The sequence below is a fragment of the Chionomys nivalis genome, chromosome 26, assembly GCF_950005125.1.
Source record: "Chionomys nivalis chromosome 26, mChiNiv1.1, whole genome shotgun sequence".
Taxonomy (NCBI): Eukaryota; Metazoa; Chordata; class Mammalia; order Rodentia; family Cricetidae; genus Chionomys; species Chionomys nivalis.
Genome location: NC_080111.1, coordinates 36,663,159 through 36,735,247, shown reverse-complemented (window position 1 = coordinate 36,735,247; position 72,089 = coordinate 36,663,159). Strand labels below are relative to the sequence as shown.

The following is a 72,089-nucleotide window of genomic DNA, read 5'->3' as shown; positions in this document are numbered from 1 at the left end:
CTTCTGACAAAGATACAGAATATCCCTAAGTGGATGAAACAGGATTGTCTTATCTTGCCAAGACAGGGTAGGATAGTCCTAAGAAAGTTCCTTGCCTTTAATAATGGTATGCCAGTTATGTTAGGCCTTAGCCAAAGTTGGTTGACTCAACATTGCAAACGAGATTTTGGGTGATTGCCCAGGTAGTCAGTTGTCTCTGTCAATTGTTGCACATTTTGGATATCTCTCGATTGTTAAGTAATATTTATTCCCTTCTCAGATCTTTGACGGAGTTGAAGATTATATAATTGTAGTTACTCTCTATGTTATTTAGACTCCTTGAGATAGAATGTTTAGCAAAAGTTTTGTTCTCAATATTGTTTGTTATATTTATTATTTGTTTTTATTGTATATAGTTGTATTTGGTTTGGTTCTATCTTATTTAGACAAAAGGGGGAGATGTAGGGACATAGCCCCACCCATTGGGGGCGTGTTCGCCTCGGGCTATTTTTTACGGATAAATCTGCCGGGCGTGAGCCCAGCAGCCCTTTTTTTCTTTTGCTCTGCCGCGGGAACCTGTGGTCCTGTAAGTCTATTTCCTTATTAAAGCTGTATATATCTATATAATCTGTCTGCATTCATTTGCACCGCCACATGGAGCATAGATGTTCAGGATTCCTTTCTGATTGACTTTACTTTGCAGCCTATTTTGTTCACCTTAGGATACTTGTCTGTTGCTTAGATCTATTTGATTTGAAAACCTTTTCCCAACATTTTACTCTTAGGCAATGTTTGTCTTTGAGAGTTAGGTTTGTTTCTTTTATAAAGCAAAAGGATGGATCCTTCTTTTGGATCCATTCTCTAAGCTTTTGACATTTTATAGGTGAATTAGTTCTATTGATAGTAAGAGATGTAAATGACCAGTGATTGCTAGTTCCTGCTATGTTTCAGTAGTAGTATTTGTGTGTTTCCCTTTTTTGGGGTTTGCAGATGTCAGGTTATCTGTTGCCTGTGTTTACAGTTAGCTTCCTTGGGTTGGAGTTCTCCCTCTAGTACTTTCTGTATAACTGGATTTGTGTGGATAAGTATTGTTTAAATCTGGTTTTGTCATGGAATACCTTGTTTTCTACACTGATGGTAGTTAAAGCTTTGCTGGGTATAGTAGTCTGGTTGAAAGCTTTGATTGGTATAGTAGAGTCCCTGGTCTCTTAGTGTCTCCAGCACATCTGTCCAGGGCCTTCTTGCCTTCATAGATTCCATGAAGAATTCTAGTGTTATTCTGATGGGTCTGCCTTTATATTGTACTTGACCATTAACCTTTGCAGCTCTTAATATTCTTTCTTAAGTCTCTATGTTTTGCATTTTGATCATTATGTGTTGGGGGGACTTTCTTTTGTCCAGTCTATCTGGTGTTCTCTAAGATTCTTGTACATTCATAGGTATATCCTTCTTTGGGTTGGAAATTTTTCTTCTATGATTTTTTTTTGTTGAATATATTTTTTGTTCTTCTCTTTCTTTGATTCCTATTATTCTTAGGTTTGGACTTTTTCATGGTGTCCCAGATTTCCAGAATGTTTTGTGTAAGGAATTTTTGGAGTTATTGTTTTCTTTGACCAATGAATCTCTTTCCTCTATAGTATCTTCAGCACCTGAGATTCTCCCTTCTGTCTTTTGTATTCTATTAGTTACACTTCCCACTGTAGCTCCCAAATGTTAATCCAGATGTTCCATATACAGAATTCCCTTTATTTGTATTTTCTTCATTGCCTCTATTTCAGTCTTCAAGTATTTTTTTTTTTTTTTGGTTTTTCAAGACAGGGTTTCTCTGTATCTGTGCAGCCTGTCCTGGAACTAGCTCTTGAAGACCAGGCTGGACTTGAACTCACATAGATCCACCTCCCTCTGCCTGCCAAGTGCTGGGATTAAAGGCATGTGCAACACCACTGCCCACCCCAGTCTTCAAGTCTTAAGTTGTTTGCTTCACCTGTTTCATTGGTGTTTTTTTTTTTGGTTTCTTTGAGAGGTTTATTAATGTCTTCCAATTTCTTGTTTGTGTTTTCCTGAGTTTCTCTAAGGGAATTTTCATTTCCTCATTATCCTCACAAAGATACATTGCAAACCATTTTTTTTGCTTCTTCTGGGTTAGGATGATCAAATCTTCCTGTTGTATGACCACTGGGTTCTGGTGATACCGTGTTGCTTTCTCTGTTGTTGGATGAATTCTTGCATTGGCACCTACCCATCTCATCCTTCAATTGGTACCAGCAGTGTCTTCACCTCTTGGCCCAATCCTTAAAGTAGCTGTTTTTGTTTTTGAGACCTGTTCTTGACCTACTCTGTGTTTCAGAGAGCAACACCACTGAGATCTCTCTTTGCCCTCTGTCTTGACCTGCTCTTTTAATCTGCTCTCTTCATTCACTCTCTTTGACCAGTCTTGTGCAGTTCATTCAATGAACAAACTCCCAGAAAAGATCATGTAGCTGAACAAGTTTCTCTCCTTGGTGGCCTTTCAATTTTCTATGAACCTTTAGTAGGAAAGGCCTTTAGAGATGAATTTCCTCATTATATGTGATGAGTCTCAATATCCTTAACTAATTTTCTGATTTTTATGTTTACTGTGTTGTTGTTGGAATTAATCAGTCAAATTCCCACTCATACTGAAATGCTTTTACCATCATAATAGGATTGATTGGTAAATCATGTAAACTATAGAAGAAACAGTTGATGTTCAGGGCTAATGAGTTTGGTAGCCTACAGTTCTAACTGTTTTGTTTGCTTGTCTGAGTAACCTTTGCTGCGTGGCTCCAAATTCCTGAAAGCAAAGGGAGGGAGACTTCGTTCATGGCTTTATTTGTTTTTATGTCATTGGGTGATGACCCTGTAGTGTAGGCTTTTTGCATGTCAAGCACATGCTGCTGTGCTCAGCTTCACACATATTTTGAATTTTAAATTTGACAGAGGGTTTCATTCTGATTCCCAGGATGCCATGTATTGATGTGGGAGTGTCATATATATCAATCTGTTGATTTCATTGGTTAAGTAATAAAGAAACTGCTTGGCCTGATAGGTTAGAACATAGGTGGGTGGAGTAAACAGAAAAGAATGCTGGGAAGAAAAAGAAGGGAAGTGAGCTCAGACGCCATGCCACTCTTCTCTAGGGAAGATACGATGAAGCTCCACCCCAAGATGGACATAGGCTAGAACTCTTCTCGGTAAGCTACTGCCTCATGGTGCTACACACATTAATAGAAATGGGCCAAGCAGTGTTTAAAAGAATTTTAAAACAACAAATTTGTGTGTTGTTATTTTTGGGCATAAGCTAGCCAGGCGGCCAGGAGCTGGGTGGCAGGAATGTAGCCCGCAGCTCCTTCAACAATATATTCATGACATTAATACTGCCTGAGCATTCTGAGTCATTGAATTGCAGGTGGATAAACTTCTTTCTGCTTGTTTTCCTTGCTTTTAAGTCTTTACTCAATTTGACTATTTTATGTGTCTGCATGGATATGCACCATATGGGTACTCAGTCATCAGGGGGATCAAAGCTTCTCAGAAATCCTGAACTTGGAATAATAAATAGTTGTGATCTCCATGTAAATACTGGCAATTGTGCCCACCTCTTTTCAAGACCAGGAAGAGCTCAGTAGTACTCAGCCATATTTCCAGACCTGTGTTACGCCCAACATTTATATTGCTGATGTTTTCATCTGTCCATTTGTAATTATTTTAAACATGAAGTACCTTTTCATAAAATGTTTTTGGTATTGCAGTTGGAAATAGTACACTTCAGCTGTCTAGAATATGAATATAGAACTGGAGTGAATGCATAATTCTTTGTAGGAACTTCAGTAAATATCTCTGAATTTTTTCAATCTGATTTGTTTGTTTCACTGATTTTTAGAATGGAGTTAGGGTCTTAATGTGTATTTCCACGTGTCCTGTACATGACTCCATAGGCTTGCCTGGCATTCATCTCAGAGACAAATATACACACCCGTGTTTTCTGAGTGCTATGCTTAAAGGCAAGAGTCAATACACCCACTTTTTCCACTGTATTTTTCTTTTCTGTAATTAGAATTTCTTCATATAATTTTCTGAGTGTACTATGTGCTGTTGATCTGTTACCTTGGCTCTCTCTATTAATAGAAAGTTCTTTTGTAAGGTGATATCCCACTTAAAGAGTAAAGAAATGACAGAGGTGACTCCTAATCAATTTCCTTCTAAAGTGACTGTGTCATGGAATAATAGTGGGGAACACCAGAATTTTATGACTATACTGTCAAAGATGTATTCATTGACAATGTTGTCACCATCATATTTTCTATTACACACATGAATGAAATGTTTTAGAGAGCAGTGACCTATGATGATGTGCATATCAGCTTCATTCAGGAAGAGTGGGATTTGCTGAATCCTTTCCAGAAGAATCTCTACAAAGATGTGATGCTGGAGACCTACAGGAACCTCACTACTATAGGTAAAAGTAAATTTCCTTCATGTTTCAAATAAGGGGACAACTTTTCCTTGGATAATGATGTTCTTCTGTAATTTGATTTAAAATAATAAGAATGAATTGAATAAAGCAGTCATAGTTCTAAGTGTCCCTTAAAATAACAGCTTAAACATTGCACAATTTTCACTAATACAACATACATTTCCTGGTATTATATTTTAAGATGCATGTGAGAAGACCATAATACTGAAGAGCATTGTCCATGTTCTAGAAGACATGAAAGGTAATTTTAATGTGCAAGCTTATAACAATGTGCCTATGATGAAATTTTTGTGTGTCCTGAAAGTTTTAGTCTAAAGCAACACTGTAAATAAGCACAGTTTTCTATGCACTGACAGTTATCAAATTCTCACAAATCTATATGTTATATATGCAAATTGCATTTGAATAACATTCTTTTAGGAAAGAAGTCAAGAAAGCAGAGGCTAGAAAGGTAACACACTTTGAGGCATAGCACCATGAGAGCTTTGTTGTACATCTGCAAATAAATTTCTTTCTTGCTACTCATAATCCAAAAGTTATGCCCTTGAAGAGATGATAAGTATATCTGCAAAACTTTGTACTAAACCAATAGCCCATAGTAAATCTTGTATTCCTTGCACACTTCTGGTGACTGTGCTAAGTTTAGTGGGAGAAGCAGTTAGAGCTGAGTCAAGTGGCAGTTGTTCTGCAGAACCCTTGATATCTGTACCACAAGTCTGTGAGGAAGAGCAAGTCAAACCCTGAGAATTCAATGTGGAAATCTTTTGTTATTCTTCTTTACTATGTATACCATATGTTATTCTTGATACTAGTATATGAGCATAGGGATACAGAGAGATGTAGGATACCATTCTCTAACAACAATTAGATAACAAGTAGTCCCCATGTAGAGTATACTTGTTGAATTTGTTTTTTGTTTTTTAGTTTTTCGAGACAGGGTTTCTCTGTAGCTTTGGTGCCTGTCCCGGAACTAACTCTTGTAGACCAGGCTGGTCTGGAACTCACAGAGATCCGCCTGCCTCTGCCTCCCAAGTGCTGGGATTAAAGGCGTGCACCACCACCACCCGGCCTACTTGTTGAATTTGATTCAAGTATACCAGTAATTGGTTTTCTACCCTCATTGTTAATACATGAACAGACTCACACTACAAAAAAGTTCTATGAGTTCTAGAACTAGTTCACATAGCATATGCAATACGATTCACAATACAGGAGAATTAATGAATGTTAAATCTCTGGGTTTATCCAGTTGTCTTCACATATGGGTAAAATATCATATAGAAAAGTTGCTGTGACTGTAAAAAGGTAAGCCATAAAAGAAAGGAATTTACCATTGGATTTATCTTCCAAGTTGCAAAACAGTGCCTGATTAAAGAGCAAAACATAAGTTTAGACACAGTTATAAATACTTAGTATCTGATTCCTCCTTATAATTGGAATGTATTATAAAATTAATTCATACAAATGTGTAGGCACAACAGTGTATTGAATGTGGTAAAGCTTTTACATGTGCCAATTATCCTTGCAGAATTGAAAGAATTCAAACTGGAGAGAAACTTTCAGTATATATTTTCTACATGGTGAACCTTTGACTCATGTCAGTCACCTTAAATGCAATGAAAGAATATATACTGGAGAGAAATCCTATGAATGTATTCAGTGTGGTAAGGCCTTTGCATCTCAGAGTAAACTTCAAAACCATAACAGAACAGACACTGGAGAGAAACCCTATAAATATAATCAGTGTGGTAAGGCCTTTGCAGTTCAGGGTAATCTTCAACTCCATAAAAGAAGACATACTGGAGAAAAACCCTATGAATGTAATCAGTGTGATAAGGCCTTTGCGTGTCATGGTGACCTTCAACAGCATAAAAGAACACATACTGGAGAGAAACCATATGAATGTAATCAGTGTGGTAAGGCCTTTGCATCTAAGAGTAAAATTCAAAACCATCAAAGAACACATACTGGAGAGAAACCATATGAATGTAATCACTGTGGCAAGGCCTTTGCAGTTCAAGGAACTATTCAAAACCATCAAAGAACACATAGTGGAGAAAAACCCTATGAATGTAATCAGTGTGGTAAGGCCTTTGCATTTCAGAGTAATCTTCAAAATCATAAAAGAACACATACTGGGGAGAAACCCTATGAATGTAATCAGTGTGGTAAGGCCTTTGCCCAGCACAGTCATCTTCAAAGGCATAAAAGAACACATACTGCTGAGAAACTCTATGAATGTAATCAGTGTGGTAAGGCCTTTGTAGCTTACCGTAATCTAAAAAGGCATAAAAAATCTGACCCTAAATAGAAACTCTTTGAATTTATTCAGTGTTGGTACTACCTAACTTTTGGTAGTCAGCGTATCCTTCCTTCCAGAATTTTAACTTTTGCAAATGAATTTGAATAATGTAACCCTTTTAGATTTTATACTTCTCTTCAACTGCTTGGAATATATAATTCAGGTGTAAATATTTATGGATGTGTACTACCTCCTTTTTGGTTGTGATATGATATCTATTTCACAATATAAAAGCATCTTATTCAGGCCATGGATCACCTTGAAAGAGCCATGACAAAAAGTGTCAGACATGGCACTAAAGCTGGAACTTAAGAATTCACAGCTGTAATCTTCCACATGAAGCATAGTGTTGGAACTAGAACTGGTGTATGGATGTAAATTCTCATAGCCTACATCTTCCCAAATAATACCATCAATTTACAAGGATTAATTTCTCTTACTTTAAGTTTACATTTGCTTTCTCTTTACATGAACCAATTCTTTATGAAAAAAAAAACTCTGTAAGTGAGCTGTAACATGCATGGTCTCCTATTTTACATTAATAAATGCTTACAGGAGAAAAATTTTCATGAGTGAAAAATTGTTTAAAAATTTGCTTTTAGGGCCAGGCAGTGGTGGCGCACGCCTTTAATCCCAGCACTCGGGAGGCAGAGGCAGGCGGATCCTCTGTGAGTTCGAGGCCAGCCTGGTCTACAAGAGCTAGTTCCAGGACAGGCTCCAAAACCACAGAGAAACCCTGTCTCAAAAAACCAAAAAAAAAGGAAAATAAAAAAATTTTTAAAAAAAATTGCTTTTATTGTAATGATGTGATGTGTGTGTGTGTGGTGGGGGGAATGTAAATATGCATTCTGTATCCTGGAAATGTTAAACACCTTAGATCTTCCTGTAGCAGAAATTACAGATAGCTGTTAAAAATCTGACCTGAGTCCTTGGAACGAAGATTTCTTTGTCACCTAGCCATGACTCTAGTGCTATAAATATTTTAAAGTCAGTTTATATCTCATTGAATTTGGAAATAGGAACAAACTCATCAAGCAGAAAGCCCTATTCATGAAAGCAATTTTTAATGACTTTACCATCAAAGTTGTCTTCAGCTTTAAGAAAAATTATTTTTCATCATAGTCTTGGAGGAAGTAAATTATGTAACACGTTCAATCAAGATTGATGCTGGAAATCATTGCATTTTGGTTTCTATTTTGAGACATTTGAGGTAGACACTAAAGTGTTTTCTTTATATTGTGGCAACTCCATTTACTAAAATTTATTTTGTAGTGATTTTATTCTTTCTATGGCTTTGTTCAGCTTCTATTGTGCCTTTACCTCGTAATAGGTATTTTTTTGATGTAATATATAGAATGGCCTTCCCATCATTGAAGTGTCCCCTTGGTTATTAAAATATTAGAAAATGTCTGATCATATATTTCAAGTAAGGGTGTCACTGAAAGGGTGGTCAGTTGTTGTTCGTGGTTTTGATTTTCATCTTTTCACAAAATCCCTTGTTGTTTTGTTGTTATTCATCCTGGCTTGGATGTCAGTAATGATTCAGAGATTCATTTGAACTCATGATGCTCATATGTCTGCCACCTGAGCACAAATTCAAGGGTAGATGATGAACTCCCAATGTGTTCTGTTTTCTCAACACAATTTAACAATGTTAATGTTAAAATGACTGAAAATGTAATTATAAGAAACATTAAATACCTCATGTATGTATTCAAAAAATATTTTCATTTATGTGGTATTAATACAATAAAGTAAGATAATCAGCAATCAGTTATGCATTTCATACCATAGCTTGATGTTCTACAGAGATTAAGGTTAGGTTTCTTGCCTAATATACAACAGTTTCTTCCCACAGACTTATATCAGTGATAATCAAATTTGATTTGAAGAAATACTATATCAGTAAATTATTGTCTTTTTTCAGATTGTAAATGTAAATTCATTCAAAGGTATAAGGACTCAGGAAATCTTGAATAATAAATCTTCTTTGCAAAGAAAAATATTTACAGCATCATACATATATAATTTGTTCATTCCAAGGGCTAAATATTTATTTATAACACTTTCTGAAAACATAAGAATTGAATTCTTCAGAGAATTCTTCAGAGAATTGCCTCATTTAGTAATGTTCATTGCTGCTAATTCTGAGAACCTGAGTTCTATCTCTGGGTTACCAATAAGACTTCTACAGTTGTTTCTCATATTTTCACTTGGGTGGTTCCATGTGCACACTTCTATATGAGCTCATTGGTGAATAATTTTTAAATACAAAGAAGTGCCATTGAGGTCACTTGCAGCCAAATAATTCCCTAGGTATCATCACTAGAACTCACAAAGTGGAAGTAGATAATAGACCTCTGTTAGTTTTCCTGTCAGTGCTACATACACATTATAGCACAGGTGTTTTCACACAAACACAGTTCAAACACTTTTAAATGAATGGAATTAACAATGCAAAGAAAATAACCCATTATTGAGAACATATGAAATGATTTGGCTGTTCAAATTATAGAATTTCAAGAAATATTGCTATTCATGAAAACAATGGTGCTCCCTCTAAATCTTAATTTATTTCTTTCTCTGATTCAATGATAAGTGCTTTAAAAACACCTAATTCAGCTGGACGTAGAGGTGCATGGCTATTATCATAGCATATAGGAATATGCGTGAGGCCCATCTCAGTAAGTTTGAGGTCAACTAGTTCCCCATCATGAATTCTTAAAATCTCTGGCTATGTGGACTTTTCCTAATAAAATGTGGCTTGACTCAGGTTTATTTTAACTAAGTTTTTTTATCTTTATTCACATAAAGAGATCTGTTTTAACAATGAAGATAAAAAGCAATATAGAAATTCCATTCACATTCAGTCCATTAGATACTTCAACAACCATCTAGAGGTGATTTTATCTTTCAAGTGACAAGAGACAGAAGCAAACTGGGACAACTTCAACTTCAGCATTATCATGACATATATGGAAACTGGAGAGTTGTCTCAGGAGTACTTGTCCTCTTGGGTACCCAAGTCTGATTCCTAGACCACACTTCAGATTGGTCAGAACTCCCTGTAATTGTAGGTCCTGAAGATTGGGTGCATTATTCTGGCTTCTTTTGGCACAAGATATGCAAATGCTGAACAGAAATGTCTGTATGTGATCCTATATTTATAATAGGTTTTCTTCATGTGCCTGTTGTCTTAAAAAAGAATTTAGTTTAATTTAGATGTAGACAAGAAGACAGTGTCTAATCCCCTGTGACTGAAAGTACACACAGTTGTGGGTGCTGGGTATCAATGTTAGTCCCTGTGGATGAGTCACCAATGTTCTACATGCTGAGTCTCATCAACATGTCAGTAACAGTGTGGTATGAATGGCTGATCTAACTTCTTTACCACAGCCTTGATGACCTGGAAGAAATAAAAGAGGGGTAGCATGGGAAACTGACTTAGGCTTTCTTTTTTTTCTGTTTGACATTTTTTATTTTATTTTTTTAATTTGTTTTTATTTTTTCCATTCAAAAATTTCCACCTCCCCCATCCCCTTAATTCCAGACCTATCCTCCCCCCTCCCCCTCCAGTCCCAGGATACCCTGCCGTGTTGGAAGTTCAACGCCCTCCCCCTCCATTCAGGCCCAGGAAGGTAAGCATCCAAACAGACCAGAATCCCAAAAAGTCAGTACATTCAGCAGGAACAAGTCCCAGTGCCATTATCAGTAGCTTCTCTGCCAGCCCCCACCATCAGCCACGCCCAGAGAGTCCAGCCAGACCACAGGCCTGTTCAGTCCCAGTCCAGCTGGATTTGGTGAGCTCCCATTAAATCAGAAACATTGTCTCAGTCAGCGGATCAACCCCTCTCCACCCTAACCTTTTGGCTCATCCTCTCCTTCCCTCCATCCCTCAACTGGACCCTGGGAGCTCACTCCAGTGCTCCAATGTGGGTCCCTGTCTCCATCTCCATCCATCCCCAGAGGAAGGAACCATGGCAACATGAGAGATACTCATCAGTGTGACCATGGGACAAGGCAGGGGAAGGATGTGAAGAAAGGGGAGCACTCATCCATTGGTGGAGGGAGTGTGGGCATGTGCAGCCACTTTGGAAATTAGTGTGGCAGTTTCTCAGGGGATTGGGGGTCGGCCAGCCTCATGGTCCAGCAATACCACTCTTAGGAGTGTACCCAGGAGATACCCAGTCATATTACAGATGCATTTGTTCAACAATGATTGTAGTGGCATTGTTTGTGATGGCCAGAACCTGGAAACAGCATAGATGTCCTTTAATGGAGGATGGATAAAGTAGGTGTGGAATATATCCACATTAGAGTACTATTCAGCGGTTTAAAAAACAAACAAACAAAAAAAAAAAAACCAACAATGACATCTTGAATTTTGCATGCAAATGGATGGACATAGACAACATTATCCTGAGTGAGATAAGCCAGACCCAAAAAGATGAATATGGTATGTACTCACTCATTAGTAAACTCTTTTCCCACGGACAAAGGACATTAAGCCTATAGTTCTCAAGCCTAGAGAAGCCAAATAACAAGGCGAACCCAAAGAAAACCATAAATAGATCCTCCTGGAAATTGTAAGGAAGCAAGATTGCTGGGCAAAAGGTGGGAGCATGGGGTGGGGGTCTGGGATGGAGAGAAGAGGAGAGAGAAGGGAGAAAGGAAAGACTGGAGAGAGCTTGGGGGAGTGGGGAGGTAGAGATGGAGGAAGGGTGGATATAGGAGCAGGGAACAAGATATCTATATTAAGGGAGCCATGTTAGGGTTGACAAGAGACTTGGCTCTTGAAGTGATCCCAGGTGTTCATAGGGATGTCCCCAGTTAGGTCCCTGGGCAGCAGTGTAGAGGGTGCCTAAATTGGCCTTGCCCCACTATCACACTGTTTATCTCAAATATCACCGTAGAATCTTCATCCGACGATGGATAGAGATAGAGACAGAGACCCTCATTAGAGCACTGGACTGAGCTCCCAAGGTCCAATTGAAGAGCAGAAGGAGGGAGAAGATCAGCAAGGAAGTCTAGACCATGAGGGGTTTGTCTACCCACTGAGACAATGTGCCTGTTCTAATGGGAGCTTACCAAATCCAGCTGGACCAGGACTGAATGAGCATGTGATCAGTCTGGACTGTCTGAATGTGGCTGACACTGGGGGCTGACTGAGAAGCCATTAATAAAGGCACTGGGACTTGTTCCTACTGCATGTACTGGCTATTTAAGACCCTAGTCTATTTGGATGCAAAGCTTCCTAGTCCTGGATGTAGTGGGGAGGGCCTCTAAAGGAGGGACGGGGAGAGGAGGATCAGTGTGGAAGCAGGAGGGGAATGGGGGTAGGGGAGGAACTGTAAATTTTTGAATGGAAAAAAATAAAAAGGAAGGTGTGGAACATGTACACATTAGAGTGCTGTTCAGTGGTGAAAAACTGTGACATCTTGAATTTTGCATGCATTAATGGAAATGGAAGACACTGTCCTGAGTGAGATAACTCAGACCCAGGGAAATGAATATGGTATGTACTCACTCATTGGTGGACTCTAGCCATAAACAGAGGACATTGCGCCTAAAGTTCAGGAGCCTGGAGAGGGCAGATAATGAGGTGAACCCAAAGACAAATATAGATCCTCCTGGAAATTGGAACCAGGCAAGATTGTCAGGCAGGGGTTGGGAGCATGGGAAGGGAGATGGGGTGTGGGGAGGGGGAGAGAGAGGGGAGAACGGGAGGATTGGGGAGAGCTTGGGGGAGTGGGAGGGTGAAGATGGAGGAGGGGAAGACATGGGAGCAGGGAAGAAGATATCTTGATTAGGGGAGAAATTATGGGGTTGGCAGGAGACTTGGCTCTGGGGAGGATTCCAGGTGTCCTTGTGGATGTCCCCAGCTGGGTCCTTGGGTAGCGGTGGAGAGGGTGCCTGGACTGACTTTCTTCTTAAAGAATTTCGGAGCCCAAGTCTCCCCCAAATGAGGGAAAAGTACAAAAGGTAATCAGGATACAAACTGACAGTAAAAGTCTTTGAAAGGGAATTAACAATTTAATGAAAGTAATTGGCCACAGTTGGAGCCTAGAAGCTCACATACCAAGTGGAGTTCATTCCTCTCAAAAAGAGAGAATCATAACTTGTAGGCATGAAGACTGCCTTGTTTGGATGGTATAATATTCTTTTTCCCAGGTGCCTGAAAAACATACAGTAAGGAGCTCTAAGCAGTGATGACTCAAGATGACATCCAGGTTGTGAGGACTTCCAGAGACATAAAACTGAAGTCACTATAAGGTTAAGGTGATCAGGCATCGACAAAGAGCTGTGGAATTTGAGTGGACTGATAGGAATGGAGGTTTGTGAAAGCCCGAGGATCAAATGCCAGAGAATAGTGTTTATGGTGCACCTGCAGACAAGCTGGCATGAACTGTTCTCTTCCTCCGCTCAGCTGTGCTGGGTCTTCCTCCTCTAGTTCTTCCACCCTTTACTTCTTTGGCACCTCATGTAGTGGTCAGTGACAGTACCCTGCAGCCCCCACTTTGAGGGCCCCACTGGGAATTAAAAACTCCTCAGTCTTCACCTTGTCAGTACCTACTACCTGCCTGCCTGGAAGAATAAGGATATTCTAGAAAACATTTATATATCTCCCTTTGGCCAACAAATAGCGAAAGAGTAGACACCATGAAGTTCTAATTTCACTGAAAGTTTCACTGCGGGAAAAGACTGACTTCTCCAGATGAGAATGTCTCTCTGAAATTTGCTCCCATTTACTATTTATCTGACCACCTTGCAGGAGTGGAGCATGGATGAGGGTTTCAGAGATGGGAAGACTTTCATTATTTGGTTTAGTTATAGAAGTTAATTGTGTTTGTCTCTTGCCAGGTATCTTCACCTTTTAGGGCTGCAAGGATGCATTAATTTTCTTAGCCTCATCACTGTTCCAAATAAGTCAAACTGTAACAAATGTCATGTTTATAATTTTTCATCAATAATTCACTCTTTTGTATTTCTATTGTTTCCTTTTGTTTTAAAGAATAGTCTCACCATGAATCTGTGGCTGGCCTGGAACTCACTATATAAACTTGCATTTTCTACAATATCAAAAAGATTTGCCCACCTTGTTTCCAGTGTACCAGAATTGTAGGTGGATGCATTACAGACAACAAATTAGTAATTTTTAAAAGGTTTTCATGAGAGGGATTATTTTTTAGCCTTGGATGTTCTGGAACTAACTTTCTAGACCAGACTGGCCTTGGATTTAGAGAGATCCAAATGTCTATGCTGCCCAAGTGTTAGTATCAAAGATATGCACCACCAACATCCAGTGTATATTTGTTCTTTTAATTGACTTAATAAAGACAAGTTGCTAAGCCTGCCGGTTATGGTATCCAAGAAACCAGATGTGTCCTACCTTCAGTAACAGAAGAAGACTCCCATCAAATGCTGCCCTCTTGCCATAAAGTCCCTTGACTTTTAAGTCTGAGCAATATTGCTTTTCTTTATCTTTGAGTGTGCTATAATTCATGAAGGGACTAGGACAGTGAGATGTCCTTATTCTACAGATGGTGAGATGCAAGCACACAGAGATAGGTGATTTTGGATATACTTAACCATTCCAAAATTTTAGTGACTCACTAAATGAAGCTAAAGTCAGCTAAATCGGTCATGGTAGCACAGGCATATGGCCATGATACTTAAGAAGTGGGGGGGGGGTTATAATTTCAAAGTCATTCAAGTTGAGGATGGTCAATGGGGTTTGTATGTGTGGAGACCATTGGTACATAGGGATACTGTGATTGGTTGAAGACAGTGTTCATAGTCTTCCCTGTAGCTGTAGAACTTCAAGGCCATGGCACAAGGAAATGTCGGCTTAGGTATTTACCACTCCAAGTTTCCTATTCTTACTAGTGTTTTCTGTGAATGGCAGTTTAGGTCACTTAAAGGTCAGACTTATGTTGCTCAATAAAGACTAAAAATTCTACTGTGAGTGGACGAATTAGCCACATTCATGGATGATTTCCATATTTGTACATACAAAACAGTATGTTCAGTACTGAAATCATAACACACAACCAACAGACCCAGCAGATTTAACTCACTTATTTTCATACAATATTCACTCATACTTAAGAAGGAAGAAATCGTAAGAGAAGAATTTGGAAAGGGATGGAAAGAGAACAAGGAAGGGACAAAGTGATGGCATATATCTTACTTAAAATGTATAAAAATATTTATGGCTAGAAACTAATTATGAGTGAGTACATCCCATGTTGCTCTTTTTGGGTCTGGGATACCTTACTCAGGATAGTATTTTCTATTTCCATCCATTTGCATGCAAAATTCACAATGTCGTTGTTTTTTACCACGGAGTAGTACTCTAATATGTATATATTCCACACTTTCTTCATCCATTCTTCCCTTGAAGGGCATCTAGGTTGTTTCCAGGTTCTGGCTATTATAAACAATGCTGCTATGAACATAGTTGAACAAATGCTTTTGTCATATGATAGGGCATCTCTTGGGTATATTCCCAAGAGTGGTATTACTGGATTTTGGGGTAGACTGATCCCAAATTTCCTGAGAAATCACCACACTGATTTCCAAAGTAGTTGCACAAGTTTGCATTCCCACCAGCAATGGCTGAGTGTGCCCCTTACTCCACAACCTCTCCAGCAAAGGCTATCATTGGTGTTTTTGATTTTAGCCATTCTGACAGGTGTAAGATGGTATCTCAAAGTTGTTTTAATTTGCATTTCCCTTATCGCTAAGGAGGTTGAGCATGACCTTAAATGTCTTTTGACCATTTGAATTTCTTCTGTTGAGAATTCTCTGTTCAGTTCAGTGCCCCATTTTTAATTGGGTTAATTAGCATTTTAAAGTCTAGTTTCTTGAGTTCTTTATATATCTTGGAGATCAGACCTTTGTCTGTTGCAGGGTTGGTGAAGATCTCGCAGTCAGTGGGTTGTCTTTTTGTCAGAGAAGCTAAATAAAAAGGTGAACCCAAAGAAAAACGTATAGTCATCCGCCTGGATAGGGGAAGTAGACAAGATTGCCGGGCAAAAGCTGGGAACTTGCGGGTGAGGTGGCATGGGGGCTAAGGGGAAATGGGGTGAGAAACGTGAGAAGGGGAGGATGGGGGGAGCTTGGGGGAATGGGATGGTTGGGATATAGGAATTGTGGATACGGGAGCAGAGAAATATATATCCTAATTAAGGGAGCCATCTTAGGGTTGGCAAGAGACTTGTGTCCAGGGAGAGGTCCCCAGCTAGTACCTTGGGCAACTGAGGAGAAGGAACCTGAAAGGACCCTATCCTATACTGATGAGTGTCTTGCATATCACCTTAGAACCTTCATCTGGCGATGGATCGAGATAGAGACAGAGATCCAATCTGGAGCAACGGACTGAGCTCTTAAGGTCCAAATGAGGAGCAGAAGGAGAGAGAACAGGAGCAAGGAAGTCAGGACCACGAGGGGTGCACCCACCCACTGTGACAGTGGAACTGATCTATTGGGAGCCCACCAAGGCCAGCTGGACTGGGATTGAATAAGCATGGGATGAAACCAGACTCTCTGAACATGGCGGACAATGAAGGCTGATGAGAAACCAAGGACAATGGCACTAGGTTTCGATCCTAATACATACATGAACTGGCTTTGTGGGAGCTTAGCCTGTTTGGATGCTCACCTTCCTGGACCTAGATAGAAGTGGGAGGACCTTTGACTTCCCACAGGGCAGGGAATTTGGACTGCTCTTCAGTGTCAAGAGGGAGGGGGAATGGAGTGGGGGGAGAGGAGTAGGGAGAGAGGGAGCGGAATGGGGGGAGGGGTCAATGTGTGGGAGGAGGGTGAGGGAAATGGGAAACTTGGAGGAGGCGAAAATTTTAATTAAAAAAGAATAAAATAAAAAAAAATGTAGAAAAATAGATTTTTAATAAAAATGTGGCTTGAGAGATTGCTTACCAATTAATAGTAGTAGGTGTTTTTGAAAAGACAGAGGTTATGTTGCTTGAACATCTGTAACTATTCTGGCCTCAGCAGGTGCTGCACACTGACACAGGAAACATTCATATGCATAAAATGAAGCTTAAAGAATGAAATCCTGTAGAGTAATTCAAAAGCCTTGAGACAGGCAGTAGTCAGGACTAGTTCAAATGAACTCTTTTCAGGCCTTCGCAGAAGGATTTCTAGCCTTTGTCTGAACCAGCATGTTCAGTGTCATAAGAAAGCTTATTCTGAGGTTAGAATAGGTCAGAGTAGCTGTTTATTTAAAAACAAATTTTTCAATGTGGATAGCAGTTTTTCATTTTATTTTGTATTCTTGTTCTATTTTGTTTGAATGTTGATAAATATTTTAAATATATCTTTTACATTATACATTATGATGTATCTTTTAACCATACATTATGATATATTTAGATTATCATGCATAATCAGAAGGATGGTTTTGCTCTGTAAATCTTTATCTGCCTCAGTGGTTAAACACCACTTCTCCTGGAATTTTTTTGCTTTGTTTTGTTTTGTTTGTTAGTTTGTTTGTTTTTTGCAACAGGGTTTCTCTGTAGCTTTGGAGCCTTTTCTGGAAGTAGCTCTTGTTGACCAGGCTGGACTTGAACTCACAGAGGTCCATCTACCTCTGCCTCCCAAGTGTTGGGATTAAATGCATGCACCACCACCGCCTGTCTAATTTTGTCCTTTAAAAAGCTCTTCATCATATAAACTTGGGCTTGAATCCAAAAGAGACTTCACAATGACAGCTTATTGCTAGAACTTCAATCAATATTTTGAAGAGATATGGAGTGGACAGCCTTGTCTTGTTCCTGATTTTAATAGAATAGCTTTGAGTTTCTCTCCATTTAATTTAATGTTAGCTACCAGCTTACTGTATATTGCTTTTATTATATTTAGATATGATCCTTGTATCCCTAAATTCTCCTAGACCTTTATCATAATGAGGTGTTGAATTTTGTCAAATACTTTTTCAGCATCTAATGAAATGATCCTATGTTTTTTTTTCTTTCAGTTTATTTATATGATGGATTACATTAACAGATTTTTGGATGTTGAGCTAGCCCTGCATCTCTGGCATGAAGCCTACTTGATCATAATGGATGGTTTTCTTTAATGTGTTCTTGGATTCAGTTTGCCAGTATTGTATTGAGAATTTTTCATCAATGTTCATGAGTGAGATTGGCCAGTAACTCTCTTTCTTGGTTGAGTCTTTGTGTGGTTTTAGTATCAGTGTGACTGTACCTTCATAAAAAGAATTTGGCAATGACTCTTCTATTTCTATTATGTGGAACACATTAAGGAGTATAGGTATTAGCTCTTCTTGTGGTATTATGGTAGACTACTACACTAAACCCATCTGGTCCCAAGCTTATTTGGTTGGGAGGCTTTGGATGACAGCTTCTATTTCCTCACGATTTATAGGTCTACTTAAATTGTTAACCTGGTCTTGATTTAATTTTGTCATATGATATTTTATCTAAAAAATGTCCATTTCTTTTACATTTTCCAATTTTGTGGCATACAGGCTATTGTAGTAAGACCTAATGATTCTCTGAATTTCCTCAGTGTCTGTTGTTATGTCCTGCTTTTCATTTCTGATCTTGTTAATTTGAGTGTTCTCTCTCTGCCTTTTGATTAGTTGGATAGGGGTTTCTCAATCTTGTTGATTTTCTCAAAGAACCAGCTCTATGTTTCATTGATGACTTGGATTGTTTTCTGTGTTTCTATTTGTTGATTTCAGCCCTCAGTTGGATTATTTCCAGTCTTCTACTCCTCCTGGATGAGTTTGCTTCTCTTTTTTTGAGCTTTTAGGTGTACCGTTAAGTCTCTCATGTGAGCTTTTTCCATTTTCTTTATGTGGGCACTTAGTGCTATGAACTTTCCTCTTATCACTGCTTTCATATCATCACAGGCATGGATAAACATTTAGAAAACTACACAAGCAGCCGGGCAATTGTGGTGAATGCCTTTATTACAAGCACTCGGTAGTCAGAGGCAGATCTCTGTGGATTTGAAGTCATCTTAGTCTGCAAAAGCTAGTTCCAGGACAGGCTCCACACCTACAAAGAAACCCTGTCTCAAAAAAAAAAAAAAAAAAAAAAAAAAAAAAAAAAAAGAAAAGAAGAGAAAAAAGAATAAAAGCCAGACAAGCAATGTTCACAATGATTTTTATGTACATTTGTTTGTATGTGCCAGTGCACGTCTCTATGTGCATGTAGGTGAGTATGTGTGTGCATGTGTATATACTTGTGGAGATGTGTGTATGTATAGGATTGTGTATGTGTGGGTGTGCATTTGTGTATTTATGTGTGGAAGATAGAGGCCAACCATTGGTGTAAGTACTCTCACTGAATTTTTATTTTTTTGAGTTGGGGTCTTTAATTGCTCTGTAACTTCCTAAGTATAAAAGGCTTGCTGGGTAACAAGCGCCCAGTACCTATTTGTCTGCATGTCTCAGTTCCATCGCTGGTGTTAAAATTCCTTGTGACCATACTTTTTTTCTTTTTCTCTTCAGCATGGATTCTGGGGGGCTCAAATTGAGATTCTTAAGCTCACAAGACAAGCGCACCTGTCTTCTCAGTCATTCACAACTCCAGCAATTTTCTTGTCACTGTGTGGTTTTGATTTAGTTTTTGAGACACTTCTATGTAGCCACCTAGATACTGGTCTCTCAAGTGCAGTGTACATGTCTGTCTGAAAGCCAGATGTTGATATGAAGGTTCTTCCTCAATCTCTCTCCCCTATTTATTTGTTTCTCTACTGTAGCTAATCAACACATTCCAGGGATTCTCTTATCTACATTTCCCCCTTAGCTTGGATCACAGGCCTAGGAACCCACAACCTGATAATTTATGTGGATTCTGGAAATCCAGAATTAGGTACCCAATTATTGCACACAGCACTTTAACAACCCCTCAGGCACCACAGACACCTCCTAAAAAGCAGGCTATAAAAACATAATGTGAAAGATGAATACTTGCTAGATAAACAGATTGATATGTGACAAGATACACTTATTAAATTGCTATCAATTGTGAAGCCTATTGTGGAGTGTAGGAGTGTATCACCATTGTTACAGTTTGACCATGAGATGTTCCCACAGTTCATGTGCTCAATTCCTCATTTCCCAGATGGTGCCAGCATCTGGGAGCTGTGGCATCTTCAGATCCTGGCCTTTCCTGTATTTTTCCCTCTGCTTTCTAGTGACCATATCATAAGAAATTCCAGAGTAACTTGTTTCAGCCACTGTGATTTTCTTTTTTTTCTTTTTTTTATTTTTATTTATTTATTTATTTATTAAAGATTTCTGCCTTCTCCCTGCCACCACCTCCCATTTCCCTCCCCCTCCCCCATCAAGTTCCCCTCCCTCATCATCCCTAAGAGTAATCCGGGTTCCCTGCCCTGTGGGAAGTCCAAGGACCACCCACCTCCATCCAGGTCTAGTAAGGTGAGCATCCAAACTGCCTAGGCTCCCACAAAGCCAGTACATGCAGTAGGATCAAAAACCCATTGCCATTGTTCTTGAGTTCTCAGTAGTCCTCATGGTCCATTATGTTCAGCAAGTCCGGTTTTATCCCATGCTTTTTCAGACCCAGGCCAGCTGGCCTTGGTGAGTTTCTGATAGAACATCCCCATTGTCTCAGTGTGTGGGTGCACCCCTCGCGGTCCTGAGTTCCTTGCTCGTGCTCTGTCTCCTGTTCTTGATTTGGACCTTGAGATTTCAGTCCAGTGCTCCAATGTGGGTCTTTGTCTCTGTCTCCTTTCATCGCCTAAATGTTTTTCTTAGGGTTCACCTTCTTCATTACCTTCTCTAGGATCATGCATAATAGGCTCAACGTCCCCTATTCATGGCTAGAAACCAAATATGAGTGAGTACATCCCATGTTCCTCTTTTTGGGTCCGGCTCACCTCACTCAGTATAGTGTTTTCTATTTCCGTCCATTTGCCTGCAAAATTCAGGAAGTCATTGTTTTTTACTGCTGAGTAGTACTCTAATATGTATATATTCCATACTTTCTTCATCCATTCTTCCATTGAATGGCATCTAGGTTGTTTTCAGGTTCTGGCTATTACAAACAATGCTGCTATGAACATAGTTGAGCATATACTTTTGTTGTATGATAGGGCATTTCTTGGGTATAATCCCAAGAGTGGTATTGCTGGGTCCAGGGGTAGGTGGATCCCAAAATTCCTGAGAAACGGCCATACTGTTTTCCAAAGTGGTTGCACAAGTTTGCATTCCCACCAGCAATGGATGAGTGTACCCCTTTCTCCACAACCTCTCCAGCAAAGGCTATCATTGGTGTTTTTTATTTTAGCCATTCTGACAGGTGTAAGATGGTATCTTAAAGTTGTCTTGATTTGCATTTCCCTGATTCCCAAGGAAGTTGAGCATGTCCTTCAATGTCTTTTGGCCATTCACACTTCTTCTGTTGAGAATTCTCTGTTCAGCGCAGTGCCCCATTATTTAATTGGGTTGATTAGCCCTTTACGGTCTACTTTCTTGAGTTCTCTATATATTTTGGAGATCAGACCTTTGTCTGTTGCGGGGTTGGTGAAGATCTCCCAGTCAGTGGGTTGCCTTTTTGTCTTAGTGACAGTGTCCTTTGCTTTACAGAAGCTTCTCAGTCTCAGGAGGTCCCATTTATTCAATGATGCCCTTAATGTCTGTGCTGCTGGGGTTGTACGTAGGAAGTGTTCTCCTGTGCCCAGGTGTTGTAGAGTACTTCCCACTTTTTCTTCTATCAGGTTCAGTGTGTTCGGACTGATATTGAGGTCTTTAATCCATTTAGACTTGAGTTTTGAGCATGGTGATAGATATGGATCTATTTTCATTTTTCTACAGGCTGACATCCAGTTTTGCCAGCACCATTTGTTAAAGATGCTCTCTTTTTTCCATTGTATACTTTTAGCTCCTTTATCAAAAATCAGGTGTTCATAGGTTTGTGGGTTAAAGCTAGGGTCTTCTATTCGATTCCATTGGTCGACTTCTCTGTTTCTATGCCAGTACCAAGTTGTTTTCAATACTGTAGCTCTGTAATAGAGTTTGAAGTCAGGGATGGTAATGCCTCCCAACAATCCTTTATTGTATAAGATTGTTTTGGCTATCCTGGGTTTTTTGTTTTTCCATATAAAGTTGATTATCGTCTTTTCCAGATCTGTGAAGAATTTTCATGGGATTTTAATGGGGATTGCGTTGAATCTATAGATTGCTTTTGGTAGCATTGCCATTTTTACTATGTTGATCCTCCCAATCCAAGAGCAAGGACATCCTTCCATTTTCTGGTGTCCTCATCGATTTCTTTCTTCAAAGACTTAAAGTTCTTGTCAAATAGAACTTTCACGTCCTTGCTTAGAGTTACCCCAAGATATTTTATGCTATTTGTGGCTATCGTGAAAGGTGATGCTTCTCTGATTTCCCTCTCTGCTTCCTTATCCTTTGTGTATAGGAAGGCAACTGATTTTTTGGAGTTGACCTTGTATCCTGCCACATTCCCAAAGGTGTTTATCAGCTGTAGGAGTTCTTTGGTAGAGTTTTTGGGGTCGCTTAAGTACACTATCATATCATCTGCAAATAACAAAAGCTTAACTTCTTCCTTCCCAATACGAATCCCCTTGGTCCCCTTATGTTGTCTTATTGCTATTGCTAGAACTTCAAGCACTATATTGAAGATGTATGGAGAGAGTGGACATCCTTGTCGTGTTCCTGATTTTAGTGGAATGTCTTTGAGTTTTTCTCCATTTAATTTAATGTTGGCTGTCGGCTTGCTGAAGATAGCTTTTATTATATTTAGGTATGATCCTTTTATCCCTAATCTCTCCAAGACCTTCATCATAAAGGGGTGTTGAATTTTGTCGAATGCTTTTTCAGCATCAAATGAAATGATCATATGGTTGTTTTCTTTCAGTTTATTTATATGGTGGATTACATTGATAGATTTGCGTATGTTGAACCAGCCCTGCATCTCCGGGATGAAGCCTACTTGATCATAATGGATAATTTTTCTAATGTGTTCTTGGATTCGGTTTGCCAGTATTTTATTGAGGATTTTTGCATCAATGTTCATGAGTGAGATAGGCCTATAATTCTCTTTCTTGGTTGGGTCTTTGTGTGGTTTTGGTATCAGGGTAATTGTAGCTTCACAAAAGGAATTTGGTAATGACTCTTCTGTTTCTATATTGTGAAATACATTAAGAAGTATAGGTATTAGCTCTTCTTGGAAGGTCTGGTAGAATTCTGCATTGAAACCATCTGGTCCTGGGCTTTTTTTGAAAGGGAGATTTTTGATAACCATTTCTAATTCTTCGCGACTAACCGGTCTATTTAGATTGTTCGCCTGTTCTTGGCTTAGCTTTGGTATATGGTACTTATCAAAAAAAAGTCCATTTCTTTTGCATTTTCCAGTTTTGTGGCATACAGGCTTTTGTAGTAAGATCTAATGATTCTCTGAATTTCCTCTGTGTCTGTGGTTATGTCCCCCTTTTCATTTCTGATCTTATTTATTTGTGTGTTCTCTCTCTGTTGTTTAATTAGTTTGGATAGGGGTTTGTTGATCTTGTTGATTTTCTCCAAGACCCAGCTGTTTGTTTCATCGAGTCTTTGGACTGTTTTCTCTGTTTCTATTTTGTTGATTTCCGCCCTCAGTTTGATTATTTCCAGTCTTCTACTCCTCCTGGGCATGTCTGCTTCTTTTTTTCTAGAGCTTTCAGGTGTGCTGTTAAGTCCCCATTGTATGCTTTCTCCGTTTTCTTTAAGTGGGCACTTAGTGCTATGATCTTTCCTCTTAGCACTGCTTTCATCGTGTCCCATAGGTTTGAGTATGTTGTCTCTTTATTTTCATTAAATTCCAGAAAGACTTTAATTTCTTTCTTAATTTCTTCCTTGACCCAGGTGTGGTACAGTAGTTGACTGTTCAGTTTCCATGAGTTTCTTGGCTTTCTTGGGGTAGCATTGTTGTTGCCTTCTAACTTTAATCCGTGGTGAACTGATAAGACACAGGTGGACACTGATATTTTTTGTATCTGTGGAGGTTTCCTTTGTTTCCGAGTATGTGGTCAATTTTCGAGAAGGTTCCATGAGCTGCAGAGAAGAAGGTATATTCTTTCCTATTTGGGTGGAGTGTTCTATAGATGTCTGTTAAGTCCATTTGCTTCATTGCCTCCAACAATTCTCTTAATTCTCTATTAGGTTTCTGTCTGATTGACCTGTCCATTGGTGAGAGAGGTGTGTTGAAGTCTCCTACTACTAGTGTATGTGGTTTAATGTCTGCCTTAAGTTCTAGTAATATTTCTTTTACATACGTCGGTGCTTTTATATTAGGAGCGTAGATATTCAGGATTGAGACTTCATCCTGATGAATTCTTCCTGTTATGAGTATAAAGTGTCCATCTCGATCTCTTCTGTTTGATTTTAGTTTGAAGTCCGTTTTGTGAGAAATTAGTATGGCCACACCTGCTTTTATTTTTTTTAGGACCATTTGCTTGAAAAACCTTTTCCCAACCCTTTACTCTAAGTAGATGCCTGTCTTTGTGGTTGAGATGTGTTTCTTGCAAACAGCAAAATGTTGGATCCTGTTTTCGTATCCAATCTCTTAGCCTGTGCCTTTTTATAGGTGAATTGAGACCATTAATATTAAGTGATATTAATGACCAGTGGTTGTTTGCTCCTGTTATTCTTATTGTTTTTGGTAGTAGAGTTTGTGTGACTCCCTTCTTTGAGTTGTGCTAGTGAAGGGTCGCTAGATGCCTGAGTCATTGTAGGCAGTGTTAGCCATGTTGGATTCCTTGGGTTGTGATTTTCCTTCTATTACTTTCTGCAGGGCTGGATTTGTGGCTACTTATTGTTTAAATTTGTTCTTATCCTGGAATGTCTTGTTTTCTCCATTGGTAGTGAACGATAGCTTGGCTGGGTATAGTAGCTTGGGTTTGCATCCGTGGTCTCTTAGTTTCTGCAGTACCTCTATCCAAGACCTTCTGGCTTTCATGGTTTCCATAGAGAAGTCAGGTGTAAGTCTGATCGGTTTACCTTTATAAGTTACTTGCCCTTTTTCCTTTGCAGCTCTTAATATTCTTTCTTTAATCTGTATATTTTGTGTTTTGATTATTATATGGAGAGGGTATGTTTTTCTTTGGTCCAGTCTGTTTGGTGTTCTGTATGCTTCTTGAATATTCAAAGGAATTTCATTCTTTAGGTTGGGAAAGTTTTCTTCCATAATTTTGTTAAAAATATTTTCTGTGCCTTTGAGTTGTGACTCTTCTCCTTCTTGTATCCCTATTATTCTTAGGTTTGGTCTTTTTATTGTGTCCCATAATTCCTGAATGCTTTGTGATGAGAATTTGTTGACTTTGCTGTTTTCTTTCATCAGTGCATTTATTTTCTCTATGGTGTCCTCAAAATCTGAGATTCTTTCTTCTATCTCTTGTATTCTATTGATTATGCTTGATTCTGTAGTCTCTGTTCGTTGACCTAGATTTTCCATATCCAGCTGGTCCTCAGTTTGTGTTTTCTTCCTTGCTTCCATTTCAGTTTTCAATTCTTGAACTGTTTCCATTACTTGTTTGATCATTTTTTCTTGGTTTCCCAGGGAATCATTCACATATTTTCACATTTCTTCAAACTTTTTGTTATACTTCCCATCCATTTCTATAAAGGCGTTTTTTACATGTTGTGTAAGGGACTCTATTGCTTTCATAAAGTCAATTTTTTTCCACTTCTTCTGTGTTAGGGTGTTCAAGTCCTTCTGATGTAAGATCATTGGGTTCTGGTGTTTTCATGTTGTTTTTCAGATTGTTAGGTGAATTCCTGCCTTGGCGCCTGCCCATCTCCTCCTATTGATGTTATCTAATGGGTCTTTTAAAGCAGGATCAGGTTTCCCTGCTGGGTCAGGGGCCTCGAATACAAGATGCCCTCGCTCCATTTCCTGTCTCCCACCACGGGCCAAGATCCTTCTCACCACTCAGAAGGGTCTCCAGGAACAGGGCCAGGCTCCCCGTTCGCCAGGGATCCCGCCAGCAAAAGACCCACCACTCTGTGGGCCAGCCACCAAAAAAGAGAAACTCCCGCTGTCCTCTGTCCCGAGCTCCCGACCCAGAGCCCAAACAGGCCAAACTGGGTGATCCCACAGCCCCGCACAAGGGAGGGAGAGTGAAGGGGGCCCCCGGGCTGCAAGCTGGAATGGGCCAGGAAGAGAGAGGTTGCAGCAGAGGAGGTGCAGCACCAGCAGAGGGGACCAGCCCTCACAGACTAACCGAGGGGTCAAGGAGGTCTGGGAATGCCCCCGCTCCGCTTCCAGTGGCCCACCGTGGGCCAAGAACACTCTCCCCTCCCAGGAGTGTCTTCAGGGACAGACCAGTGGATCTCGCCAATAAAAGGCCTCCCAATCTGCAGGTTAGGCCCCAAGAAACCTACTTGTTTTAATTGTAGTGGGACTATCTGCTCAGTGTGGGCCTCACTGTTTCATGCTTGGAGTATCCTACATCCGCCAGTCTCCGCCGCGTCTGCGCGCCGGTCTGTCTCCGCTGCGTGCGTAGGCCCGCCGGTCTGTCTCTGCCTGGCGCGTGCATTGGCCCGCTGGTCTGTCTCCGCCCGGCGCGTGCATAGGCCCTGCCACTGTGATTTTCTGCCCAAGGGCACAGAACTAAGGAACTGTGAACAGATATCCCAGGAGGTAGCCACACCTATGCTGCATCTTCTATAAGACTAGTTAATTAATTAGAACCTCAGTAATTGTGGTGAGGTTAAGATAATAGAGGTCCACAACATAATGATAGTTTAAAGTAGATTTATATTTAACCCCATTAATACCCAGGACACCTTCCCTTACAGCTGTAGGTACAGCATGACTGGCTGAGATGTTAAGATACCTTTATTTCCATAGGTATAACACTTGTAGGCATATCTGGACTTTCCAACAAGTTAGAATACCTTTTTCTCCAGAGTTATAACACTTTCAGGGATAACCTGACATCCTGACAGGTTAGGACACTTTTCTTCTGGAGCTGTAACACTTGCAGTGCACACACACCAGCATTCATACACATACAATCATACTCATGCATATGCATGTTACACATACCCAAACTCACCCTGAAGAAATAGAAATTCTGAGTAGACTTTGTTCTGATTATTGTCCATTAGCTTGGTACAAGCTAGGGTTATCTCAGTAGAGAAACCTAATTGAGAAAACACCTCCATCAGATAGACTGAAGACAATTCTGTAGGGCATTTTCTTGATTAATGATTCATATGGGAAGGCCCAGGCCATTCTGGGTGGTTTTATTCCGGGTCTGGTGTCCCTGGGTGCTGTAAAAAATCAGATTGAACAAGCCCCGAGGAGCAAGCCAGTAAGCAACACCCTACCATTTCCCCTGCATCAGCTCCTGCCTCGAGAACATGGAATAAGTTGTTTTTTCCCCATGTGCTTTGTGGGCATTTGTTTCCTCAAAGCAGTTGGGAGCAAACTTGGCTAACTTGTCCTCAATAAAAAGGTGGAATTGGCAATAATAAAAAGTAGAAGGCCAGTTAATTTTCTGTTCAATTTACCCAACATTTAAAGAAACAATACCAATTGCTCATAAACTGCTCAAAATATTAAAAAGAAAGATGCCAAGGAACATTTAAAGACATCTTTATAAATTCCAAGGGACGAGAAATCTTACATACAGCTGCTGACTTGGAAAATTAGGCAGCTGCTTTGGAATAGAGCCTAGTAGCTCTTCATACATGAACCAGAGAGAAATATCTAACCGTATTAAAAAGGAGAAGAGTAGTTATCTTTGTACAGAGTGGAAGCAACTGTAAGCATCTCACCACAATTTTCAAGAATTTTCTACAGACTTTTCATGGGAGAGATAATTTATAAAATAAGATTAGGACAGAAGCTAATGCAATGTTTGATGATTTGCCTTTTCCCCCTCCCATTGATTTTGCTATGAAAATTTTCTATAATCCTATATTTCTTTTAAAATGTTTTTTCATAGCCGGGCGGTGGTGGCTCATGCCTTTAATCCCAGCACTCAGGAGGCAGAGGCAGGCAGATCTCTGTCAGTTCGAGACCAGCCTGGTCTACAAGAGCTTGTTCCAGGACAGGCTCCAAAACCACAGAGAAACCCTGTCTCGAAAAACCAAAAAAAAAAAAAAATGTTTTTTCATATCTGGTGAAAACCACCATTGAATGCCACAGAAATTTACTTAAACATTCCTTTCAAATTGCACATCAAATTTTCATTATTTTTTGTAATGTGGATTAACATATTTTGTGCTGTAAGTAAAATTGGTACACATTAATCATTGAATTAACCATATCTTTTTTTCTATATCTGTGTGTGTGCATATGTGCATGCGTGCACACATGTGGATGTGTGTATGTATTTCATGTATTCCAGGCTGACCTCAACCTTACTTTGTGCTTGTGGAGTTTCTTTAACTTCTAATCTCTCCATCTCTCTCTCCTAAGTATGAGAATTATAGGTATGCACCACCATGCTATGCATGTGCCCTTCACTTTTTCTTAAACTAGATTTCAAGTGATGGTAGAGAAGGATGAAAAGATCTGACATTTAAGGTCCTCTGTTCATATCGCAATTACTGTATAAGAAGTTTATATTGATTTATTACCCCCTCACACTTCTTAGTTAACAATGGGCACATGATCAAGAAAAACTGATTCATTAAGTGTGTAAGGGAAGACGGTATCTTGTCAGAGACTGAATAGAAAGTAGCATAGCCATACTGCTGCCATCCCTGAATCGTGCATGCTCAGATGATATTCACGAACAGTGGCAACTCCCCCTCGGGACTCTGTGTGTATCAACTACAGTGGAGGGAGATTAAGTCCAACATTGCGACCAATCCCTTGGGGAGATCTCTACTTAGGAACCACCACTTGGGTAAAATTAAATCTTTGGCTACACAATAGAAAACCATTTTCAGTAAAATTCAAAAAGACATAGAGGGAAAAAGTGTGTATAAGTAAGATAGGTACTACATAGAGAGAGACACTGTGCTTAGGTGTCCTTACAATAGATGCTTAAAGATTTGTCACATAGCTTAATGGATATAATTCATAGTTGGGTATAGTGGTATATGCCTTTAATCCTAGAAGTTTGAGGCATCTGTCTCTGGTGGTAGCAACATGGTTTCTCCTTTGACTCTGTCTACTCTTTTTATATATTAATTCATTAACCAATAAAAGGAACTGTATATTGAGGGACTTCCCATACCACAAAGGCAGGCTGACACTGGTCTACATAGTGAGTTCCAGACCAGCAATGGGCTACAAAAGTCCTTGTCTTAAAAAATAAAAAAAAAAATGCAATTTATAAAACTTAATGATTTAGTACAAATTGAAAGTAGAAGTATATGAATTTAAAAATTACTTATTTTATGTATATTAATATTTGCCTGCATATTTATATGCATATATGAATCTAAAAATTACTTATTTTCTGTATATTAATATTTGCCAGCATATATATATATATATATATTTATGCAGTGTCCATGGAGGCCAAAATAGGGCATTGGGATTGGGTCACCTGGATCTATGTTGTGATCTGCTATGTGGGTGTGAATCCTCTGCAGAACAGTAAGTGCTCTTAACTGCTGAGTCATCCTTTTAGGTTTTATTCCTCATCCTCAGGTATTTCCTTTGGAAATGAAATTGTAAGGTGTATTAATTAGATTTAGAAATGAGTATGGTATGCTAACACAGTAAAATGCAAGACATAGACATTCTGGCCCTAATTAAAGAGAGTTGTCTATTGTTTTGTGGTTTTTTTGGTTTTTCAAGACAGGGTTTCTCTGTGGCTTTGGAGCCTATCCTGGAACAAGCATTGTAGACCAGACTGGTCTCAAACTCACAGAGATCCACCTGCCTCTGCCTCCCAAGTGCTGGGATTAAAGGTGTGTGCCACCATTGCCCTGCTTGTTGTTAGGTTTTTATACATTTATTTTTACCGCATCAACAAGGTTTCCATTTGTAACCACTCTGGCTGTTCTGAAACTTTCTTTGTACACCAGTCTGGCCTCAAACTTATGGAGACCTTTGTGCCTCTCCTTCCTGAATGCAGGGATTGGAAGCATACAACCTCATCAACCATCTTGAGTTCTTGAATGTTTTGAACATTCTTTTTGAGATATCTTTAGAATGATGCATACTGCCTCTGCAGAAAATCTGTGTTTTATCACTTGTGTCAAATTTTCTTGATTCTTAATGAGGAAAATATACCAACTAGACCCAAGGGGGAGCAGCTTCTATCCCTTGCCCTGCTCCTTTATTTCCTTCCTCTTTCTAGCCTTCCTCACTGAGTCCCAGTGCACAGAGGTGAACAGAAAAGGGCAGAGTGCTTATGAGGGGCTGTGGTGGCCTGGAGTCAGTTAGTGGGATGGCCATACTGATGTTTTGCATTCAATACACTGACTACACCTCAAGCAGCTTCTGTCCCCAACAGAAATTGCAAATCCACATTTACCAGCAGCATTTTGTGCTATGGGATACAGAAATGAAGGAATTCTGTTCCCTCAGACACTGGCCTCAGACTCACAGAAATATGAGATAGGGGATCCCAACAAGACACTAAGAAAATCCATATGTAAATCTCTTATCCTTCTATTGAACTCAGAATTTAAATGTTGAGGGAAATTCCTGCTAGCTGAGAGAGGTTGAATAACAAGTTTATAATGTGTCCTTGTTGCTTGAATTTATGAAAAGAGGAGTGTCCTTCTACTCAGCCCCCACTTAAAAACTCTCACTACACTCAGTTTCTCACTACAGCTTCCTGTCAGATGGTTGCTGATGCAGCCTGTTGACCACAGGTTAATTTTATTTAATCAAAAAATGTAAAACATGTTTGCATCATTAAAAAGGCAGTAAAAAGTGTAGCAAACCTTTACACAGTGAAAATAATTTTCCACAAGAGCAGACCACTGTTGGAGGTCAGACCTCACTCCATATGGTTGGATGATGTGTAAATAGAAACTGTACTTTTGTTTGCTGACTTTCCAGACCTGAATAATCACACAAAACTATATTAATTACAACACTATTTTGTCAACAGCTCAAGCATATTGCTATATAGTTCTTACATCTTAGATTAACCCATTTCTGTTATTTTATAGTTTACTACGAGGGTAATGGTTTCTTACTTCACATCATGACTCTTGGGTGGCTACATGGCATCTGCATGACTCTGCCTTCCTTCTGCCTCCATTCAGTTTAGTTTTCCAAACTAGCTATAGTCTGCCATTCCATAAGCCAAAGAAGATTCTTTACTAAACAGTGGTAGTAAAGCATATTCATACCATACAGAAGGGAATCCCAAATAAATGACGCCTACCATTTAGGCTTGTGTGCATGGGGAGTGCACACCTTCAGTGTCTCTGAAGCTCCACCTGCTCATAAGCTCTCAGAAAGGGACTCTAGGGAGGTTGGGCAGCCACCTAGGATAGATGTGGAGAGCATAATGATAACATGATGACAGGTAGCGCAAGCCCCCTCAGATGAATCAGGAATATTGAAAGATGCAGTTGTTGTTGGATAGGGTTGGAGAGGAACCCCAGTTTAATGTTGGTCAGGGTGTTTGGTGTTCTCTTACAAGACAGGTCTGGGTTCTTGTGATTTTTGACAGACCTAACTTCAACCTCTGCCGACATCTCCCAGAAGTCTAAGTTTTGCCTAAACTGTAAGAAATTCATCCAGCTTTGTTCATTCTTGAAAAGAACACCATGCTACCATGAATGTCTCTACATAATCATGTTCATATATGTACTCCATAAAGGTATACAAGGTCTGAAATTGAGCCAGACTAGATATTAGAAGAGTAGGGTTTTTGTTCCCTGATCTTGATATAATATTACAAACCAAGGGGTAGAACAGAGACAGTAAACTCCATTGTAACAGGTACAGGGGAGTAACTGAAGAGTGAGTGAGCCAGAGCCAGAGACCACTGAGGGTCTGGACATAAATCTGGGACCTTCAAGTGAGTAGACCTAAGCCAGGACCCCTGTTTGTCTAGGCGTGAGTCTAGAACCTCCAAGGAAACAGGTCTGAGCCAGGACCTCTGCCACTCTGGGAATAAATCTGGGACCTCTGAGGGAGTGAGCAGAACCAGAGATCTCTGCTGGGCCTAGTGTGAGTCTTGGACCTCAGAGGAAAAAACGCTGATCCAGGACCTCTGTTGCTCTGGGCATTGGTCTGGGACATCAAAGGGAATAGAGAGGAAACTGAAACCTCTGTGGGTCCAAGTGTGAATCAGAACTCTGAGGGAGTAAGCCTGAGCCAGGTCTTCTGCGGTTCTGGGCACACCTGAGCCTGGGAACTCTGAAGCAATAGACCGGAGCCAAAGACCTTTGCAAGATCAACTCCAAGCCAGGGACTTCTCCAGTAAGAAATTCAGATCAAGATTAACAGAAACAGGTCAAAGCTGGAAACCTACCCCAAAGAAGTCCTGAGACAGCAAACTCCAAGGGAGCAGAGCAAAGTCCAGGAGTGTTGAGCTATCTCCAGGAACACAGGGTAACCAGTGGGGTAACTAGAACTATGGTACTGATAGTACCACAAAACTAGCATCTGAGCTTTGGATTTATGGACACCTAGAAAATTAATCAACATAATCTCAGACAGCTGCAACATGCACCTACTAGAGTAATAAAAGTGTACAAAAGGAAAAACCACATGCAACACCACAAAGAGCAATAAAACACCAGGAAAACCTAAAGAACCTTCAACAGCAAGACTTGAACAACCAAATATAGATGAAGCAGAAGAAAGTGACCAAAAAAATAAATTCAAGAGTTTGAAACTCATAAAGAGGAAATGAGAAATTCCCTCAAAGAATTGGAGGGAAATACAAACAAAAAATAGGAAGACATCATCAAATCCCTTAAAGAAATCCAAGAAAAGCAATCAAACATATGAAAGAAACTATTCAAGACTTGAAAACTGAAATAGAGACAATAAAAGAAAAACACAGTCTGAGGGGAATATAGAAAAGGGCTGGAGAGATGGCTCAATGGTTAAGAAGCCAAGGACAATGGCACTAGGTTTCGATCCTAATACATGAACTGGCTTTGTGGGAGCTTAGCCTGTTTGGACGCTCACCTTTCTGGACGTAGATAGAAGGACCTTGGTCTTCCCGCAGGGCAGGGAATTTGGACTGCTCTTCAGTATCGAGAGGGAGGGGGAATGGAGTGGGGGGAGAAGAGGAGTGGGGATAGGGGGAGGGAAGTGGGGGGAGGGCAATATTTGGGAGGAGGGGAGGGAAATGGGAAATGGGGAGCAGGTGGAAATTTTAATTAAAAAAGAATAAAAATAAATAAATAAGTAAAAAAAAAAGAGAACATCTTACAGATATAAAAGAAAAAAAAGAAACATTCTTTTCCTTCTAGATGGTATTATAATAGTTTATTTTTCTTTTATCATGTACTTGGTATATTAAATATATGTTTTTATTACTGAAAAAAAAAAAAAAAGAACATTGCCTGCTCTTCCAAAGGTCCTGAGTTCAATTCCCACCAACCACATGGTGGCTCACAACCATCTGTAATGAGGTCTGGTGCCCTCTTCTGGCCTTCAGGCATACACGCAGAAAGAATATTGTATACATAATAAATAAATATTAAAAAAAGAAAAAGAAATAATGAGAAAATGATCAAGAACCACAAACCCAATCATGAACAACAGTATATAAGACATGGAAGAGAGAATCTCAAGCATTGAAGATACAATACAGGAAATAAACTCATCAGTTAAAGAAAATATTAAATGTATCAAAAGCTTAACCCATAATATTCAGAAAATATGAGACACCATGAAAAGGCCAAATCAAAGAATAATAGATATAGAAAAAGGAGAAGCTCAACTATAAAAAGACACAGGCTAATAGATTGCATATGAATACAGAATCCATCTGCTTTCTGCACACACACACAAAAAAAACCACATCTCAACCTCAAAGACAGATACTGTCTCAAAGTAAAAGTTAGGAAAAAGGATTCCAATCAATTGGACGTAAGAAAAATCAGGTGTAGCTATCCTAATATCTAACAAAATAGAATTCAAGCTAAAATTAATCAAAAGAGACAAAGAAGGTCATTTCATCCTAGTCACAGGAAAAATCCATCAAGAGAAATCTCATTACTGAACATCTATGCCCCAAATGCAAGGGCACACTGATATGTAAAAGAAACACTTCTAAAGCTTAAAACATACATTAAACTCCACAAACTAATAGAGGAAAACTTCAATATTCCCCTCTCACCACTGGCCAGGTCAATCAGACAAAAAAATGAACAGAGGAATAAGAAAACTAATAGATATTATGACTCAAATGGACTTGCCATACATCTATATAATATTCTATTCAAAAGAAAAGAAAATACTTTCTTCTCAGCACCTAATGGAACCTACACAAAAACTGACCACATACTCAGTAACAAACCAAACCTCACCAAATACAAAAAAATTGGAATACCACAATGTACTTTCTCAGATCATCATAGTTTAAACTAGAAGTAAAGAGCAATACTAATTTCAGATAACCTACAGACACAGGGAAATTAAGCAGTGTTAACCTGAATCATAAATGGGTCAAGGAAGAAATAAAGGGAGAAATTAAAACTTCCTAAAATTCAATGAGAATGACCACACAACATACCCAAATTTATGGGACACAATGAAAGCAGTGTTAAGAGGAAAGTTCATAGGACTAAATGCCTACATAAATAAGCTGGAAAAATCCCACACGAGTGAATTAACAGAAAATTTAAAGTTTTGGAACAAAAAGAAACAAACTCACCTAAGAGATCTAGATGGCAGGACATAATCAAATTAAGAGCTGAAATCAACAAAATAGAAAGAAAGAAAAAATACAAAGAATCAATGAAACAAAGAGTAGTTTCTTCTAGAAAACAACAAAATAGACAAACCTTTATTGAAATTAACCAAAAGGCAGAGAGAGAATATCCAAAATAACAAAATCAGAAATGAAAAGGGAGACATAGCTACAGACACAGAGGAAATACAGAGAATCATCAGGTCATATTTTGAAAACTTGTCCTACACAAAATTGGAAAACTTAAAGGAAATTGACAACTTTCTGGATAAATATCAATTACTAAAATTAAATCAAGACCAGATAAGCAAATTAAACACACCTATAACTGCTGAATAAAATAGCCACAATCAACTAAAGTCTCCTAACCAAAAAAAAAAAAAAAAAAAAAAAAAAAAAAAAAAAAAAAGCCCAGGACAAGAGGGTTTCAGCTCAGAATTCTACAAGTCTTTCAAAGAACTAATACCAATATTCCTAACATTATTCCACACAATAGAAACAGAAGGAAAATTGCCAAACTCTTTTTATGACGCTACAATTACACTGATACTCTAACCACAGAAAGACAATATAAAGAAAGAGAATTACAGATCAATCTCACTCATGACTATTGAAGCAAAAACATTAAATAAAATACTGGCAAATCAAATCCAAGAACACATTAGAACCATCATCCAGCATTATCAAGTTGACTTAATACCAGAGATACAAGGATGGTTCGACACATGAAAATCTGTCAAAATAATCCACAATATAAACAAGCTGAAAAATAAAAACCACAAGATCATCTCATTTGATTTCAAAAAAGCTTTAGACAAAATACAACATCTCCTAATGATAAAGATCTTGGAGAGAACAGGGATACAAGGAATATGCTAAACATAATGAAGGCAATATACAGCAAGACAACAGCCAACAACACACTATAATAGAGAGAAACTCTCAGTGATTCCACAGAAATCAAGAACAAGAAAATATTGTCCACTCTCTCCATATCTATTCAACATATTTCTTGAGGTCCTAGCCAGAGAAATAAGATACGAATGGGGAATCAAGGGGATACAATTTGGAAAAGAAGAAGTCACACTCTCACTGTTTGTTGATGACATGATAGTTTACATAAGCAATCCCAAAAATTATACCAAAGAACTTCTACAACTCATAAACACTTTCATTCAGTAATGTAGCAGGATACAAGATCAACTAAAAAAAATAATCAGTATCCCTACTATACACAGACAATAAAAGGTCTGGGAAAGAAATCAGAGAAATAACACCCTTCAAAATAACCACAAGTAGCATAAAATATTTCAGAATAACTCTAACCAAACAAGTAGAAGACTTGTATGACAGGAACTTTGAATCCTTGAAGAAAGAAATTGAAGAAGACACCAGAAAGTGGAAAGATCTCCCATACTCTTGGGTAGGCAGAATTAACATAGTAAAAATGGCAATCTCACCAAAAGCAATCTACAGATTCAATGCGATGCCCATCAAAGTCTCAGCAAAATTCTTCACAGACCTCAAAAAAATGGTACTCAACATCATATGGAAAAGCAAATATCCCAGGATAGCCAAAATAATCCTGTACAATAAAAGAACTTCTGGAGGAATCACAATCCTTGACTTCAAACTTTACTACAGAGCTACAATACTGAAAACTGTATGGCATTGGCATAGGAACAGACATGAAGAACAATGGAACTGAATCGAAGACCCAGATATTAATCCACACATCTTCAACCACCTGATTTTTGATAAAGAAACAAAAAAATATCAAGTGGAAAAAAGAAAGCATATTTAACAAATGGTACTAGCATAACTAGATATCAACATGTAGAAGAAGGAAAATAGACCCGTATCTATCACCATGCACAAAACTCGAGTCCAAAATGGATCAAAGACCTCAACATAAAGCCAGCCATACTGAACCTTATAGAAGAGAAAGTGGGAAGTACACTTGAAAGCAATGGTTCAGGAGAACAGTTCTTAAATATAACCCCAGCAGCACAGACACTGAGAGAAACAATTAATAAATTGAACCTCTTGAAACTGAAAAGCTTCTGTAAATCAAAGGACATGGTCAATAAGACAAATTGATAGCCTGAAGAATGGGAAAATATCTTCACTAATCCCACATCATACAGAGGTCTGGTCTCCAGAATATACAAAGAACTCAAGAAATTGCTCATCAAAAGAAAAAATAATCCAATTAAAAAACTGAGCACAGAACTAAACAGAGAACTCTCAGTAGAGGAATCGAAAATGGCTGAAAGACACTTAAGGAAATGTTCAACATTTTTAGTCATCAGAGAAATGCAAATCAAAACAACTCTGAGATTCAATCTTACACCAGTAAAAATGGCCAAGATCAAAAACACTGATGACATCTTATGCTGGAGAAGTTGTGGGGTAAAGGCAACACTCCTGCATTGCTGGTGGGAATGCAAGATAGGACAGCCCCTGTGGATGGCAGTATGGTGGTTTCTAAAAAAAATAGGAAACAACCTTCCTCAAGACCCAGTAATACCACTTTTGGCTACATAACCAAAGGATGCTCAAACATGCACAGGACATATGCTCAACTATGTTCATAGCAGCATTGTTGGTCATGGAAAAAATCTAAATGCCCCTTGGCCAATGAATGGATAAGGAAAATGTGGTGCATTTACATAATGGAGTACTACACAGCAGAAAAATAATAATGACAGCTTACATTTTGCAGGAAAATGGATAGAGCTGGAAAACATTATTTTTGTGAGGTAACCCAGACACAGAAAGACAATTTTCACATGTACTCACTCACAGGTTGTTTTTGAACATAAACCCAAGAAAACTAGCCTACAAACCACAATCCCAAAGAAATTATCCAGCAATGAGGACACTAAAAGAGACTTACACAAATATAATCTACAGGCAAAGTAGAGGAAGACAGAATCTTCTGACTAAATTGAGATCAAGGTCCCATTTGGGACCTTGTGGGAAGGATAAAGGGGGTAGGGAAGAGGCAGGGAGAAGAGTAGAGAGAAATGTAGAATTCAATAAAAATCAGTAAAAAATACATTCCTAAAATGTCATCTGGCCATAAACAATATTAGAAACCAAGGATACAGGAGGGAGATAATGAGAGGAGAAAACGGCTTTGAGCCTAAAGGGAAAGAAAGATCAAGTGCTCTTGAGTGAGTGCTGATAATAACTGTCTCATAAGAAGAACACAAGAGTCTGTGGGGCAGGGAGATTAGGGAAGATTGAAACACACCTTTGTCAATTGTGTGTGCCTGTGAAAGTCTGGGAGAAGGCTGGGAACTAGGCAGGGAGGCAGCTGTGTGGTTCTGCTGATGAACATCGTTTTAAGAGCAGTGAGGAGCCATTTGTGACTGTCAGTGAGGAAATGATGCACTCTTAAGTAGTACTTAAAAAGGTACTCCCAGTGTCCCACTGAGGACACATTAAGAAAAGAAATACTAATGTCTAATACGTATTTATTTTATTCGTACTGGTCACACTATGTAGCACAGGATGACATTAATTTAACCATCAATCTGCTTTAGCCCCACAAATGCTGGTATTATAGTTGTGAATGAAGGAACCTAGCGAATGCTTAAGTCTTGAGATTAGATCACATTAAAATGCTTGGCACTAGCTTACACAAGTTCAAGACAGGAGAAAACTGGGGAGTCAGACTGACAGATTTAGTAAGATAGACTGTGTCTCTACAGTGGAGGTCCCCATAGTTCCATAATCTACCCTGCATTGGTATTGGCATTTGATGACACAGACAGAAAGTCAAGATCCTTATCTTTGGAGATCACTGCCTGCTTCATGGGTGTGAAGTCCACAATGCAGAGGACTGTAAAGACCATGTTAGAGATATAGCCCTTTGTGTTCATAGGTTTCATGTACATGAAACATGATGATACTATAGAAAAATAGGACCACAGCAAGGTGCTCCAAGCAGGTGGAAAAGCATTTGCAGGGCCTGCCAGCTGAGAGCACCTTTAGGAAGGTGACCAGGACTGGCATGTTGGAAAGGCAAATGAGGTACTTGTGTAGAGGTAGCAGAAGGATGGCACCCACAAGGACAAAGTCATTACTAACTGATGTGTCACCACAGGCCATCTTCAGCACACCCAGGACCTTGCAGGTGAATTTTCTGAATACTTGGTGGCCATACAATGACACTCTCATGACAATGACTGTTTCTGTCAACAACCTGAAGAGGTAGAGTACCCATAAGGCTCTTGGAGGCATCAATAAAAACCTGTGGCTGGTGTGCACAGGTACCTGAGTTGCTGACAAATAGCAAGGTAGTGATCACAGGCCATGATGACAAGCAGCAGGCATTCTGTGGAGCCTGTAGAATGTCTCAGATGCATCTGGATGTCACAGCCATTAGAGAAGATGATATGCGATGACAGTAGGTGGAACAGCATCAGAGGCACAAAAGTAGATGTATAACAGATTTTCTAAGTGGAAATATTACTAAGAAATTGTATATGGGTGTGTGTAGGCAGGGATCCAACATGCACACAGCCATGAAGGCAGTGTTCCGAGCAGGGTCACCAGGTACATAAACAAGCACAGAAGAAAGAATAGGTATTCCAGGGATGAGTAGTCAGAAAATTCCTTCAAGATAAATGCAGAGACTTTTGTCCTGATTCTGGGTTACATAATGCAGAGTTATGCCTGAATACACTTTAAAGTGGAAGGACAGAGGATGCAGTGTATTGAGACCACAAAAAATTTTAAGGTCTTTTCCAATATGGATACACATTCAGTGACTTGGGGACAGTCTCCTCATCTTCTGTAGGTTACATCGCATCCATGTGAATAGTGAGGATAATATCCCTAAGAGGGTGTTTATGGAAGTATGAATAGGCAGAATCACAGAGAGCCAAAGATGAATGAGAAATAAAGGTCTTTACTGTAGGACTTCTTAAAACGTTTAAATGGCTATTTATTGGAGCTCTCCAAAAGCAATGTAGACTATGCACTTCCAAACTTATCTGAAGTTATATCCACTTCACCTCTTATCCTATCACAGAGAAGTGACCTGCAAACAGCATTTGAGAGCTGGTAGCCTGGATCAGAGGTCCTAAAACTTACACACATACTGGAATTATTTGGAAGACTGTCAAAACACAGTGTGTTTTCCTTCCAGAGTTTCTGGCTTAGGGCAGATGTGTGCTGTTGCTGCTCTGATGGCACAGGGATGAATGTCTCTAAAGGTCCTGCTGACTTTGTTGCAACCTCTAATCCATGGCTTAAACTGTTCTCACTATCTGGAATATTTTTCATTTTTCCCTCACCTGTAGTATCTGATCTGTCTCTTCTGGTTCTGTTTGTCACACTCTATGCTCTGTATCTCAGGAAGGGGGCAGCTACTGACCTGTAAACCTGTGAGGAGGAACACCCCCAGAGAGTTAATCGGTTAGGTGCTTTGTATTGGCTACAGCTTTAGAAGATGTCTTTTTGTCTTTACATCTCTACTTCAGAATCAGAAATGATTTTAGAATTAGACAATGTCTATGCTTCTCTAAATCGAAGCATAAAGTTAAAAGAAAAATTCAAAACTCTGTCTCATGTCAACAACCTTCAGTTATGGGACAGAAAGAAGATCAATTTTAAAGGAACATTTTACTTTCCTTCATGCCCATTTTGTCTATATCTTTTATCTTTCACTGAAAATATGTCTACATGAATAATGCTTACATTTTCAACAAAGAATAGCTTCCAAAAAGAAGACATTAGGGCCCCACAATGTCTCTACCTGGTTGATATGACGGCATGATGTTGATAGCACTATGAGACCGATTTATGGATACAAGCTGGAGATACCCTTCACCTTCTTACAACGTTCTGGCCAGAATTCCAAATAAGAACTTCAAAAGAACCCTATCGAATACTCAGAAACCTTTTGCAATTATCCAAAACAGCAATCTTGAAATTTAACCATCATTTTTACCTTTATAATATCCCATAGAAAGAACATTGCTCCCATGACATCTGGAAGCAGTTCTAGAAGATGCCATTCTCTCTCCCAACAAAGTTTGTCTTCACAGTCAGGGACAACATTCAAGAATTGATTATTCTCCAAAACCACAGAGAAACCCTGTCTCAAAAAACCAAGAAAAAAAAAGAATTGATTATTACTCATATAGGGTTGGGTGAAATTATGTACATCCAGAGATCTCAAATAAGGAAAATGGAATTGGATAATAGGTAGATTACTTACTCACACTAATAATAACAGTTTGTAATAGAAGGAATATTTGTGAACTATTATTTATGGATTTACATTGGTATAGACTTTTGTACATTGACACAAATTCGAATTATATCTATTATACCATCCTCTTATTATCTAGTTAAGCCATTTCTACTACAACATGGACTCCTTAGGATAAAATGCTTATCAAACCATTAGGATGTATTCCTTCCTTAATAGTGATTATGCTTATTGTAATTCTAACTTTACATTTGACATCTGTTTCTTGTGGACATAGTTTTGTATAGGGTTTAGAGTTTCTTATTAAGCCTAATGGGTAGGTGCTGTTAGAGCTCCTTCAGTCAATAGCTTTAAGATATCAATCCACTTGGGCATGGTCTCTTACATTATAAATGAATCTGTAAAGTGTGTGGTTGCATTCTTGAATCCAGCTGTTGATTCTGGATGCTAATTATATTGTATATAAGATCCATTGCTCTGTACGTGCTCATCTGACCTATAAAAGCCCGAGATATTCTTTTTTTTTTTTTTTCTTTTTTTTTGGTTTTTCGAGACAGGGTTTCTCTGTGGTTTTGGAGCCTGTCCTGGAACTAGCTCTTGTAGACCAGGCTGGTCTCGAACTCACCAGAGATCCGCCTGCCTCTGCCTCCCGAGTGCTGGGATTAAAGGCGTGCGCCACCACCGCCCGGCCCCCAAGATATTCTTACACTATAACTTGGTGTTTTCAAAATCAAAGATTCAATTAGTACTCGCATAGTTCAGGGTCTGTCACTCTTACTTGTACAGCTTTCAAAATTCATCATTAAAACATGAACTCAGGCCGAGCAGTGGTGGCGCACGCCTTTAATCCCAGCACTCAGGAGGCAGAGGCAGGCGGATCTCTGTGAGTTCGAGACCAGCCTGGTCTACAAGAGCTAGTTCCAGGACAGGCACCAAAACCACAGAGAAACCCTGTCTCAAAAAACAAAAACAAAATCAAACCAAAACAAAAAAAAATGAACTCAGTGTTACATGATGAACTTAGAATGGATGCAGCTAATTTAAGTAAAATCAAGCACTTCTGTCTCACGTGTTTGTATGTGTGATTATAGGTTTGGGAAGATTGGGAGATATGGTACAAATCTTTCATTTTCTTTTGGAAAATGTGTGGATTGTTTTTAATATCATAAATCAGTCTGCCTTAGCAAGAGGAAGTATGTCATTCAGCTGCAAAATTAAGCAAAGTTCCATATTTCAGCTATTCATTTTATGCTATCTCTGTGTAATTCACCCACAAACAGCTGTGTACCAAGGATTTTTTAATTGTTTTTTATTCAACTATATATTTATCCACTACTCACCATTCGCCCCTCCCCTTCTCCCATGATTCACATGTTCCAAATTTACTAAGATCTTGTCTTTCTCTATGTCCTATATAGAATAGATTTATGTATGTCTTTGTTTGTTTCCTCTTTGTTGTATATGTTCTGGGCATTGTGAATTGTAGGCTGATTGTCCTCTGTTTTATATCTAAAAGCCACTTAGGAGTGAGTACATATATTTTTCTTTCTGGTTCTGTGTTAACTCACTCTTTTATGATATTTTCTAGATCATAAATTTGCACCTAAATTTCAATATGCAATTGTTTTTATCCACTGTGTAGTACTCCATTGTGTAAATCACAATTTCTTTGTCCATTCTTCAGTGTAGGGGTTGTTTTCAGGTTCTGGCTCTGACAATTAATGTTGCTGTGAACAGAGTTGAGCTTTTGTCCTTGTGGTATGATTGAGAATCCATTCAGTACATATCCAAAATGCATGGCTGGGTTTTAGGATAAGTTGTTTTCTAATTTTCTTTCATTCTTTTGTTTTTTTTTTTAATTTTTGGTTTTCCAAGACATGGTTTCCTTTAACTATGGAGCCTGTCCTGGAACTAGCTCTTGTAGACTAGGTTAGCCTTGAAGTCACAGAGATCTATCTCTGCCTCCCAAGTGCAGGTATTAAAGCCATGCCTCACAACCAGGCAGGTGGCTTCCTAATTTTCTACGGAATAACCATACTAATATCCAAAGTAGCTGACTCCATTTGTAACCCCATCAGTAATGGAGGGGTGTTCCCTTAACTCTACATCCTCTCCAGCTTAAGTTGTCATTAGTGTTTTGATCTTGCCTATTGTTATTTCTCTAATGACTAAGGAGTTTGGAAATTTCCTTAAGTGTCTCTCAGTCATTTTAGATTCATATGTTAAAAGTTTTTTTTTAGTTCTGTACTCCATTTTTATTGGATTATTTGTTCTTTTGATGTCCAATTATTTAACTTCTTTGCATGTTTTGAGATCAGTCTTCTGTCCAATGTGGGGGTAGGTAAATATATTTTCCCATACAGGCTGCCTTTTTTGTATTGTTGATCATGTCCTTTGTTTTACAGAAACCTTTGCTTCAGGAGATCTCATTTATTATTTTTCTCAGTGTCTGTAATGCCTGGGGCTATAATTTAAAAGTGGTCCTCTTTACCAATGTATTCAAGTGTAATTCCAATATTCTGTTTTATGTAGTTCAGTGTGTTTGTGTTTATGTTGTAGTCTTTGATCCACTGGGACTTGAGATTGGATCATGATGATAGATGTGGATCTACTTTCATTCTTCCCCACATTGATATTCAGTTAAGCCAGCACCATTTGTTAAATATGTTTTATCCATTTTATATTTTTTAGTGCTTTGTCAAAAATCAGGTGTAGTAGGCAAGTGGATTGATATTTGGGTCTTAGAATCAGTTCCATTAGTCCTCTTATCTCTTTTTGTGCCAACATCAGGCTCTCTTCAGTACTGTAGCTCTGTAGTTGACTGAAGAAGTCAGGGAATGTGATGCCTCCAGAAATTATTTTTTATATAGGATTGTTTTGGTTATCCTGCATTTTTTTGGTTTTTCTATATGAAGTTGAGTGTTTTTATTTTGAGATCTGTGAAGAATTTCTCTGATATTTACATGGGAATGGTATTGAGCCTGTAAATTGCTTTTGGAAAGGTGTTCACTTTTACTATGTTGATTTCTACCTAACAGGGCAAGGGACATCTTCCCATTCTCTGCTGTCTTCTTCAAAGATTCCTCACCTCCAAAAGATTATGATAATATGCACAAGCTTTCTCAGATGACTACACACAAAGTCTTACTCCTAAATAAAGCACAAAACATTATGAAACTGAATTCATTTATAGAGTTTCACTACAGTATCATTTTTTTTCATGTTTTGAAAAATACACAAATTATCTTCAGGGTTTCTCTACAAAAGGGCTCATATTATGCATTTGGAGATGATTGTGAAAAAGAATTTACCACATTCCATGCACAGATATCTCTAGAGTATGTTACATTTTAAGCCTTTTAAGGGTACAAAGGTCTGCAAAGGGCTTTTCACACTGATATCATTCATAGGGTTTCTCTCCAGTATGTGTTCTTCTATGTATTTGAAGAGTACTATGTTGTCCAAAGGCCTTACCACACTGATTACATTCATAGGGTTTCTCTCCAGTACGTGTACTTTTATGGCTTTGAAGATGTCTGTTTTGTGCAAAGGCCTTACCACAATGATTACATTCATAGGGTTTCTCTCCAGTATGTGTTCTTTTATGGTATTGAAGAGAATTGTTCTTTGCAAAGGCCTTACCACACTGATTACATTCATAGGGTTTCTCTCCAGTATGTGTTCTTTTATGCTTTTGAAGATTACTGTGACATGCAAAGACCTTACCACACTGATTACATTCATAGGGTTTCTCTCCAGTATGTGTTCTTTTATGCCTTTGAAGATCACTGTGCTGTGCAAAGGCCTTACCACAATGATTACATTCATAGGGTTTCTCTCCAGTATGTGTTCTTTTATGGTATTGAAGAGAATTGTTCTGTGCAAAGGCCTTACCACACTGATTACATTCATAGGGTTTCTCTCCAGTGTGTGTTCTTTTATACTATTGAAGAGAAAAGTTCTGTGCAAAGGCCTTACCACACTGATCACATTCATAAGATGTCTCTCCAGTATGTGTTCTTTTATGGTATCAAAGAGAATTGTTCTGTGCAAAGGCCTTACCACACTGATTACATTCATAGGGTTTCTTTCCAGTATGTGTTCTTTTATACAATTGAAGATGATCATGTCGTGCAAAGACCTTACCACACTGATTACATTCATAGGGTTTCTCTCCAGTATGTGTTCTTTTATGCAATTGAAGATGATCATGTCGTGCAAAGGCCTTACCACACTGATTACATTCATAGGGTTTCTCTCCAGTATGTGTTCTCTTATGGCTTTGAAGTTTACTGGGGTATGCAAAGGCCTTACCACACTGATTACATTCATAGTGTTTATCTCCAGTATGTGTTCTTTTATGCAATTGAAGATGATTATGGTGTGCAAAGGCCTTACCACACTGATTACATTCATAGTGTTTTCCTCCAGTTTGTATTCTTTTATGTGTTTGAAAAACAGTACATTGATCAATGGCTTTACCACATTGATTATATTCATACTGTGTCTCTTTAGTATATATTCTTTTAATCTTTTGAAGATGACTGTGATCAGAAAAGACCTTACCATGCAGATTACATTCATATGATTTCTCTCCAGTATGTGTTCGTTTATGACTTTGATGAGTATCATAAAGATAGTCTTTATCATCTTGACCATATTCATGGGGTTTCTCTCCAGTGTGTGTTCTTTTATGCATTTCAAGATGATTGTGATAAGAAAAGACTTCATCACATTGCTTAATTTCACAGCATTTTTCTCCGCTATGTGTTTTTTCATTCCTTAGAAGATGAGTGTTATAAGACAAGTCTTTACCACAGTGAGAATATACTGAAAACTTCTCTCCAGTTTGATTTCTTTCAATCCTGCAAGGATAATTTACACATGTAAAAGCTTTACCACATTCAATGCAGTTGAACCTCATGCCTATATGAATTAATTTAATGTTTTTTCAAATTGTAAAAAGGAATCAAATATCAAGGTTTTATAGCTTTGTTTAAAATCATGTTTTGTTCTCTCATTAGGGGTCATTTTATATCTAAAAATATTTGTGATGAGAAATTCCATTGTGTCATGGTTTATCTTTTCATCTATAACTATACCTATATTTTTCTAGTTTTTTTTTTACTGAGTGCTTTACCAACTTTACTCCATTTATAATTTTACTACATTGTAAATTATTATACAATTGATAAGTGAACTAAGACACCCAGAAGTATTTGCATAGACCTAGAACTCATGTTTGTTTGTTTGTTTTTGTTGTAATGTGAGTTTGTATTTATGTATTAAGCATGATGATAGAAAATAAATTAACTTTGTATTTTTGCATCAAATTAAACATGTACACTCTACATAGGAACTACAGTTTATCTTCTTAATTGTACTTAAGGAAAGGTATGATAAATCTTTCCATATTCCTATGCTCATACACTTGTGTCAAGAGTGACATATATACATATGAAAAAATAATAGTGTATAAAAGATTTCCACAATGAATCCACAAAGTTCTACTTTCACAAACTTGTGGTATATATATTAAGGTTTCTCCACATCAACCACCCCTCGACCCTTGATTAATCTGATTTCACTAAACTTAGCACAGTTACAAAAAGTATATGAGTGATACAAGGCTTACCATGGGCTATTGAATTAGTAGAAAGTTTTGCAGCTATACTCAGCATCACTGAAATATGTATACATTTTCTGTCATGAATAGCAAGAAGCAAATGAAGCTGCAGCTCTACAACATAGCTCTCATAGTGCTATGAATCAAATGGTGATATCTGTTTAGGAATTGCTACCTAGACTTTTTCTTAAATGAAGGCTTTGCAGATGCAAGTCACATACATGAAATTGAGGTATATGGATTTGTGAGAACTTAATAACCATCAATACATTTAAAGCTATGCTTATTTACACTGTTGCTTTTGTTTTAAAGTTCCGGAACACATTACAAACTATTCAAAAGAAATTGTTATGATCTTGCCCAAGAAAATTACCTTGCATGTCTTCTAGAACATTGACAATGCTCTCCAGTGTTAAGGTCTTCCCAAATGTATCCTAAAATATAGTACCAGAATATCTATGTTATATTATTTAATAATGTGCAACAATTAGCCTATTATCTTAAGTTCACCTAAGAACTGTGACTGTGTTTGTTATTTACCTCATTCTTCTTTCTCTAAAACAAATTATAGAACAAAATCATAAGCCAAGGAAAAGTTATTTCCATATTTTGAAACATGAAAGAAATTCATTTTCACCTACAGTAGTTAGGTTCCTGTAGGTCTCCAGCATCACATCTTTGTAGAGATTCTTCTGGGAAGGATTGAGCCAATCCCACTCTTCCTTAGTGAAGTTGATGTGCACATCATCATAGGCCACCGCCTTCAAAATATTCCAAACATGAGTACAATGTAAGTATGACAGTGAAATGCACACTTCTTTGAAAGTATAGTTTTATGATTCTGGTGTTCCCCATTTTTCTTCCATGATATAGACAGTCACTTTAGAAGGAAATTGAAAAGGAGAATCAATTCTGTTATTTCTGTGTCCTTTGTATAGGATACCACTTTATAAGAGGAGTATCTATTCACAGGGAGAGAAAAAGGGAAAAGATCAACAGGACGTTGTATGCATGAAAAAATTAATGACTATAGAAAGGAAAAAAAAGATGGACAAACTGGGCATATCTACCATATTACATTGTACATTTCTACCTCTGATACTATGACATTGTTTACAGTTGAAGATCATTGTCTTCATATATTGCACAGTTGTTTATTCTTTTAGTCTTCAAAGTTAGATAGGTATTGAGAATTATATGTTTGTCATATTTATTTTTAAGTTTATCAGGTCTTTTAGTTACATAGAGATTATATTTAGTATAGATAGTATGATCTTCAGCCTCTTCGAAGAGCTGTAGAAAATGGCCTTTAATCTAACCTAAAATTTCTGTGCCAAAGAGACACAATTACTCCTGGCAACACCACTCTACTCCTGAGAGAACGTTGAGCACCAAAGACACTCCACTGGGAGCTTGTCTTCTTGGCAGAACTGGCCTTTGGGTTAAGAAAAGCCCATACCTCAACTTCTGACAAAGATACAGAATATCCCTAAGTGGATGAAACAGGATTGTCTTATCTTGCCAAGACAGGGTAGGACAGTCCTAAGAAAGTTCCTTGCCTTTAATAATGGTATGCCAGTTATGTTAGGCCTTAGCCAAAGTTGGTTGACTCAACATTGCAAACGAGACTTTGGGTGATTGCCCAGGTAGTCAGTTGTCTCTGTCAATTGTTGCACATTTTGGATATCTCTCGATGGTTAAGTAATATTTATTCCCTTCTCAGATCTTTGACGGAGTTTTGCCTTTATCACAACACTCAGAAAACAGAGGTGGGTATATTTGTCTCTGAGATGAATGCCAGTCAAGATTTAACAGAACTGCTTATCCATTTTTTGATACCATGTATCTTGTCAGAGGTTGAGGCATGAGCATTTCTTTGCCCAAAGGCCAGTTTTGACAACAAGAAAACAAGCTCCGAGTGTCTTTGGTGCTCAACATTCTCTGGAAAATAGATCAATGCTACCAGTAGTAATCGTGTCTCACTTCAACAGTACCCTAAGTTATTTAAATTCCATATTTTACAGCTCTTTGAAGTGGTTGAAGATTACCTATCTGTGCAAAATATGTTCTTTATGTGTCTAAAAAACCTGATTATTCTAAGAATGACAAACATAGATGACTATTGATCTATAATTCTAATACCTATATAACTTAAAGACTAAGACTTCATATTAGAATATTGTACAATAAACAACAATGGGCTCAAAATGTAACCAATGAATAAGTATCTTGATCAGTGGAAGAAATGTACATTCCCATTTGATAAATATATTTATCAATATATAAAATGTTTTAAGCAGAGGTAGAAGCATGAATGCATACAATATTCAATATTTAACATTATATCAATATACAAAAAACTATATCAAAGCAATTGCCTATAAATTATAACTCACAAGCATTCACTCTATTACTCACTATTATTATTAATGTATGTAAACTCACACTATCTTATTCCATCCAATTTCCCCTTTTTTTAAAGAAATCCCTGAGCCCATAAAATTTCCCTTCCAACCCACAACCCTATACTAATTATAATCAACATCTAAATGATGTCCTTAAACCTAGGACAAACTTTGTTGGGAGAGGGGTGGTAGTCTTTTAGAATTACTTCTAGCTGTCATGGGGGCAATGTTCTTTCTAAGGGATCCTGTGTCTGGTATAATTGCAAATAGTCTTTGATATTTTGTAAAGTTTTTCTGAGCTTCTCCTTATAAGGTCTGTCCAGAACGTTGTAAAAAGTGGACCATTTCAGCTAACCAAGTTGGAACCATCTTGAGCAGCTGGTATGCAAAACAGGTCTGGTAGTAGCACTATCATCATCATGCCATCATATCAACCAGGTTGAGTTGTTGTTGTGGGACCCCAACTTCTTCTTGGAAACTTCAAAAATTACTGCAGGAAAATTCATTGTTCATTGATGAAAACTTAAACATTATTTATATAGTCATATACAGACATATATATATATTCAATGACATGTTCAATAGAGAAAAAATAGAAATAGAAAAAGTAAAAAATTTTCTAAATTCTTTTTTCTTTCTGTCCCATGCTCCTGACATGAGAGAGAAACTCTGAATTTTTATTTTAATGACATGGTTGGATTTATAGAGGGACAGAGCCAGTGGATATCTCCAAAACCAGCTCTCTATATTCATAAATATACATCCACTTACAAAAGGCACCCAATGAAATGATAGGATAAATGTGTAGATTTCTGAATCTAAAAAGAATAAAGGGGCATATATGTGTATGATGTAAAAGTGTAGATCATTAAAATTAATTTTAAAAAGTAACTACTAATTTATATATTTTACATTGATATAGACATTGATGCTCCCTTTTGAAATAAACTTGACATTTGATTAAAACATACTGTCTATGATTTTTATATTCTTACTCAAACTATTTTATCTAATTCAACTCACTTAAACATGTAATGAAAATTTCTAGTCATTGAAAACCAATTAGGATACAAAGTACTGCATGTTTGTACTTTGTTACTTATTACAATTGAAATTATACTCAAGTTAGTTATGTTTTCAACATTATTTGGAATTTTATTAGCTGATTCAAATGTAAATACTTTAGAGAAAAAATGTTGGTGAAGTAAAACAAACTTTGTCTCCTTGGGGATTACTTTTGAAAATATACAAAAAGGTGATTCTATTAATTATTCAGCATATAAAATACTTTCATAAAAATTTGAGCCCAAAAGTTAAAAATTAGGAGAGATTACTTGTGGAATCTTAATAATTTTCAGAAATTGCCACAAGACATTGACCATCTATATCCCACTATTGGAGTAAAAAGTTAAAAACAGTAATTAGAACCAAACCATAAAAGGTGACAAGGATTTAAATTGTCAAAGAGAATTATCATCTAAAGCAAAGAAAAAAGTGGTTTAGTGGGAATAAAATTATAGGAGGCACTTACGGATTGTTTGGATGTGAAGTTTGGTTACATTCAAGACTTTTTTTGATACAGGTTTCTTTGTTGCTTTGGAATGTGTCCTGGAACTAGTTCTTCTAGACCAGGCTGGCCTTGAACTCCACCTGCCTCTGCCTCCACTGTGCTGGGATTAAAGACTTGAGCCATCACCTCCTGGCCTTCATTCTAGACATTTTATGTTCTATGCATTCCCTATAGAAATTTTACTGCAGAGGAAAGATATTATCTTATAATCAATATTTTAAACATATAAACATTTTAAAAACTAAAAAGTTATGTGGGAAAAAAACTGAGTTGTTTTTAAAAAGAAAATTTAAACTTCATCTATTAGGAAGAATTTACCAACGTTAAATTATAACATGTTTTACTAATGTTGAGATTGAATCATTATGGATAGGAAGTGAACATTGGCAAAGAGCTTACAGTAATTTCTTGGGAGAGATTAACAACAACTATCCCTTTAGCCATAATATTAATGATCATATAGGGAAGTAACTAATTCTAGGGAAAGGTTTCATCTAGCTTCCTGTATTTAATTTTGGGTTTGAGTCTCTATCTGATATTTAGGCATACATAACAAATACTCATCTTAACCTCTTACAGATCTGCTGCATATGACAATTAAAATGCTTAAGTTTGTTGCAATGAAATATGAGCATGCATTACAGTGACCTGTGAAGTCTCCAAAAGTAGTGTGAGTCAGGCAAGGAAGATTTCAACTGCACTATTCTATTGTTTCACCATCTAAACATCAGGTTTGGACTACAAACTGCTCGGGACAATATCAAAATGGTACATTGAGATGATTGAGACTGCTGGGAACATATATTTTAATTAAGTAAACAGTTAATTTTGGAGGATTGAAGACGAGATGGACAAAAACACAAACAGGTTGAATGATGGAATTGAATCAAAGACCCAGATATTAATCCTCACATCTATGAACACCTGATTTTTGTCAAATAAGCTAAAATTATACAATGAAAAAAGAAAGCGTCTGCAACAAATGGTTATGGCATAACTGGATATCAACATGTAAAGGAATGCAAATAGATCCATATCTATCACCATGCACAATACTCAAGTCCAAAGGGGATAAAGACCTTAATATAACTCAGACCACAATGAAACTGATAGGAATGTGAAAAGTAGCCTTCCAAGCATGGAACAGAAGACCACTTCCTAAATCTAATACCTGTAACACAGAGTCTGAGAGGAAAAATAAAAAATGGGACCTTCTGAAACTGAGAAGCTTCTGAAAAGCAAAGGACACAGTCAATAACACAATAAGGCAGCTTATTGAATGGGAAAATAAATTTCCAATCCCACATAAGATAGAAGACTGATGTCCAAAATATATAAAGAACTCAAGAAATTAAACATCAAAATTTCAAATAATTCAATTAAAAATGGGGTACAGAACTAAACAGAGAATTTTCTATAGAATAATCTCAAATGGCCAAAAGACACTTAAGGAAATGTTCAACATCCTTAGCCATCAGGGAAATGCAAATCAAAATGACTCTGCATTACCACCTGTCAGAATACCTAAGATCAAAAACACCAATGACTGCTTATGCTGGAGAGGATATGGGAGTAAGAGGAAGACTCTTCCATTGCTGGTAGAAATGCAAAGTGTACAACCACTCTGGAAAACAGTATGGCAGTTTCTCTGAAAATTAGGATTCAACCTGCCTCAAGACCCAGCAATACAAATGACAATAGTGTGAACTCTCTTATACATTAATATTGGTTGAAAGTAAAGGATATCCATGCTACAATCCAAAGACACAGAGTTAGTTAACAACAAAGAATCAAGGAAGGGATACATTGATATCCCCGAAAGGGGCACTAGAATAGGTCTTCTGAATTGAATGGTGGCAGTTGGGTATGGGAACAGGAGAAATCAGGATCAGAGTGCTTGGATGTAGGGAGAATGAAGAAAGACTACAGGAATTGGGGGACATTTGGGAGTTGGTATGGTACCTAGTACAGTAAATACTCATTAGATTGTATGAAAATGCCACTAGCAAGGACTTTTAGGAAAGAGGGATAAGAAGCCTGTGGAGTCTTCTCTAACCAGCAAAGTATTCAATGTTGGGACTGGGACACCAACCAGCAACAGTTACATCTACATCTAGTTGTGCTTGCAAGATATATTGAGTTATTTGTTCCCCTGAACTTGTAGGAGTAAACAACAAATAACTCATGAAACGGCAGGCCTATTCCATTAGAAGGAGATAATGCCCATCCTAATTGGATGTCTAACACCTGAAACTCACTATACTACAGGTCTGTTATAGAACCAAACAAGACAGGGAAAAAGTCCAGGAAATGATTTCTCATGATATTCTGTTATTCTCCTAGAATGGTGCCTCAGCCAATTGTTATCAAACTGGCCTAATCCAGGAACTCAAAGCAGCAGGAGTCAAGCAATAAGAGGAGCTAAGGAGACCCTGCTGGCAATGGGGAGGAAGTATTTAGCAACAGCCTCCCACCTTGGTTGAGGAAACTAGGTTAACACAGCCCACAGAATCAACTAAGCAGGAGTTATTGGTGCTCACAGAGACTCATGATCCTATAGGGGCCTGTGCTAAATGCTTTGCACATCTGTTATCAGTTTATACTTTGGTGTTTTGTGGGACTGCTAAGACTTGGTGCGTGTATATGTGGGGTGTACTTTAACTCATTTGACAGCTTTTGAGACCACTTTTCCTCATACTGGGTTTCTATATCCAGGCTTTATATGGATTCTGCATAGTCTTACTTTAACTTGTTGTACCATGTATGTGGGCTTCTTTTCCATGTCTAGTTGACAATGACCTAGGGACATCAGAGATTAGGGAGGCTCAGAAAAAAAAATGCTTCCATGGGATTCAGAAATGAGGCATTCTCTCAATGACTGATCAATGACAGTGGGCTCAGCCCATTGAGAGTTATGCCATCCCTGGGCTGGTCCTGGGTTCTATAAAACGAGAGAATGGGTAAGTCCTATGAAGTAAGAAAGTAAGAAGCACTCCCCTGTCACATTTGCATCAATTCTTGACTCAAGGATCATGCCCTCCTTAAGTTCCTTCTGTGATATTCTTTAATAGTGAACAACAATAAGAAAGTATAAGCCAACTAAACCCTTTTCACCCAATTTTGCTTTTTGGTCATGGTGTTTCTTCACAACAGCAGAATCCCTAATTAAAACAAGACACCATGTTTTGTTGATATGTATGAGATTCTAAAGGTAAACAAAGAAAAAAGAATCTCCCTGGTAAGCCAACAGCTCGTGGTGCTACACAGATTATTAGAAATGGGCTAATCAAGATGTGAGAATTAGCCAATAAGAGGCTGTAATTAATGGGCCAGGCACTGTTTAAAAGAATACATTTTCCATGTAATTATTTCAGGTAAAACAAGCCGGGTGGTGGGAAGTGGCCCACCGCTTCTCACAATATATCAGCACTATTTGTATTAGCCTGATAACAGCCTAAACACTCCCTGACCAAAGAATGGATGAGGAAAATGTGCTGCATTTACACAATGGACTACCGCACAGCAGAAAAAAATAATGACGTCTTGAAATTGCAGGCAAATTTATGGATCAAGAACACATCATACTGAGTGAGGTAACCCATACCCAGAAAGACAAATATACATTGTCCTCACTCATAAGTGGCTTTTAGACCTAAAGCAAAGAAAACCAGCCTACAATTCTCAACCCCAGAGAACCTAGATAACAAAGAGGAATCTATGTGAAATACACATGGATATAATCTACAAGGAAAGTTGGAAAAGACAGAATCTTCTGAACTAATTGGGAGCATGGGGATCATGGGAGAAGGTAGAAGAGGGAAGGAAGGGAGGAAAGCAGAAAAAATATATACCTCAATAAAAACAATTTAAAAAAAAAACAAGAAATGACATAAACCACTGACTGCCTGGACAGTCACCCAAGATTCCACTGTACTGTTGGACTTTAAACTTTAGCCTATACACCTAGAAGATCTGACCAAGTTTCTGTGAAGCAGGAATTTTGAAGGATTGTCCTGCTTTGCCATGGCAATGCTCAGCTGTCACTTTCTTTTTTGTCCTGCCTATCGAACTTGGACAGTATACTGTCAGTAGTTAAATAAAAGGGCAGTTTCTTGGCAGTGCCTAAGTCTTGCCAGCAAGAAAGTTATCTACATTTAGTCATTTCTATGATATCCATCATTTCTCTGAAGTAGATTGGTGTTGTCAGGAACAGACATGTCTTGCCATAAATTCCTTATATAATCATAACATCTTAAATGCCATATTTTGAATAGGAAATGTTTGATGACTTATTTTAAATGTATTTTTGGCCAGGGAGTGATGGTGCATGTTTTTAATCCCAGTACATATGTGGCAAAAGCAGGTTGATCTCAGTGTGCTCAAGACCAGGCTGGTCTACAAAGTGATTTCCAGGACAACCAGAGTAATACAGAGGAACCCTCTCATGAAAAAAATGAAAATGAAATGTCTTTTTGTTTCACCTTGAAAACCTACCTAACATCAATATAAGTATGATTATAATATGTAATTATTAACTTGTAATTTTATTAATTTAAACAGCTTGTAATAGTAATTTTCAGGACTAGAGATTTATTTTACATCGTAAAGCAACTTGGGCAGAAAATTCTACATAAGAGTAAAAATGTGGAGTTCGAGACCAGCCTGGTCTACAAGAGCTAGTTCCAGGACAGGCTCCAAAACCGCAGAGAAACCCTGTCTCGAAAAAACCAAAAAAAAAAAAAAATAAAAAAAAAAATAAAGAGTAAAAATGTGTGTACTATGTGTTTTATCAAAAATAACCTTGAATTTCCATGAATTTACAAAAATATGTTAAATAAGATTAGAAACATCTACAATATAACAAAAATAATCTCAAATATATAAATATACAAAAATCCATACTAATGTAAAATATTTAATATAAATAGTATTTTATTTAATGTCAAATTAGTAATATATCATTTATCCTATAATTTATTTATTTTTGAATGAGTTGGTTTAATTCAAAGTGATACAGAATTCAGAGTACAACAAAGCAAAACAGCAGGCTCTGGCAGGATTCCAGACTGGGTTCACTTTTAATTCACAGCTTAGGTAGGAACTGCTGAACACTAAAGACAATGAGCCATTGTATTATTTATTTATTATTATTATTATTTTTTACAAAAGTTTATTACAATGTGTAGGGATATAGCCCCACCCATTGGGGGCGTGTTCGCCTTGGGTTAATGTTTGCTGATAAATCTGCTGGGCGTGATCCCAGCAGCCCTTTTTTGCTCCGCTTTTCCTGTTCTCCGCGGGAACCTGTGGTTTTGTAAGTCTATTTCCTTATTAAAGCTGTATATATCTTTATAATCTGTCTGCGTTCATTTACGCCGCCACATTTTGGCGTCCAACGTCGGGCTATTTTGCCCCCGCCCCGGCACAGGGGGGGTGCAAGCTCCATCTTTCCCAGCCTTTGCGAGCAAGTTAGTTACCGGAGCTCAGGAAATGCTATTGGGCGAGCATAGCCTGCTAGCTTTTACAGCCCGCTCCCTGCTTGCTTTCCTTTCCCCCATTCCAGGCCATGATACAGTCGCAGAGCGACCCACACAGAGCAGTTAATCTCTCCCTGCTTCTTCCAAAAACTCACCGCCTGAATTAACGGAAGCACCTGCAGTATTGAAGCAAAAGCCTCCAACCCCTTCCCTTAACAGGCAGTAAAATAATTTTTGTTTTGAGTTGTTTCAGACCGGCTCTGGCTTAGACCATGTGGACTCAGGTGCATTTCTTTCACCACCACTGGCAGGAAAACTTCATTAAAGGTACATAATTTTCTTTTATAAATAAGAATAATGTCTGAAAACATTACCATTCAAGACTTTAACAGCCTTTTCATTTGTACCATGTGGGAGATTTTACAAGAAGTGTCTGTCAGCCCACAGATATGGATCTTTCTGGGATTTGTAGTTTTCCTTGATACTATATGGTTTGATAATAGAAATATGATAAAGTCTTTACGAGACAAGGTTGAAAGCTTAAAAACAATTGAGAATGACAACAATCTTCTCAAAAATCAGTTTGAAGTTCTCCAGGCAGAGAACAGATCTTTGTTTAACACAACTCGACAAACTGACAAAATTTAGAAGAGGTACAGGCTGATGTTAAGGAGAAATTTATTACTATGGAAGAGGGAACAGCTGATTTGGATTGTAAGCTTCAGTCCCTTTCAGTAGGAACTGAAACATTAACTGAGAGAATCAAAACTGCTGAATGTGACAATCGGATTTTGTCTAAAGCTTATGACAGATTGGTGGAAAGATTATCAATACAAGAAGTCACGGTTTATGCTATAAAAATTATGTCCAAAGATGAGATGTTATCTCTAATGGACAAACTTCATACTTTAGAATCCTCAATGAAGGCTTTAGAACATAATTCTGGACAGGAGATTCAGACATTACAGAAGGCAATGGTAAATAGAATTGAAAAGATTAAGGAATTTCTAAATTCTGAGGAAGAAGAGCAAGAGGTAGAAAGGCAAATTTAAACTAAATCTGTGGGTAAATCTCTCCGGGACAATTTCCACAAAGCTCTACCTACAGTTCTATCTGCCTTTCCAGTTGTAACAACAGAGAAAGTAGTTGGTTCCAGAAACCGTAGGGTCATCAAGGAAGATACATGGGAACCTGTCTGTATGAATGATCTCAAAGAAATTAAACAGACTGTAATGACTTTTGGGATGAATGCCTCTTTTGTTAAAGAGATGCTAAGATCTTGGGCCACAACAAATAAAGCCACGCCCTCTGACTGGTTAAAACTGAGCTCTGCTGTGCTTGAGAGTGGACCGCAATTGAAATGGAAATGCTTATTCAGGCAAGAGGCTAGACTTTTAGAACAGCAAGAAAGAGCAAAGGGAATTGAGATTTCCATAGATCAAATTTTGGGAGAGGGACTATTTTCTGACCTTCAGGAACAAGCTAATTTGGATGAAAACACACTCTCCATGTGTACTACAGCAGCCTTAAGGGCTTGGGACAGGGTGCAAGACCAAGGACAGAGGATGGAATCATTTGTCAGAGTTAAACAGGGTCAGAGAGAACCCTTTACTGACTTTTTACAAAGAATAACTAAGGCTGTACAAATAGGGATATCTGACACAGAAGCAAGACGTATAATGATTGAGACTTTGGCTTATGAAAATGCAAATGTGGAATGCAAAAGGATTTTGGAACCTTTAAAGCTCAGATCAGTGCCATTAGAAGAATGGGTATTGCATACACTGAATGTTGATACATTTGACTATGGCACTGAAGCATGGGTAGAAGAAGCAATTTCCAATGGTAAAAGGAGACATCAGAATACCAAATGTTTTAATTGTGGCAAAATGGGTCATATGAAAAGGAATTGTAGACAACGGATTTTCAGAAATAATAATAATGCATCTTCTAGAAATAACAGAAATAGGAGGACTCAGCCTTCAGGTTTATGTAGAAGATGTGGAAAGGGCAGACATTGGACGAATGAGTGCAGGTCTACAAGAGATAGACAAGGCAACCTGATACAGATGGGAAACGTGAGAGGGGGGACCTCACAGGCCCCCAGGCAAACATGGTTCAGGCATTTCCAGTTACTACAGAGAACTTGACTCGTCAGGACAATTAGAAAGCCCCATGCCTACTGTTACAAGCAATAATGATCAGAAAGATGAGTTCCATGTGTTTTGGCAAACTTCTATAAATGATCATAGACCAAAGCTGAGAGTGTGTGTAAATGGCATTTTTATTACTGGCCTGCTGGACACAGGTGCGGATGAAAGTATCATTACCCCAGAATCTTGGCATCCGTATTGGCCTCTTTAGAATGTAAATGTTCAGCTCCTGGGAATTGGAACCCTATCTCGAGGAAGGCAGAGCACGAGATGGGTTGAATGTATAGGACTAGAGGGACAAATAGGAAAATTAAGGCCATATGTAGCCAATATTGCAATGAATTAATGGGGTCGTGACCTATTACAACAATGGAATACCCAAATAAACATTCCTGCTAATTCTAGAGCCTATATTTCTGGGGATAATATTAAAAGATATTACAAAGAGAGAAAACCGGCCATTCGGGCTGTACAAGAACAAGCAATTGATGTCCCTTCAGAGATACTAACAGCCTTGCCTTTAAAATGGTTGACTGAGAAACCAATATGGACAAAGCAATGGCCTTTAGCTGAGGAAAAGTTACAGGCTTTAGAACAGTTGGTACAAGAGCAATTAGATGCTGGACATATAGAAAAATCTACCAGCCCTTGGAATTCTCCTGTATTTGTGGTTAAGAAAAAATCAGGTAAATGGAGAATGGTGACAGATCTCAGGGCTATCAACAAGGTTATTCAACCAATGGGTCCTCTGCAATCTGGAATTCCTTTGCCCTCTTTATTGCCAAAAGGATGGGCTCTCATAGTTATTGATTTAAATGATTGGTTTTTTCACTATACCTTTACAAAAAGAAGATAGAGAAAAATTTGCCTTCACAGTGCCTACTTATAATAATTCTCAACCTTCGAGGAGGTACCACTGGCCGTCCTCCCCCAGGGTATGTTAAATAGCCCCTCCCTGTGCCAATATTTTGTGAATCAACCCTTGCAAATAATATGCAATTAATTTCCAAAATCGATAGTATATCACTACATGGACAACATTTTGTTATCCGATTCAAACATGGATACCTTGAACAGACTGTTTGAAGAAATAAAAATACTTTTACCTAAATGGGGATTGCAAATTGCTCCTGAAAAGATTCAGAAGGGAGATTCTGTTAATTATTTAGGTTATAAAATAGGTTTGCAAAAAATTAAGACACAAAATGCACAAATTCGGAGAGATCACCTACGGACTCTTAATGACTTTCAAAGACTATTAGGGGACATTTCCAGTCTACGGCCAGCTATTGGGATAACACCTGATCTAATAATTCATTTGAACAAAACCTTGGATGGTGACAAAGATTTAAACAGTCCCAGAGAATTAACAGCTGAAGCAGAAAAGGAACTGATGATGAATGAGGAAAAATTACAACAGGTACATGTGGATAGGGCAAATCCAGAGCTCGATTGTATTCTCGTCATACTACCACCAAAAATTTCCCCTACAGGAATTTTAATGCAGAGAGATGATATTATCTTGGAATGGATCTTTTACCACATAAACCAAGTAAGAAACTGAAAATTTATGTGGAAAAAGTCTCTGAGTTAATTATAAAAGGCAAGTTGAGACTTTGTCAACTAGCAGGCATAGACGCAGCAGCAATTATAGTGCCTTTCACTGCTGATGAACTAAAGAAATTATGGGAAGATAATGAACCATGGCAAAGAGCTTGTGCTAATTTTTTGGGAGACATTAATAACATCTATCCAAAAAGCAAGAGGCTTAACTTCATAAAGAGAACTTCTTGGATCCTTCCTCAAATCGTCCGTGATACTCCAATAACTGGAGCCCGTACATTCTATACTGATGCCAATGAATCAGGGAAGGCGGGTTACAAATCAGAAGACTTGGGTAAGGTGGAACAAAGTCCTTATGATTCTGTCCAGAAGGCAGAATTATATGCCATTCTTATGGTGCTAAGGGATTTTAAAGAACCTATTAATATAGTTACTGATTCACAATATGCAGAAAGAGTTATTTTACATATTGAAACTGCTTAATTTATACCTGATGATACAGAACTAACCTCTTTGTTTATCCAGGTGCAAGATTTGATTAGGAACAGGCTTTGCCCTATGGAAATAACATACATCCAATCCCATACGGGTCTGCCAGGTCCTCTAGCACAAGGTAATGCAGAAATTGATCAATTATTGATTGGTAGTGTGCTACAAGCCTCTGAATTTCATAAAAAACATCATGTTAAGAGCAAAGGTTTGAAGAAAGAGTTTTCTATTACATGGCAACAAGCTAGGGAGATTGTAAAGAAATGCCCTACTTGCTCTTTCTATAACCAAATGCCACTGCCTGCAGGGGCTAATCCAAAGGCACCCAAAGGAATGAAATCTGGCAGATGGATGTGTTCCACTTTGCAGAATTTGGCAAATTAAAATATGTTCATCACACCATTGACACGTATTCAGGCTTTCAGTGGGCAACGGCTTTAAGTTCAGAAAAAGCTGATTCAGTTATCACTCATTTATTAGAAGTCATGGCTATCATGGGTATACCTACACAAATAAAGACAGATAATGGTCCTGCTTATGTCTCTCAGAAAATGAAACGTTTTTTTGATTATTACAATATCAAGCATGTTACAGGTATACCATACAATCCTACAGGTCAAGAAGTCATAGAAAGATCAAATCAAACTATAAAGGATATGTTGAACAAACAGAAAAGGGTGGAAAACACCCCCAGAAATAGGTTACATAATGCTTTGTTAACCTTGAATTTTCTCAACGCTAATGAGAAGGGAACATTGGCTGCAGAAAGACACTGGATAATGGAAAAGTCTACTGAACTAAATCAACCAGTTTATTTCAAGGATTTGCTGACCTCACAATAAAAGCCAGGAGAAGTGCTGCGTTGGGGAAGGGGATTTGCTCTTGTCTCCACAGGTGATGAAAAATTGTGGATACCGTCAAAATTGATAAAGGTTCGTTTTGATGAAGAGAAGCCAGTTGGGAAAGATAAATAACAATTCACTCACACGTATGGCAATCATACTGATGGTAAGTAATACAGATAGGTTGGGGGCAGGGTTCTCTTCTTATCTCCACAGGAAAATACCCATCTTCAAAGAATTTAAGGGACCCCGAATATTTAATTACTGATAGAGGGACATGTTCTGTAAGTATTAATTTATATATATATATATATATATATATATATATATATATGTCTTAAACTTTCTTTGCTTTTCCTCATATCTGTGTCTTTCTTTATATGTCAGTACATGTCCTTGTTGTTAATGTTTAAATTTCCCATAACAAGCAACAAATTTTCCTACAGTAATCTTTGAAGTTTCCAGGATGAAGATGGGGCCCCACGACATCAACTCAATCTGGTTTTTATGACGTCATGAATTTTTTTTTAAGCGCTAATATTAGACCTGCTTTTTGGTACCAACTACAAGAGACAATTTCGAATGGTGCACATTTTTGACAACGCTCTGGCCAGACCTTCTCAGAATGCTCTGAGACTAGTTACAATTTTCTTAGGTCAAAGGTTAATTTGGAAATTTTACCATCATTTTCTTTCACAGGACCCCCTAAGAAGAACGTCGTCCCCATGTAAGCTAGACCAATTTTAGAGAACGACATCCCCTCTCCCAACAGAGTTTGCCCTCACGGTTAGGGACATCTTTTACTGGTTGCTTTAGGGTTGAGGGGCTGGGGTGATATTTTTATGGACTTAGAAAAAAAAGAAGAGGAAGAAGAAGGGAGATTAACTGGTTTTATGGGATGATTGGTATTTGTGAATTACTGTTTATAGAAAATTGTATTGGTACTGTTTCTTGTATATTGATATATTGAATATTGAATGTGAGTGTTCCTACCTCTATTTTTGTATGAGTATGCTTATAACTTTGTCTATATTGTATTGATACATCTACCATATTACAATGTACATTTCTACCTCTGATACTATGACATTGTTTACAGTTGAAGATCATTGTCTTCATATATTGCACAGTTGTTTATTCTTTTAGTCTTCAAGTTAGATAGGTATTGAGAATTACATGTTTGTCATATTTATTTTTAAGTTAATCAGGTCTTTTAGTTACATAGAGATTATATTTAGTATAGATAGTATGATCTTCAGCCTCTTCAAAGAGCTGTAGAAAATGGCCTTTAATCTAACCTAAAATTTCTGTGCCAATGAGGCACAATTACTCCTGGTAATGCCACTCTACTCCCGAGAGAACGTTGAGCACCAAAGACACTCCACTGGGAGCTATCTTCTTGGCAGAACTGGCCTTTGGGTTAAGAAAAGCCCATACCTCAACTTCTGACAAAGATACAGAATATCCCTAAGTGGATGAAACAGGATTGTCTTATCCTGCCAAGTCAGGGTAGGATAGTTCTAAGAATGGTATGTCAGTTATATTAGGCCTTAGCCAAAGTTGGTTGGCTAAACATTGCAAACGAGACTTTGGGTGATTGCCCAGGTAGTCAGTTGTCTCTGTCAATTGTTGCACATTTTGGATATCTCTCGATGGTTAAGTAATATTTATTCCCTTCTCAGATCTTTGACGGAGTTGAAGATTATATAATTGTAGTTACTCTCTATGTTATTTAGACTCCTTGAGATAGAATGTTTAGCAAAACTTTTGTTCTCAATATTGTTTGTTATATTTATTATTTGTTATTATTGTATATAGTTGTATTTGGTTTAGTTCTATCTCATTTAGACAAAAGGGGGAGATGTAGGGATATAGCCCCACCCACTGGGGGCGTGTTCGCCTTGGGCTAATGTTTGCTGAGAAATCTGCCGGGCATGATACCAGCAGCCTTTTTTTGCTCTGCTTTTCCTGTTCTCCTCGGGAACCTGTGGTCCTGTAAGTCTATTTCCTTATTAAAGGTGTATATATCTTTATAATCTGTCTGCATTCATTTACAATGTACAACAGGCTACAGGATAACACTTCATTCTAACTATACGTGGCAATGATGTTATAGTAGGGGATCCAGATATTTAACAGGCTCCAGAATAACACTTCATTCTAGCTGTAGATGACAAAGATGTTATGGCAGGGAATCCAGATGTTTAAATAGGAATGGAAGAGAATCACCATCATCTCAGATATGAGGAACAGCTTACTTTTTGCCAGATTTCTTAATTCCACCTGTGGCTAGGGGTCCCTTCCCCGCAGCCTTGGCTTTTAGCTCCTCGAGTTTCTTCTGCTCCTCTTTTTGTTTCTGCTTGAAAGCCTTATCTTCCTCGTCCATTTCCTTGGCCTGCTTCTTGGGCTGTTTCAGGTGCTTCTTTTTGCCACCTTCCCAGCCCGACATGGCGCCTCCAGACATCCCCTTCTCCAGACCCTGATCCTAAGCCCTATCCTATAATTTCTATATCTTCCCTTTTTCTTTTCAGAACAAGATAACTAAATATTATCTCCTTAGTTTATATTTTTTACCATTACCCATAGTAAATTGTTACCACCTCCACCTCAATGATGACATAAATCATGACCTAATGAATGACCAAACTGCTTACCCAAACTCTTGGGAATATGGGAACCATGCTTTTGAAATTATTTTTGTTGTCTGTGGGCAATGGCATCTATAAGGGTCCCTGAAATAAACCTTGGATAATTTCAATTCATGGGAGAACTGCCTGTATTATCTCTTGCCAAGTCTTTGTGTAGTGGGAAAGTGGAGGAATTATCTCAAGTTCTGGCTAATGTAGTGCATGAGGACCATCTTAGATAGTAATCTTGGAATTGTCCTGAATAATTTATAGCCAAAGCTGACCTTTGGAGGAGCGTAGTCAGTTTAGTGGCATTACCACACTCTAGGAGGAATCAATGGTGTGGGGCCCTAAGCCCTTGTTTAAGATGTTAATGGTAATGGTCACTGCTCAGAATGATAATGGTTTACTGTAGAAAACCTTTTAAGTGCTATATGTAGTAAAGCTCAAAGCAGTTAAAGGAGCATAGTTTTTTATTTATGTACAGAATTCAAAAACTAAATTTTAAGTTACTTGATAGAGATTTAGACCCAAAATCATGAACAGGAATTAAAAAGAAGCCTTTTATTTAAATTAGATTTTAGATGTAGTGCAAACTGATCTTATTAATAAATCCTGTAGTCAGATAGTAGGGCTGAAAGCTGAAAGATCAGAGAAGCACAGCATCCAGCCACTAGATCTTAGCTCTATAAAGTTCCCAGTCCAATGTGGGAGCCCATGTGTGACTCATTTTCCATCTGGAGTCATTTCAGACTTAAAGATTCTATTTGAGTCCAAGATACCTGCTGTTCTTCTTCTAGTAACCTTGAGGGCTGTGAATAACACCTGTGTTAGTCAACAAAAAAAGCATTTTGCCCAGCTCAAAGAGTCCATCTTTTCTATTAATATTTGGGCTAGTGTAGGCCAGCCAGGGGCAATCCTTGTTAGTGATTAGAAGCTGCTTAGCTGAATCAGATAATGCACAGGTTTGAGCTGCCTCCAAGCACAGTGCAGGGAGGTCGGGAGCTGACTGTACTACTTTTTGATTTGCCTTTTGACTGTGTTTAGTATATGTGCTGGCTGAGAAATAAACTCAAGCTCTTTTCTATTGACCTTTCATCCTCTAGGTCTAACCTATGATTCTGTCTTCATTTCTCTTAATCTAACTTTTCCTTAGCCTCAGCATTCCCTCCAATGGAAGCCATAGATATATGTTGTTAGACTCACCAAATGGGGTATCCTGTCTCCACAAGTCCTCAGACTGAATGCTGTTTCTACAAAACACTCAATCCTCAGCTCCTCTCTCTTACCACCTTATATTCCTCTCTCTGCCCAGGCATGCCACTTCCTATCTGCAACTCCTTAGTGATAGGATTAAAGATATGAGACACCAGCATTTGACTCTACAACAAACTGGTGTGACGACTGGGATTAAAGGTGTGTGTCAGTATTGCCTGTTGTGTAAGGCTGGCCATGGCATCTGTTTTACTTTATGATCTTCAGGCAAGCTTTATTATTAAAATATAAATGAAAAAATAAAATAAAATAATTAGAAGCAAGCATCTGAGATCAAGAAGAGAAATGTAGAACTGTTTATCACCAAAGAGTATAAAAAATATTCTGAGTACAAACTGGGGAAGGTTCACCATTTTCACAAACAATGAATGATATAATTAAATTATGGTTCACAAAATCAACAATATGGATGACACCACTGACAAAACAGGGCACAAACACAAATCTACACACACTCACACACACACACACACATATATTATTGTTTCTTAAAGAAGAACAACAAGTTTCTAATCTAATTCACTGAATCACTGGCCATCACGCATCCTGTATACTCCTGTTCTCTCCTTTACCAATAATAGAAAATGGTTTCGGTGAGAAGGGCTGTTTCACCAAGTTTATAATATTAACTTGAAGTCTTCTGATGTTTTTACCCTACAGAAAATAGATTTGATTACTGAAAGCATCTCATTCTCTTTTGATAAAGAAAATGATGTCTGTTAGGATCACTTACCATGGTGTTTCCTACAATTGGTGATGGAATCCAAGTCTGCATCACAGTGAGGAAATGAAATCTTTTTAAATGGAATTTCAAGAGAATAGATTTTTAAAGAATCAGTGTACATGTAAATCAACTTGATTTACTCCATCTACTTGGTGTTCCAAGCACTTTTGAAAGCAAGGTTACTGCTATTTTTTGTGTATGTTTGTGTATTTTTGTGTATGATATTCTCTGTATGATTGCTAGAACTGATCAATGCTTCAGGGAGTCAGGGAGGTAGAGGAACAGGATGAAAAATTAAAGGAGCTACAAAATGAGATAGAGAAGCAAACAAATAAGAGTACAACCCCAGGCAATGCTGGCTTAGTGATCATGTCTCTTGGGGGAAAGATGGAGGATGATGCCAGTTCCATCTAAGTTTTCAATGTGGACTATGGTGGAAGACCAGAAGAGCTGGAAGTTCACTTTCATGGCTGTGGTTCAGTCAACCATGTTACTACAGTCTGTGACAAATTCAGTGGCCTTGACAAAGGGTTTGCATATATAGAATTCTTAGACAAAGAGTCAGTGAGGACTTTTCTGGCTTTAGATGATTCCCCTTTTAGAGGGATACAGATCAAGGTGATTCCCATCAGCACAACAGACTGGTTTCCCATGTGCCCAATACTGTGCCTGAACTACCAATTACAAAAGCTCCCAATCTTGATTCTACCATGCTTTAAACAGCTGGCCCTTGGATCAAAAAACGAATTTTAAAAAAGAAAGTAAAACAGAAGGTGTAAATTAATTTTTAAAAAAGATATACTGTGGAAGGGGGAGAATCCCATAACTAACTGAGGAGGGACCTGCTCTGGGCAGTAGGGCAGGCCCAGGGAGTGACATATTCCCTCTGGAGATTCGATATGGACACTTCTCAAATGTGCAACCTGCTTCCGGTTTCCCTGCTCCACTTCACTCTCTTTGGGCCTGCTCAAGTGTAGGTGGGCTCGGATGGTAGAAGGCCTTTTTTTTTAACCTAGAGCTGTGGAGGGCACCAATCTGTTCAGCTTGTTTCCTTCCCTCATCTTCTGTCTTTTGCAGTCTGTGCCTGCTCCTGATCTACCAGGTCTAGGCATACCCTACCCTTCTTTCCTCGGGGCTCCTGTCGCTCCAGTTTGTTTGATGAATTTTTTTTGGTTCCTTTTTGTATATTTTTCTGTCTTGAATGTCTTTCTTTGCAGATTTTTGTAGCGGAAAGAACTTACTTCCAGTGCATTCAGTGTAAATTCCACTTACCGCAGGGGAAAAACAGTACCTTGTTTTGGGAAGTTTTGCAGTGCTGGGGTTTTTTTTTTTTTTGGTGTTGTTGTTTATCAGGTGTTCTTTTTTGTTTTCCTTTTGATTACACTTTTTGCCTTTTATTTTGAGGGAATGGGAAGAAGTGGGAATAAGGAGGTGGGAGCTGGATTTTGTTTATTTTTTAAACTCAATAACAAGTAATGGGTTTTTTTTAAAATAATGTGTCATGAGGAAAGTTGTTTATAAAAAAAAGAAAAATGATTTAAAATTTATTTTCTCCTACATGGATTATGGCCCAAGAAGTGGATTATGCTCTATCTACTTGCCCAACACAAGGCACACATGAGAAATGTCTGCAGATCAGAAACTCCTTTGTCCCCTGGAACTAAGCTTCACTGGATCACATCATTGCAGCTAGTGGTAGCATCACATTAAAAGCATTTTAAACATGCATTGCTAGAAGATCAATTGATGGAGGAAGGTCATTGGTTAAATAATAAAGAAACTGCCTAGGCCCATTTATAGGCCAGCCCTTAGGTGGGTGGAGTAAACAGAACAGAATGCTGGGAGAAAGAAGCCGAGTCAGGGAGTCGCCATGATTCTCCCACTCCAGACAGACGCAGGTTAAGATCTTCCCTGGTAAGCCAACTTGTTGTGCTACACAGAATATTAGAAATGGGTTAGATCAATATGTAAGAGCTAGCCAATAAGAGACTGGAACTAATGGGCCAGGCAGTGATTAAAAGAATACAGATTCCGTGTAATTATTTTGGGGCATAAGCTAGCCATGCGGGCAGCCGGGTGGCGGGGATGCAGCCTCGCCGCTCCTATTTCAACAGAGTGGCACCCAACGTGCTAATGAACTCCACGTAAAACCTGAGAGGGCTTAAAAAGGACACAGAGAGAATTTAAGACAGCTTTTTGCTGTTTGTGGGTTGCGTGCGGCAAAGAAATTGTCCTGACTCAGCAGCAGGAAAAAACTGGCTGTTTTAAAATGCCGGCTTTCTGGGCTGTGCCGCCATTATGATCTCTGTCTGGCTCCTGCAGGAGACAGAGCTTTTGAATGGAGCATTTGGAGTAAAGTGCTACGGCTTGCTTGATGGCAATGTGGACTGCTGTGTGCCTGGAACTGTGTGTGACTCAGGGGCACCAGATGGTTCTGATGCAGGAGCAGCTCAGCTCTGCCATGAGGAACTCTGCTGGTCTCAGGCAGGAACTACCATAATTACCATAATAACAGCGCAGTTAAGGTTTAGACTGGGCAGGACACAGGCAGTACCATAATACCTCTAAATGTTGCAACTTACGTTTTTAAGAAGCGCTTAACATTTTAAAAAAAATGCTCCTGGATAGTAACAAAATTACAGATTCACAATAGAACTGATTCAGACACTGTTGGATGAACGTACGTAGGCTTGAGAGAGAGAAAAATATATATATAAAGAATAAAGTTAATGTCTTAAAAAAAGGGTAAAGTCTTTAAAGAGACAGAGTACAGATAGTTATAGATTAAAAGAAATAAAGAAAAATAAGCCACGTAAAAATGGAAAATTCACAGAGAGTCTGGATACTTTGTATTATTGTGTTTTCTTTAAAATTTTTGACTGTAAAGGAGCTAAGTACAGAGAGACATTTCATTATATGGGCTGCCAAGCTAAACCAGAATGAATATAAGGGTATTATGATTTCAGAATATGGGTCTAAGGATATGATGCTTTGGAGAGGGTCTTCTTTTGTTTTCACAGAGGATGAGACTCTGTGGATTGCGTCTATCCCGATATGGTATGATAGACCACGCCCTCCTGAAAGGTTGCTGTGAACACCTGCAGAAAATTACTTCATTCAACTGCCAACTGAGATGACCCTGACACACAGGTTATCCCATAAAAGACCTGAATAACAGCGCCCCCATTCAGCAGGAAGCAGTTTGGAGAGAAAAAACTGCGCCCATGTTCCCAAATATGTTTTATAAATGTTCTTTTACATTTAAAGGGGGATATGATATAGATATGAATAATTTGCATTGGTGTGGATTTGAATGTCAATTTTGTTATATGTATATGCATATTTCTAATCTTGATTAAGGTATTGTGATTGTATAGTTCATTTAAAATGTAATGTATATAGGTTGTTAATGGATAATCATTGATAATTGTCAAGCTTTTAGTCATGTTAGTTAGATTTTCTAGATGTGCATAGATATATTTCAGCTAGATAGGCATTCTTCATATCTTTCAAAGACTGCAGAATATGGCATTTAATGTTTTAATAACTTAGGGCTTTTCATGATAATGAGACACATCTGCTCCTGGCAGCACCAATCTACTTCAAGAGGAAGATGGGCACCGAAGAGGCTCCTTATGGAGTTTGATAGCCATTTGGACAAGAAACTGCTCTTGCATGGACTGATGCATAAACTGGACACAAAGAACCCGCAGAGAGAGGACTGCTGAACTTGCCTAAAGGTGAGATGGTCTTTCGGGGTTCCTGACTCATGAGTCTGCGAGACATTCTGCAAGACACAGCAAAAAGTGACTGAACTGTCTTTGGAATTTCCTGCTTCATGGAAATGTCTGCTGGATACTATGGGCCTGTAGGCCGAAGATGGATGCCCCAACGGTACAGAGGAACTTTGAGTGACTGTCCAGGCAGCAAGATGTCTCTGTCATTTCTAGAGTTTTCTTATTTCTTGTTTACTTAGGTAATATTATATCCTTCTGGAGTCTTTGATGGAGTTGAAGAATGGTTAGTTATAGTTATAGTTTTCCTTACTTATGATAAAAGATAAAATAGATATAAATATTGTAACTGTAATTCTTACTTGATAACCGTTTTGTTATATGTAATTTTACTATGTTAAAGTGAAAGCCTTTTTTGTTTAAACAGAAAAAGGGGAAATGATGGAGGAAGGTCATTGGTTAAATAATAAAGAAACTGCCTAGGCCCATTTATAGGCCAGCCCTTAGGTGGGTGGAGTAAACAGAACAGAATGCTGGGAGAAAGAAGCCGAGTCAGGGAGTCGCCATGATTCTCCCACTCCAGACAGACGCAGGTTAAGATCTTCCCTGGTAAGCCAACTCGTTGTGCTACACAGAATATTAGAAATGGGTTAGATCAATATGTAAGAGCTAGCCAATAAGAGACTGGAACTAATGGGCCAGGCAGTGATTAAAAGAATACAGATTCCGTGTAATTATTTCGGGGCATAAGCTAGCCATGCGGGCGGCTGGGTGCCGGGGACGCAGCCCTGCCGCTTCATATTTCAACAATCAATATCATCATTTCCTACCAGTTCCTAAACTATTTGTAATCTTTATAACACAAATCTGAAATTGAAATGCAATATTGAAAACTTCTGGAATCTAGACCTTCAGTTTTCTAATGATCTTCCCAATGTACACCTAGTGCAGTGCCCATGTGTGTACTCTGGACAATCACAATAATATCCTGAATTTCCAGAGACTCCTCAATAAATTCATATACAGGGAGGTTCAGAGGACAAGGAACACTGCCAAAATGAAGCACATAAACCAACATAACTACAGTCTTGCTCATGATCAATCAGTCCAAGTCACAGCAGAAATGACAGTTCAACAGACCTGAATATACAACACTCACCACAATATAGCTTGTGATCTTCCCTCCTACTCCTACTGCAGAGGCAGAATAGAATCATGGAAAGAACCCACAAACTGTCTGCTACTAGCACTCCCCATTGCTAATCATTCCCATAATTCCCTACTGGCTAGGGCCACCTAGCTGGGATTCACAATATTAGCAGTTCCTCTATAGGAGGATCAGAGAGCAAATGACTCAGACAGCACAATCCTTCCAGTTCTGCCCTCCCAGCCCAGCAGGCAGGGCCCTAGTTTAGATAGTTTGTATTTAGTACACATAATTCGACTCTCCTACACCACATCCTGTTTCTCATCCAAAGCACAAGGTCCTTTGTGTGCACATTGCATTGCACACTCACTTTCCAGTGCAGCCATCCCATTGCCTCAGAGATGGGAAATCCTGAAGACAAACACAGGTCACATTCATAAAGGAATCATTGTTCCTGTGTAACTGTGGTTACTTTGTAACTGTTGTTAAACAAAAACAGACCATGAATTAGAAAACAATCAGGATCATGTTATGGCTCAGAGGGAGCAAAGACAAAGTGAATACAATGCAGCTTTAATCTCAAAAATTATTTTGAAAACTTGAAATAGACTTTATGGCCATGTGCTCCAGAGACTAAAGATTTGTATTAGAGCACAATAAATATTTCTCGTGTATTTTCCCTAAAGATGAAGACCTTATTCCAGAAAAGTAACAGTCCTGTTAAGCAGGGACACAACATTTGACACAGATAATCTGTTTTTGATGAACTATTGTAAATATCACAATTAGGTTTCAAGATAAGGTCAGACCCATACCTAGATTGTTATTGTCTGTGGACTGCAAACAATGGTCAATCAGGACAATCATACAGGATCACAACTGACCTCCTGATTCCACATAAGTAATCTCAGTTGAAGGAGGAAAGCTCTTAACCTCAGGCCAATTTCTCACTTCCTGCACTGTGTCTCCACCAGCTTCAAAGTTGGTCAATGAGTTCAATTCTTATAACAATCCCTCTTCATTTCTAAGTTCCTAATAAAAGCCAGAATGAATAGCAGACACTCATTAACTGCTCTATTTTTCTTTCTCACTGACTAGTGAAGGACAAACCTGGAAGGAGTTGCAGGACTCTCTTCTCAGAACTGGGCAACAGAGGCAGGATTAGAGGTTCAAAATAATTCTCAATTACATAGCATGAGGCAAGCCTAAAGTATAGGAGACATTGCTCTACATAGAAATCAACATAACTTGAAAGAAATGAAATGAAACTCTCAATGACTTAGAAACACTGGAAAACAGAAACAAATAGAAATAACAGCAGCAATATACTTAAGAAATTATTTGAAACTGATACCAAAAAGTGATTTTTAAAGTGATAATAATAATAATGCACTTTTAGCTGGGCAGTGGTGGCTCAGGCCTTTAATCCCAGCACTCAGGAGACAGAAGAAAGTGGATCTTTGTGAGTTTGAGGTCAGCCTGGTCTACAAGAGCTAGTTCCAGGACAGGCTGCAAAGCTACAGAAAAACCCTGTCTCAATACACTGAAAAATACACTTTTAAGATTAAATAAAAATTTCTATATTGATTTTAAAAAAGAGTAGGCCCTTCCCTAGGAGAGGGGATGTCATTAA

The 72,089-nt window shown here is 38.3% G+C and overlaps 1 protein-coding gene and 2 pseudogenes across 1 annotated transcript; all 3 read right to left on the bottom strand.

The window, feature by feature from the left end:
- Positions 1-38,338: 38,338 nt before the first annotated feature.
- LOC130866883 (olfactory receptor 13J1-like) lies at positions 38,339-39,266 on the bottom strand (annotated as a pseudogene).
- A 5,141-nt stretch (positions 39,267-44,407) lies between these two features.
- Positions 44,408-53,207, bottom strand: LOC130866882 (zinc finger protein 431-like; annotated as a pseudogene).
- A 9,816-nt stretch (positions 53,208-63,023) lies between these two features.
- LOC130867113 (translation machinery-associated protein 7-like) lies at positions 63,024-63,398 on the bottom strand. Its single transcript, XM_057758866.1, has one exon. The coding sequence runs from the start codon at positions 63,396-63,398 to the stop codon at positions 63,204-63,206; it is 195 nt and encodes a 64-aa protein (XP_057614849.1). The 3' UTR covers positions 63,024-63,203.
- Between the last annotated feature and the right edge of the window lie 8,691 nt (positions 63,399-72,089).

Coding starts and splice junctions, on each gene's coding strand:
- LOC130867113 (XM_057758866.1), bottom strand. CDS start 63,398: ATGTCGGGCTGGGAAGGTGGCAAAAAGAAGCACCTGAAACAGCCCAAG.